The sequence below is a fragment of the Lepidothrix coronata genome, unplaced genomic scaffold, assembly GCF_001604755.1.
Source record: "Lepidothrix coronata isolate B3197 unplaced genomic scaffold, Lepidothrix_coronata-1.0 Scaffold6, whole genome shotgun sequence".
Taxonomy (NCBI): Eukaryota; Metazoa; Chordata; class Aves; order Passeriformes; family Pipridae; genus Lepidothrix; species Lepidothrix coronata.
Window position 1 is genome coordinate 8,700,452 of NW_016690186.1, and position 72,089 is coordinate 8,772,540.

The window sequence follows — 72,089 nt, forward strand, 5'->3', positions numbered from 1 at the left end:
GTGTTCTTAGGTATTACTGTTTCTTTGAGGGTTCTTACGACATGAATGTCAAGTCTTCAAGCTCTTCCAATCATGGCTAGTGTCATATCATTATTTATCTACATATCTACAAGAGGCACAAATCCTAGCATCAATTATGCTAATTTCCCCCTTATCTCATAAGACACAGACAAGAAGAGGAACCTAGAAGACATCTGCAGCTGTCCTGGCTGTTCTACCAGATGATGGATGCATGACCCAACAGGCACTGCTATTCAGAGATTCTCCTTTGCATACTCACACCTGAAGAAATTTCTCCCACTCTCTCAAATTCCGAATATTGGCTTCATGTAAGACAGCAGGCAATTGTCCCATTCCCCTCTAAAGAGAGGCCTACTTCAGGCTACAGCTTTTATCCCAAATTTCCTTTCTTTTTCAGTGCTTATAGATGTGGAAAAAACCACCTCAAAACCACAGTCCACTCCTCTGACAGCACAGCTGACTGCAATCACAATGTGCTGCCATGCCACGAAGAGGATAGAGACAGCCAATGTTAATTATAAATGTAACAATATTTAAAGTTATTTTTTTAGCAGACTTTCTTGACTGGCTCCCTTTTTCCTTCAATTCCTCTGGGCTAAAGACATGCTATTATAAGAGTTTGCTAAAAAAGCAGGTAGACTGTAATTAGAAGTGACTGCAGTTCAGTCTTTAACTGAACTTCTAAAATTTTCAAATTTCTCTCATCTTTTTGGTACCCAAACATTCCTGAGACTACTGATATTTCTTTAGGATTTTCTCTTATTTTTTGGAAGGGAAATCAGTCTGCTTCTATTCTTGTTTCTAGACATTTTTTAAAGTGATCTCTGACTTGTGAAGATGAAACACTTTTTCTGTCATTAGAAGAGCTAGGCAAGAGATCTAAAGTTTTTAAATCTACAATTTTAAAAGCAACTGAAGTCTTAAAAAAATTGGCTAACTAAAAGGGAAAGGGTAGCTCTTGCACTGTTTGAAGCACAAAAGCAGTTCCTTACTGTCCTCTAGTGGAGTAGTAATATCCTCACAGACAATATTTGCTCCTTTCTGCTTGTAACTAAACCTGCTGCCCCTTGGTAAGCAACCCTTCCTGTTGACTGCTTCTACACTTCATGACTTCATTGGCATCTCTCACAGTCCTCCTTGTGTGTGAAGGGGCTCTGTTCTGCAAATTCCCCCCTCTTCTATATCCCAGTTCGACTTGCACAGTGAATAATTTAACTAACTTTCTACTTTGCCCTCCACCCTTTCTCAAAATATAAAAAGGCTGAATGAAATGGGACCTAGCAGAACCTCACCGTAATTTCCTCCTGCTGTGATGATTTATGTACCTTTAAACAGGTAATATCTAGGAAAGAACTCTCCATTTTATGCCATGACTTGGTTATCCTGTGAGCTGTCAGATGCATCGTGCTTTGACACCTTCAGAGTCCAAAAGACCACCAGAATGGCACCTTTAAAAAGTGTCATCTTTTCACATCATACTTATCCATAGGTCTGAAAATCTCGTTTGTTATACTCTTACCAATTAGCCCAGTACTCTATAAAACTCTTCAGGCTGCAGTACCACTGATCTCCTTCAAGACTCCTTCAAGTCTTTTTTAAAGCCTGGTGGCAGAATTGTCACTTTGTTCTTCTTAACCACCAAAGCTGCTCTGAATGCCAGGTTCCATGCTGCAGTGAGGGACTTAATAGTTTCTTCTCTCACTTTCCAATCCATGGGAGTAGGCTCCAATCCTGGTTGCCACTGACTTTCTCTGCCATTTCAGTTTACAACAGCTCTGCTCACCCACCCTACAAAGGAAGGTTCTTACGCACTTCCATAATGAACACAGCTGTAAAAATCCCACTTTTCTCATCATCTTACCTTTAAATGTTCTAATTATTGTTTGATCTTTTACTTTACAAACTTACTGTGAAGTTTGTTCTTTCTCATAGTTCCTTAAAATAGGATTTATAATTAATTCTTTCAGAAATGTTCTCAAACAGCCTATTTCATAGCAAATTTTACATTTGATGAGTTATGATGTGCCTCCAACTTTTCTTATTGTAGACACAACTTCTACTTTGTAAAGATTCACCCTAGTTGAAAGCAGTCTCCTACCCTTCTTTTCGTGTTAAAAACTTCTTTTTTATGGATAAATATTTATTCAGAGCATTTAACAGTTGTCTTAAAACAATTTTCAAGATATCTGCAAGAATTCCACTTTTTGGCAGCACCCATTAATTTTCTTCAAAGTTTTTTCAGGCAACTAGACTTACCTTGGCAAGGGTTCTTTGACTGCCTGCTCCAAGAAACGAACTTCTACAGTGTGTAAACATTTATTGTCAGCATGTATTATAATATATGGGAATGACCAAAGATTTTAATTGTTATTTGGCTTTATGCCTTTGGTATGCCTTAGGATATACCCCTGTGAAAGGCTAAAGTAAATATATCAACTAAACAAGTAGGATGGGGACAGTGCCTACTGTTATACCTTCTTCTGTCTTTCTGCAAGGTCTGTGATTTCAACCTAAGAGGATTTTGTGATACTTAGTGTTACAGTTAAATTGATCACTTTTTTTTTTTAATTTTTTTTTTTTTTAGGCCTATGCCCTATATTGTACTGATGGAAGCCTATTGAACCTAAGGCGACTGAAGGCCCACACCAAGACCTTAAACCATCTTGTCCGGGAGCTGCTTTATGCTGATGACGCCGCCCTCGTCGCCCACACAGAAGTAGCTCTGCAGTGTTTAACATCCTACCTTGCAGACACTGCTGAGCTCTTTGGGCTGGAAGTCAGCTTAAAGAAGACAGAAGTTCTCTATCAACCTGCACCTCAGGAAGTCTTCCTTCATCCCCATATCACCATTGGCGAATCAGAGCTCAAATCAGTTCAGCAGTTTAACTACCTAGGTAGCCTCATCTCCTGACGGAGAGATAGACAACAGGTTAGCAAAGGCAGATAGTGCCTTCGGAAAGCTTCATAAAAGAGTTTGGCGAAATAAACACCTGAAGAAAAGTACAAAGATCAGTGTTTACAGAGCCATAGTGCTGTCTACTCTCTTATATGGATCTGAATCATGGGTCATCTACCGCCACCACCTGCGACTCTTAGAACGCTTCCATCAACGCTGTCTCCGTACAGTCCTAAACATCCACTGGTCAGATTATGTGACTAATTTGTCTGTTCTAGAACAAGCAGCAGTCACAAGTACTGAGGCCATGTTGCTGAGAACACAGCTGTGTTGGGCAGGGCACGTCTCAAGGATGAAGGACCACCGCCTCCCCTAAGATCTTGCTCTATGGTGAACTTGCCATCGGCTGCCACAGAGAGGAGCCCTGAAGAGAAGATACAAGGACTCCCTGAAACAACATCTCAGCCTTGGCCATATTGATTAACATAACTGGTCTATTCTGGCCTCAAATCGGGAGGTCTGGAGACACACCATCTATAATGCTGCTGCTTCCTTTGAGAACGCCCGCAGGATCACTCTTGAGGAGAAAAGACAATGCAGAAAGAACCGTGTCTTGCCGATGCCACCTAAGGAGTCTTTCTGCTGTGCCTTTTGCAACCGGATGTGCCTATCTCGTATCAGCCTTTTTAGCCACCAGCGTGCTTGTAACAAATGTGGGTAGAGCCCTTCCCAAATCTTCGTTTGCAAAGCCTAGCCATGATGATGCCCTGACCTCTCCACTGGCAGAACTTGCCAACATATCTATATAACTACACCTGTAATCAAATGGTCCTATCCACCAAGTTTTTAAATACATATTTTTATACACACACACACACATACACTCTCACATAAACACACACACACATGTATCAAATACAAGAATAGAAATTACAGATACATTTATATATATAAAAATTTTTAAATATATAAATCCTTGGAGTATCTGTATTTTCTATTATTTTATTTTGACTTAAGGCATTTAAAGAGTTCCTTGCTTTATGATATCTTTTTAAAAAGAAGAGTTCTCACTGGTTGAACCTAACTCTGATTGTAGCTTCTTTATTCCTCAGTATCTTATAGGCAGGCAGGCCAAAGATCACTAGGTAGGTATTACCCTGCCTCTGTTGATACTGTATGCTCTTACTTCCTAAACGCAAGTATCGAACTATATTGCCTGCTACAAAAAATTAATTTAAAATACCTCTGGACAATCCTTTGTAATCTAGGTGATGAGCATTGCTGTCCACTAGGAGAACTCTAGGCAGAGCTGTCACCCAAATTTAGAAATAACAATGCTTATTTCTATCAACATGTGAGACACAGATATGCAAACAGATCCAAATTAAGAAAAAAAAAAAAAGAAATATTGGGTATTCTAATTTAAATACTTAGGAAAACACAGTGCTATACATTTAACACCAAAATTTAAGAATAACACTTAGATTTCATGGTTTTCCTACCTCCGAACTATTAACAGTAGATACATTTCATATTTAATACAACTTTATTACAAGCAAATATAACCATCACTGCCATAAGAGAAAGGCCATATAAGAAAATCCAGTGCAAAATAAAAGCACCCTAGAAAATCCACATTTCTGTTCCCATTAATAGACATTTACCCTTGCAAGAATAACTGATTTCAGTGACTTAAAAGCAGTTACTCACTGACACAAAGTTTAGACAGGATTTGCTGGAATTTTAGCATTTGCCTTCAAAGGAAAAAAAAAAAGTGGGAGACTCATTGTCTGACAGGTGCAAAAATTAATACAAAATGTATTAACACAATATGAAACAAACATACATTAAATAGTTTTTGTTTCCTGCTAAATCAGACTTTCAAATGAATTCTATAAAATTTACATATTCAATTAAACAGTTTATCTATCACTGTGGAAAACACAGTCCTTTATTTCAAGTTTATATTAACTATAAATATCTACGGGCAGGAAAGATACGCTTCAAGTTGGCAGGCCTCACTTCCCCATCCTTTATGTCTTTTGCTCTTTGCCTTTTGGAGAAAACATCACAGCATAAGGCTGCCGTCTTTTTGGACGCTGACAGGGAGCAAGATCCTCTTTAATGTATCCTTAAAAGAATAAGAATAAATCTGAAGTAAGAAATATAATATAAAAACAGGCATAACTTTAGCTTAAATTCGTGTTTACCCTCAAAGAATAACTTGTGATTTTTATTTCCTTTTGTGGCAACTGGTTCTCACTTCACAAAAAGTTATGAGATCCCAGGGTGCAATATCATTCATTAAAACACTTCTCTGCTTTCTAGTAGGTGAGTGCATAGTAATGCACTGCAGACAGTCAACACTGAAGAGAATGGTAACTATGAACTGTTCAACTGTTAAAAAACAAAACTGCACTTTTCATTTTCTTTTCTACAGAAGATTTTATGTAAGTAACAAAGTATGCAAGCACTGCTAATTCAGTTGACTAATAAAAACCACTTTCAAAAATGTAAATCCTAGTCATGCAGAGAAATGGCACTTTAGGCACATGTGCTCTGTGAGTCTAAACAGTACATCCCTCTGTTTTAAGGGCACCCTTATTTATTGAAGACTTATCCACCTGGAAAAAGCCAAACATGAACCTACAGATCAAACACACCTTGAAAGCTTTCTGATAAGAAAAGTGTATAGCAAATTTCTATAACACACTCAACTTAGCTAACACTGACAGTGAGCAGACATTTTATGCAAGTCGATTACAGCACCTGGCTTTTGTCAAACCCTTACTGTTTATCAGGAACAACATCCACCGCAGTGAGAGTAGTAGATCCCTTCTTCATAGTTGGAAAATGCTGTCTATGTAACTCAGTTATTTAAAAAAAAAAAACAACATAAACCACAATTGGTTCAAGATACCAATAAGAAGTAGAAAATACATCTGTTGTACCCCACTACTTTGGAGCAACGGCTGCAATTGCTCATTGTGGGAACTCTCTCTGGTGTTTTGGAGTTCTTGATGCACTGTTACATAATTATTTGTTTTTTCAAGGGAGGGTTGATCTTAAGTCTGCCTCTGATATGCTTTTGAGGACCACTAACAACTGAACAGCTCTTATTCTAGCATAACAAGGAGACAGCCAAGAATTTTTAAAGAGTCTGTAAGCAGATTCTGAATGGGTAGTAACAAGTTATGCAAAAATCAAAGCTCCCTGTTCTGAAAGATTAAGGATAATACTGCCACAGTACCACACAAGAACACATACACATCTCTGGCTACATTTTCCTATGCCTGACCTGACACTGTTGTTAGAAGATTAATGCTTCACAGCTAATAACAAATGCACAAGTAAAGATATCAGTAACTCAGAGAGTTCATATAAGGCTCCTCACCACTTCTGAAGAAATGTATATAGAGTGTACTACAAAATAACTGTGTTTTAATATAATTAGAAAAACCTAATTTTTATACCAAGCTCTAGGATTTTGAAAAATTATTTAGGAAAAAACAAACTCCTGTGTAAAGAGAAGTAAAAAAAAACCCCAAAACCCAAACAGCACAGTTTTTTATTGTCACTAACAAGCAGGGTATATGTATTAAAAACTATTTAATCACACCCTACCTGCAACATACCCATTATCATGTGGTGTTACGAAGCTCTAAAAATACTGACAAATGACATCAACAGTGCTGCCTGTCTCCCCTCAGTAAGTAAAATCTCTCAGCCTTTGCCTCTGAAAACCCAGTTCTTGCTTTGATTCAAAGACATGTAGGGTTTTAATTAAGTTCTAGGAAAATCCCAATTATTTCTGCCTTCTCTATCTAGGGTCTAAGAAAGTTTTTATATATTCCTTTCTTAGTAGTACAGGAGCTGCTAAAAATAGACAGTATTTATTTAAAATAATGGCTGCTGATAAGTAAACAGACCTCAACAGGACTGGGTGAGAAAGGCTACAGATAATTTCAGGGAACCATTTCTGGTAAAAAAAAAATCAGCTTTGAAAAGTGCTTTGTAAGATTTTTTTTGCACAAACCTCTTTCCATGCAGGTTTGGGTGGAAGGAAATCCAACCTCCCAGAAATTTTCAGGAGTATTTGGAGGAATGTAGCGAAATCTGTGTCTGGAACAGGAAGCTAGTTTCTTCTCTCTCTCTTCTTCTGGAATGTCTGCATAATACTAAATATTAGGGGGAAAAAAGAATCCATGTTAACAAATTCATCCATATACAGCAACTGCTTTACACAATGACATTGTCAATCACTGTGTTTATTAACACAGTTATCTAAAAATAATGGTGAGGATAGCCAAGAGTAGAGATTTATTATCCAAGTGACAAACATCTGGCAATTATCCTAAAAGCTTACTGAACTTACAGATTATTTATGGTGGCAAATTTGTTAGCTTCCTATCTTTTAACATACCATAGGTACGAGGTTTATGCATGTGTATAATTGCTTATGTCAACCATTTTACTGACTGATTTTACAAATATAAGTAGCACAGGTGTTGAAATAGATGGGAATTTTTAAAATTTATTAAGTTTCAGCTTGCATTTACAAATAAAATTAAAAAAAAATGAAGAAACACACTACAAAAGCCCCACTGCAGAATTATTTCATGTCTACATTTATATCAGCAACAGCAAACTTAAGTAAAAATTCTTCCTTCTTAATAATCCTCTAATTAGGAGTAAATAATGAGCTAGTTTAACTAGTCACTGAGACTCCACAAACTGTCTGCCAACCACACATTCTCTACAGTAAATTGGTTACTCTTTTATTCCTGTCAGCTGTACTGGAGGTTGCAAAGACTTCAAACCTTTTTGCTGCATGGTCCCATGAGTAGCATCTAAGAAAGTTAGGTGGGTTTTTTTCCATATAGTTTTGTACTGTTTCAATTTGTAATTCTAGTTGTGTCTCCTAAAAGTACGAATCTGGCACTTTGATATCAGAGAGTGCCAAAATATTTTCAAAGTGAATTCACCATGTGATTCAAGTAGTAAGCCAACAGTCACAGCAACACAAGAAACCTGACCCTTGTAGAACTGGTAATACAATTCTACTGAAATGACAGTGTTACAATTCAAAAAGGCAAACTAAAGTTTAAAGCTCATTCAGTCAACTGCAAAGTGATCTAGTCTGGTGAAATCAGAAAAGGAAAAGGAGCCAATACAGATTGCTTCCTTTCCCCAACTACTAGTAGGATTTTGCATAAAAATCCTCCTTCAAAAAATCATGAGATATAAATATTGATGATTGTATAGAAAAGAGTAATCACAGCTCTGAATATGTCAGTGTCAAAACTGCATGAAACAGGAAAAGCAGACTTGTTTCATTTTGTGATTCTGCAGTCCATGGGAAATGCAACTCTACCTAAACCAGGTACATTTCTTCCCTCCCCAAATCAATTCACACTTTTACAAAGTGTGAGACTAGAACATACTCTGCTCTCTCCCTTATTAGTACATGCATCTGTAACATGTGGATCTCCCAGTCAAGAACACAGATTTAGGTTGTTAGCAGGTTGTAACCAAAATTCAGGTTATGGTCTGTCTACTATGAAGTCCGGGAATGTGGGACAGCATAAACAGCCCATTCCATAGATAATATTCAGGAATTGTTATGAGCCCCTAGTAGAAAGTTCTTCAAAACTTTTTGAGTCTAAGTCCAGGATCAGTCACTGAATTTGTAGACACTTCATTTGACAATGTTTGCCACTGTCTTATAAAACGTTCCCTTAAAGCAGAAAAAGCCTATGCCAAGACCAGAACTTAAGTGGGTATCATCAGTATCTTGGGGATTGAGTCAGATAGATTAAGGCTACTTTTCCAGCTAGACTTCAGAGATCCATCTGGAAAGATGTTTGTGTCACTCAGTTAAATATCTAGAAACTAATGAAAGAGGAGGAACAAGTAATTGTCATCTGGAACACATCAATTTTCCCTGCAAAAGGTAAGAACATGGTGTAAAGTCAGCAAAATTAATATAAGAATTCTACAATATCTGTATAAGCCAAATAATACTAAGTCTTATTTAGGGATAATTAGCAGTGCTCCATATTTTTGTCCTGTAAATAGCCTGAAAATTTAGCAATTGACCTACTAAAAGTTTGTAATGTGCTGCATTTTTTTTAATTAAAACATTTAGATTGGTAAGGAATATTTATAGATCCAACAATGAAAAATACAGTACAGTTCAGTGGCAACAGAAAATAAAAAGACCAATAAAAAATTAAGACAAGTATGTTTTAAATAGAAATTAGAAAGTAACTTTTTTTCTTTGGCTTGTTTAGAAATCTATTCGGGTTGACAGAGAATGAGAGAGTTATGTATGTCAGCTAAACAGCAATAAGAACTCTCAGTTGTTTTCTAGATTGATTTCCCTGTCCACAGCGTTTTCAGTCTGCACAAAACATTCGAGCTGGGGTTTTCCATGGTGAAGATAGGTAATATCTCATCCTACAGTGTCTTCTCTGTAAAATAACTGTTTACAGAACTCTACAATTTCAAGTCTCAGAAAGGGAACTCCCATTAGTTTAGCATAAAGTTACTTACAGAATCATTTCTGTAGTCTAAATGCATATAAAAACATCTGACTGATTCTCCTACTCATCCAAAGTGTAGCTAGACTTTATAGCCACACTAACAAATGTTACTTTTACAAGCTACCAGTAACTCCTGCCTACAATCTTTCTCTGATAGCATTGCAAAGTCATAACAAAACAAGATGTCTTATCAAAAGTTCTACACTGTAAAGTGAATGAGATGCTTCCACAATTTTAAGATAAGCACTTATAAAGGACTGTAATATCAGTCTGCTGCGGCATGTGCAGAAATTAAATCTGTCAGGTTTTCTCAGAGTGACAGGTAACTCACCCTACTCACATCACTTGCAGCACACAGCCAGAAACAACTGGCTGATATCTACCCACTCCCAAAATATTTCCTTAAGACTTTGGCGACTTTTCAAACCCACATGGCTAATCAGTAAGCCAAAACTTTTTAAAAGCATCATTTATGCTTTATCCAATACTCCCTTCTTCCATAGGCATTTAATTCAAAGCTAGTTTTATTACTGTGCAATGACAGAGCCAAGCATTCCCTACATTTCAAGACATTCATCTTGAATGGTGTAGACTAAAAAAAAAAACCTCAGAAAACCAAAATCAACAACAAAACCACACTTTCCTGACACTTAATGTAAAAACCTACTATTACGAAAGTGGAGCTGTGAATGTTTTCAGACACCACAGTTACCACTCTAACTTGACAGAAAGTAATAAGAACTGCATTTGCAGAGAGAAGATCTGCAGGTTACAGAAACAGGAAATTAAAACACTAACCACATGGCTCTTGGACCAAGAAATAGACTGAAGGTTTGGGGGGTTTTTTTTGGTTTTGTTATTTTCCAATATGTTGTTTTCTTTCAAACTCTTTGAATTAAACATATTTTTGAAAATGGTGCTTATAGTTATAAAACTTAAATATTTGTATTTAATGAGTTTCATCAAAACTATTTTTCAGGAATGTGTTTTAATTAAAAATATAGTCATAAATTTCTTCAACTAAGTAAATGGGACTTGATTGCAAACTGAATAGCAGAAGAGCCTATGAAAAATGTTGATTCTATATGGGTGTGGAAATTAGGTCAAAATATTCCAGAAAATCCATCATTATTCAGTCACCAATCCACATTTCTAGTGAGTCATAATTTATTAGATAATCACCAATGATTAAGTTTAGCCTGAAAGCCAAATTAAATATGTCCTTATTACACATGTAATTACTTCAATATTTTATCTCTACACCAAGTATCTGAAAGCAGTTTACTAAATTGAAAGGGAGGAAAAAATGTGATCATGAAACCTGAAATGTAATACCTTTTATCCTACTAATGTAAACATTTTTGCATGCATTTGCACATATAAACACATTGCCACCTATGCTGGTGCAATTATTTGAAAAACTTATCACAGAAAACAAGGGAAAAAACAAGCAAACCAAACAGAGATAGTACCTGTAAAATTCAGTAGAGTTTTTGAGCTGAAATTTAAAACTTTTAATAGTTCTTTGACATACTGATCTTACTGGAACCATGATGTTAGAAGCTTCTATAATACATATACACAAAAAAACCCCAAGACTTTATATGCAGTTACTACAGCTGAAAACAAACAAACCAACCGCAAACTTGGTAAAACAGCTTTGGTAAATACTTACTCCTCTGCTACTGTAGGTAATGACAATGATGCAACCAGATTCATGATTTCAACAGCACTTTAGCACTTAAATACTGTCAGAGTTAGGGGAATGGAAGACTGACCAAACTTTTAAAGCATTACTTACTATTTCACATTCCTTACAAGTATGGCCAAGTAATTTTCTTCTTTCTTCTTTTTTTCGAATAACCTCAATATGAGGAAAATCTAACACAGTATTCTTTCTGAAAAATAGAAACATTTTCACATATGATAGTACTTTTATTTCTTCTACATAACTGGAAATTTCTGTTTTTTAGAACATAATGATGGAGAATCAAGGGAAAAAAAATATCAGATAATGCCTGCAAAACCCAAATCAGATTGTATTTCATAGCTGAATAGGACTATTTTTATAAATAGAAGTTTTTAAATGTAATATGATCTTTTACATAACTAGAGATGTATGTCTCATTATTATGGCTTTTCATTGTGTGAAAGTAATTATTAGATAGAAATTGTTCAAATATAAATCTTCTGTAGAGTATTTATTTTTGTCTGAGTTGTGCTTGCACTGATTTCCACGAGAGGAACATATGTGGGGGTTCAAGACCAGAACAGATTCTTTTCAACTTATCTGCTCACAAAACACTAAACAAGTTTTCCTCTACAAAGAAAACATACACCAAAGTGAAAAAAAAAACCAAACAAGCTAACTGAAGGGCTTGGTATCATTATGAAATAAAGATACAGACTTCCAATGATGATTATAGAGACAGCAAATAGAGGAGGCACTAAGAGGCACAGTTGTTGAACATTATTCATTTATTGCGTAGAGCAAGGGGCGAAAATAGCAGAGAAGGAAAGATTTTTATTTGTACAAGCAACCGATAGGTTCTTGGCTCTTAAACTCATACATGACCACATGCCTGTAAGAAATCACATGGATTACAAAACACTGCGTTCCATAAATTATAAAAAGCAGAACAGGCAATACCTTCTCTTCAGCAAATATGACAGGCATCTCAACATGGTTACTTTTTTTCCCCTACCCCAGCTTTTATCTAAGGCTTTTATCTAATTTAGTAGATCTTTTGCCTGTGCATCTTCAACTGCTAATACATAACAAACATGTTGATTTTATGGAGGAACAAGCTCCCTATAGGGAGAATATAAAGAGCCTTAGAATGTCTATACAGAACAAATTAAATTACCTTTCATCACTTTTGAAATATGGCTCCACAAAAGCTTTCTGTTTGGCTTTATCTTGTTTATCCTCATGCTCTGTACATATACATGCAAAACAAAAAGTTACATATCATATAAGGTTAACAGACTGCCTGAGAAAACTTCTGTAAAATTATTAACCAACTAAAACCAATAAAAACCTGTCATGTACATTCAGTCTGAGATAACATTTTCAAGTATGTACTAAAAACAATATAGAATTGATTGAACCGACAATCAAAAACCATTCCTGGAGTAGCAGGAAAACAGTAGCAAGACAAGTAAAAAAGACAAGCAGAATATTACAGGGAAGGTTGCTTAAAATACAAAATACTGTAAAATCTTTGATAGAACCTAGGATAGGGAGAAGAAAGGAAGTAATTAATCTGTAGCCAAAAACTAGTATAACTCTTGGGGATGATCTTGTGCAGGGCTAAGTTGGATTGATGATCCTTGTGAGTCCCAACTCAGCATATTCTGTGATTCTGTTTGCTCTAAGAGTCACTTTGCTGTTCTGCTGTTCTGCCAACTTCCATTACACATCCCACATTTGGGTGGTGACTGTATAAATGAACTAGTGAAATAATTATCATATTGGTTTATGTTATGTCCTTACAATTAATCAATTTTCACATGAATTTATGAAAAAAGAACCGATGGTTTACTTGGCATATTTGTTCCTAGAGAACAGAGACTGATTTCAAATCAACTTTTGCAGTTTAACCTGTCTAATAAAGACAAAATCAAATCATATCGCACTCTTTAGTTTCTTGCTTGCTACTGTTATTCCCTTATCCCGCTCTTCATCATGAAGAGTTTCTTTTTCATCACATGCAGAAGGACTATCTTCTGGTAGGCAGGATTCATATTCTTCATGGGTTGTCCGATCAAACATCTCTGTTATTTCTCCTCCTATTATAAAAAGTACAATGAACATCCAAATCAGCCTCTCCACGATTTCAGTCAAGAAAGTGCATTTTGATTGAATGTGTATCAAAAGAAGTAACATTTAGTCTTTCCATAGAAAGTCTAGTATGATGACATAGTAAACTTTCAAAGCTGCTTGTTACAAGAGTGATTGTTGCAGGTGAGATCAGAGCTGTTACATGGCTAAGTATTTAACTCTTTGAGCACTACAAATGAACTGGCTCTCTTGGCATAAATTCTATCGTTTTCTTAATCTTAAAAAAAACCCACTCAAAATCCACAACCAGACTGATCTGTGCAACCTATAAAAATACATCAGCAGTTTTTTACTGTAAAACATTTTTTATGATATAGTCATACAGGGAAAAAATGCCATTCACTCTTCCCTTCTCAAAAAAACCCTCAAAAACAACAACCCAACAAAAAACACCCCAAAACCCAACCAAAAAAAAAAAAAATCAACTCCCCACACACCACAAAAAGCAGCAAACCAAAGGGGAAGAAAAAAGTCTTACTTGGACTGCTTTCCTGATTTTGCTCTTGATTTTTCATTTTTAATAGCACACTATCACTAACATATGTGTAATCCATATCAACAACTTCCCCTCCGACTTTGCTCTGAGAATCACCCTAAAAAAAGCAAAAATGACAATTGCCCTCAGATGCAACTGGTGTAGTCAGTGTCACTTCTGTGTATTCTGAAACACTTTCATAGCAATTACTGGCTTCTTTTTGCACACTCTTTTTTTCCCCCACAATAATGATAAAGATAGAAAATCTACATAAAGAATAACATGTTTTGAAATTCAAGTGTGAAGCATTTATTTGATGGGCAAGAAATGCCTTAAAAAAATTTTACGTTAAACTCTCCAAAGATAAAAAGTAACAATGAAACATACAGAAATGAAAGACTGGACAAATTAATAGATTTTAAGATAGTCTTTAAGTGAGAGAGACAAAACAAGCAGACTTCATGAAAATTCTCAGAGATCTTAATAACCAAGCTGCACCCAACTCAGAGAAAGATAATAGTCACTATTGGCACATTTTCTATCACTTAACATAAAGAGATATCACAGATGTATCACACTGAACATTTTCACAGGAAAAATAATGAGATTTGAATATTTTTTGTCTTAAAAGAAACTCAAAACCACCTCCAAAAGCATCAGTTTCATATGGAGTATATGTCTGCTGAGTTTATCAACTAGACAGTGGAAATGTTTTAGGATAACTGTAGTGTACTACACAAAAACAAACATTTCAGGTGTGCAAACAAATATTAAATGAGATGAATTTAGAATTTTGTTAGAAAATGGGTTTGGTCTACCCAGAACAATGTTTGTGATAGTAGTTTTTCAGGCTTTTTCAACATCACAGAACATGCAGGCTTGTTATAAAAGTTTACCTTTGTATCAATCACAGTAATGTCCATTTTGTACTGTGAAAGGTCAGCTCCTGGGTCTACGCTCCACTGTAGGTTTTCTAAAGAGGGTTTATCTTTCAGGTCTGGATGCAGAGAATATGAGGAAAAAAAAGACAGTCAGAATCAAACTCTGCCAGCAGCACCCTATAGTGTGTAATTTACATCAGCTTCCCTTTTCTCAATTTATCTATGGGTTTAGGGATTATTTGTCTCCAACAGGCTCATTTGGTGTAAATCGTATTTTGTCTGAAGAGTTAGAAATAGATCTTTTTTTTGTCGTATTCAGGAAGCACACTACACCTTTGGGTTTGTATGAGGCATATAATACATAAAATGCACTTGCAGGTAAATCCTCTGTCAGGTAGTATTGATAATGCATAGAAAACATTCATAGGCTCATGGAATTGTTTAGGTTGGAAAAGACCTTGAAGATCATTGAGTCCAACCATTAAGCCAGCACTGCCAAGTCCACCAGTAAACCAAGTTCTTAAGTACCAAATCCACAAGTTTTTTGAACACTTCCAGAGATGGTGAATTCACCAATTCCCTGGGCAACCCACTGCAATGCCTGACAACCCTTTCAGTGAAGAAATTACTCCTAATATCCAATTCAAACCACCCCTCGTACAAATTGAGGCCATTTCCTCTTGTCCTATCTGGTTACATGGCAGAAGCGGGTGACCTCCACCTGTCTATAACCTCCTTACAAGTAGTTGTAGAGAGCGATAAGGTCTGTCCAAAGCCTCCTTTTCTCCAGGTCAAACAATCCCTGTTCCCTCAGCTGCTCCTCATAAGACTTGTGCTCCATCTCCTTCACCAGCTCCATTGCCTTCTCTGGACATGCTCCAGCACCTCAATGTCTTTCTTTTAGTGAGTGGTCCAAAACTGAACACAGGATTCGAGGTGCAGCTTCATCAGTGCAGAGTGACAGAGTGATAGCCACCAGTGCAGAGTGACAGCCCTGGTCCTGCTGGCCACAGTATTTCTGACAAAGACCTTTTTGGCCACCTGGGCACACTGCAACCTCATTGTTCAGATGGCTGTTGACCAGCACCCCAGGTCCTTTTCCACTAGGCAGCTTTCCAGCCACCCTTCCCCCAGCCTGTAGCAATGTTACTTGGGGCTGTTGTAAGTGGAAAATCTGGCACTTGGCCTTCACAGAATCACAGAATATGCTGAGTTGGAAGGGACCCACAAGGATCATCGAGTCTAGCTCCTGGCCCTGTGCAGGACCATCCCCAAGAGTCACAACATGTGTCTGAGAGTATCATCCAAATGCTTCTTGAACTCTGTTAGGTTTGATACTGTGACCACTTCCTGGGGAGCCCAACCACCCTCTAGGCTAATATCCAACCTAAACCTTCCGTGACACAACTTCAGGCCATTCCCTCAGGTCTTGTCACTGGTCACCACAGAGATCAGTGCCTGCCCCTCCTCCTCCCCTCATGAAGAAGTTGTAGACTACGATGAGGTCTCCCCTCAGTCTCCTCTTCTCCAGGCTGAACAGACCAAGTGGCTTATACCATTGGCCTCAGCCCATCCATCCAGATCCCTCTGCAGATCCTTCCTACTCTCCAGCAGATCAACACTTCCACACAACTCAAGCTGTCTGTAAACTGACTCAGGCTGCACTTGATCCCCTCATCCAGGCCATTGATAAAGACATTAAACAGGACTGGCCCCAACACTGAGTCCTGGGGAACATCACTGGTGACTGGCCACCAGCTGGATGTAACTCCATTTGCCACCACCCTCTGGGCCTGGCCATCCAGACAGTTTTTTATGCAGTTAAGAGTACACCTGTCCAAGCCATAAGCACTCAGTTTCTCTAGGAGAATGCTGTGGGAAACAACATCAAAGGCTTTGCTGAAATCCAGGTAAACATCCACAGTCTTTCCCTCATCCACTAAGCAGGTGTGGATCCTTCAGTGGAACCCTATCCAGCCTCATAGACTTGTGTGTCTAAGTAATGCAGCAGGTTGCTGACCATTTCTCCTTGGATTATGGGGGCTTCATTCTGCTCCCTTTCCCTGTCTTCCAATGCAGGGGACTGGGTACCCTGAGAACAACTCATCTTACAATTAAAGACAGAGGCAAAGATGGCATTAAGTAACTCAGACCCTTCTTCAACCTTTGCCACTATGATTCCCCCTGCATCCAATAAAGAATGGAGATTCTCCTTAGCCCTCCTTTTGTTGCTGATGGATTTCTAGAAACATTTTTTATTGTCTTTTACAGCAGTATCCAGATTAAGCTCTAGCTGGCTTTGGTCATTCTAATTTTCTTTCTGTGTAACCTCACAACATCCTTGTAGTCCTCCTGTGTCCTCCTGAGTTGCCTGCCCCTTCTTCCAAAGGCTCATAAACTCTTTTTTAATCCCTGAGTTCCAGGCAGTGTTCAGTCAGGTTGGTCTTCCTTCCCACCAGCTCATCTTTCAGCACATCGGGACAGCCTGCTCCTGGGCCTTAAAGATTTCCTTCTTGAAGAATGTCCAGACTTCCTGGGCTCCTCTGCCCTTCAGGACTCCCTCCCAAGGGAAAACTGTCAACCAGTATCCTAAAGAGGCCAAAGTCTCCCCTCCAAAAGCCGAAGGTGGCAGTTCTGCTACTCCCCCCTCCTTACTTCTCTGAGAATTGAAAACTCTATCATTTTGTGACTGTTGTGCTCAAGATGGCCCCAACCATCACTTCACCCACCAGTCCTTCTGTCCACAAACAACATGTCCAGGGGGTGCCTTCCCTAGCTGGCTTGCTATTTACAATGAGTCAGGTCTAAGAAAAGAGCATAGAAGTGTAAGAAAAGAGTACAGAATTGTCTGGGCATTGTTCCAAAGATGTCTCTTGATTTGTCTGTAAAGAGAATATTTAGATTTCAAGCTATGCAGCCACACCAACTAGTGACAGATATGTTTTAAATTCATAATACAAGTATTTCTAAATAAAGTATGCAGTGTAGTAGCTCACCTAGGGAGTACAGAAGCCTTGATTTTACAATCCTAGTTCAAAAAATTAGTTTTCAGACTGAGAACACTTAATAGGAAAGAAGATACAAGGAAGAGTATATATACAGGAAGAGTATATGGCAGCCTATGTTTATTATCACTAAAGGTACAAATTTCTTTAACAGATCATTAGGAATAATGAAAAATATTAACTAAATAGCTTATCCTTACACTTAAGTACAGTTTTCAAGCATTTGAAAAAAGTTTAAACTCAAACTTGCTGAGACTTTTATTATTACACTGCTAAACAATAGCAATGCTAAACAAACAAGAAAGAACAAGATTCCTAGCCTGTTAAGTATACACCTGAATACCAACGATATATTTATTAAACAGTGGCAAAAGAATGCCAGGAAGATACAGACTGTAAATGTGGGGGGTGATCTTAAGAAGTCCTGAATAGAATGAGTCTGAGTTAGAAGCACAACAAAGTGATTAAAGTGGAAGAAAGTAACATATGAAACATTCTATTCAACCATAGCACAGGCTGAGGCGGTAGGGCAGCAATAAAAGGAACATTTTCATCAAGTTACCTTGCTCATTTTGCAGTGCTTTACTTTTTGATACTCTGCAAGGGTTTGGTTGAAGCACAGATGCTGGTTCAGACTCTCCATGTCCTGTCCTTGTTTTCCTTCTATTTGGTACATGGCCACCGGCAACCTAACAACATATTGCAATTTTACTATTTCCCAAAACTTAAATATAGTGTTTCAAAGGAGCAGAAAAGAAGTCAGAAAAGTGTACCTGTACATCACAAAAAAGTTCCTCCGTCTCTGCAGAACTTGGCAGTGGTGCAAATTTGAAGGGAGGAACTTCTTCTTTCATTTGGATCTGTTTTTTCTTATCTGGGAATGTTTTTCCCAGCATTGCCTCTTGTACATACGATTCCTCTTGTAAATCTCTACCAAACAAACAGCTCTCATTGGCATTTTGAATGGACGATAAACCTTCAGGAATGGGCTTCCCCAGGTGCGAAAAAATGTCATTCAGAGTCACCTGTTTAAGTCTATTTTTACATGTCTCCTCACTTCCTTGTTTTTTCTCTTGACAACGAACTCCAGAGAAGCGATCGGACAGATCCAAGGGCTTATCAACTGTATGTTCCCCATTAATATGCTGAACATCTGATTGAAAGGGCACAGAGTTCTCTTTGTTGAAAGATGTTTTTTCACAGCTAACTGCATGATCATCTTCAGTTTTCTTTCTCTTAGCACACCTGCCTTCTAGCTGCTTCTGGTGCACGAGAAGGAAATCGCTCTTGATCACCTCATTTTTAGCTGTGCAAGTGTTTCCAACACAGGTTACAGCATCACTAGTATTCTTTTTCACAACCATTTGCCTACTGATAGACGCCTGGCTGATAACTGAGTTGATTTCTGTTCCAAGATTCAGTGGTGCAACAAAAGCAACATCTTCGGATTTTGATTTACTTTTATGAGATCTGGAACTGGATGGATTGTTGAAGAGGCTGGTTTTGAGATTAGCCTTCAATCCTGAATCTAAAATACAAGGAGCATGACCTATACTTGAGTTGTTCTTCATACTGCTAGAAGCTCCAAAAACAGGAGAAGCTACCTGAGAATCCCAGTCAACATGTGGTGGAGTGTTCTGAGATGGATCTGAAATACTGAATACAATGTGAGATGAGAGATTTTTCTGGTGTACACAGGCTGGGAGGAGAGAAAGGGATATACAGAAATTCTAAGTTTCCTGTTACTGATCTGCTATAAAGCTGTGCAGGTTGCTAGTATTAAATGAAAACAGAAAGAAAAACCAAAGGGAACTTATTCTAGGAGTAAGTACTGTTGCAATTAAAGAGCTGTAAAAGGCAAACAAAACCCAGATCTTGCCCTTCATTTTGGTACGGTGTGAAAATCTGTTCCACATTCAACTGAAAACAGCGGACAGACCTAAGCCTGCCTAAGAATCTCTTCTATCCAAGGACTCCCTACCTTTCAGTGCTGTGAAAAGGAAGAAAGAGAGAAAGACTGCTATTGCAACCAATCTAGGATCTTGTATAGATCTTAAAACCAAGACAACATATTCTCAAAGCTTCCCCAAGTGAAGGAAAAAAGTGCAAGCTTCTTTCAGGTACTCTGTTTCTTACCTGTCATCAATAAAACATACATTTGAGATGACAAATAGGGCCAAAAAATTTCAGTTTAGACCACAACACCCTTTGGAGAGTGGGAAGGGCAACATTAAATCAGTATGACACCTAATCAGCAGAAAAGTTTAATGATCATTTTCCTATTCCAGCTTTAGGCCCATTATCCCCAGGGTTATGAGCCTCACACGATGCCTTGCAATAATGACAAGCTGGGAAGGCAGGGACTGTGTACACAAAAAGCCCAAATCAGAAGTTCGTGAATGAAGTAAAAGTCCACAGTTTTGCATTCTATCAGTTTCTTTGCTTCCAATGTTATTTACTTGAAAGCAACACCTATGATATGAAAACACTTATTTCCATGTGTTTAAAGCAAAATGCTGTTAAGGTTTTAAATTCTACTAAAACCAGAACTTCATATAAGCCTGCTTAAAACAGTATTATTATAACTGTGTGGAAACACACCCTAAATTGCTGTCATCATTTCTTGATTCAGAAGCTGGATGCTTTCTTGAGTCTTCAGTCTGCATGCTCTCTGGGGCCTGGCTCATAACTGTATTAGTGTGGGGAAGATTCAGTACACTCTGGGACTCCTATAGATGGTGAAGGAAAACAAAGAAAGGAAGCGTGAGAAGATATTGGAATTAAAAATTAGAAATATCAAAATTAAAAATTAGAAATGTGCTAGATTTGCACACAAATACTCAGAGGACCCATTCAAATTGAAACATTCAAAACTTCATGAAAAATAATAAAAGCTAGGAGATGAACTTTTGGCCAGCAATTTTAAAGAAATCTTATGGAAACTGAAAATAATTCATCATTCAAATGCTCACACAGAGAAATAGTCTGCATACTATAATTTTCAAGGTAGTTTCCAAGCAAAAACATCAAGTAATCTGACCTGGAATCACCAAACAGTCTCATCACCTAATACTGTATTTCAGTGTCTTAGATTTGATTACTGCACAAAGGGAGTTTGGCAGCAGACCCAAGGGTTTAGATCACTGTATTAATAAAACTTGAAAGTTCTATACAAAGTGGGAACCATGTCCCAACCCTTCTCCCAACCCCCAGATAGGTCAGCTGAGTTGTATCTCCTCTTGCTAGAGCAATTCAGTAATGAGTAAACAAAAGCAAACCAAAGTGAGTTTACTGGAACTCAGAATACCTTTGCAGAATCTTAATGCAAAAGAGGAAAAACACTGGTTTTGAAAACAACTGGTCCAAAAAGCTGGTTATGTAAGAAATTTGGGAATACTACTTACAGATTCCTCTTGAACACCAAGTCCAATAGTTTCTGCGACAACTGCAGCCAAGTTAAAAGATGGCTTTGGAATGGGATAGCCTCCTACTCTTGGTTTATCTTTGTGAGAAGATCACAGTAAGTTACATATATATTACAGTCTCTTACTCCACTCACACAGATGGTACAAACGCAGAACTAAAAAGTTCACAAATTAAAACTGGCATTTATGGAAATAGTTTGACCTGTATCAGATGAAAATCATATCTGAAAGTGCTAAGTGGAAGAGGGGGGCAGAAGAAGAATTTCTGATGAGAGCAAACTGCTGTATCAGCACAGAGAAATATGCTTCCAATCTGAATATAGCTTCCAAAAATGAACATACAAAGACAAGTCAGTGTAAAAGTTGCTTTTCAATCTCCCAGTCCAGGGCAGGAATAGTCTGAGAAAAGCACGTAGAACAGTGGTAACGTATATTTATAGTAAAATGCTTCTCTTGCATACTTCCTTGGTGACAGTCACCATTATTTTTCCTATGTTTTTATTAGAAATAGATGAGTTTCCCTTTAAGGGGTTTAACATTACACAGTTCATTAAGCTGGTGCAAGTTAATAAGATTGGAAAGTACAAGAACTACAACCACCACAACCATGACCTGCACGAATGATTCCATGCTAATTCTCACAGTCATTAGTTAAAAAGGTTTGCACCTTTTTACATTTCTTTGTTAAAGAGATGAACCCTCAGTTTTACAATATTTTTGCCTTATTTTGAATGGAATTAGAATTAAATCTATTAATACACTTACTTGGTACAGGAGACAGTTGTGGATCACAGGTGTCTGCCACTAGTATCTCTTCTCTGTGGTTACTGCTCACTTGTGTGGAAAAGAGTGGAATTTTTCCAAACTCTAGGAGATGTAGAAACATTTTCACTCGGTGAAATTAGGTATCCTGTTGTGATAATTTTGTGTAGATACAGACAATGATCCTGACCTTAAAAGCTCCTGAATATGAGTTTTGATATGTCAGTAGATCCAGTAATCTAAGCACACCTGATAATTTGTCATAATGATACCTCAGAATAAAGCCACAAATATTTCATATTAATCCTTTTTCTCACAAATATGACCCCAGCCGGTCAGACCTAAAACAATACTAACAAATAATTACACCACTGTCTATACTGACCACATAAATATATGTATTCAAGCTCTATTTTACCTGTTAATATGGCAACAAAACAATTAGAGAGTAAACCGTCCAAGGGACTAATGTTCTGCATCAGCTAATGTAATAAAGTGAAAAGGTGAAAACCTGAGATCTGAATTATGGCCAACTCTGCCATGGAGTCTTTTCCATCCAGACGACCGACAGCTTTCCATAGGCATTAACTGCGATAGGTATTTACACCATTTCTTACATATTATGCTTTGGATTCATTTAGTAGCTCCATTTTTTTATTCAGAAAATGGAGAGGTATAGCTATGCTTAGAAAGGAGAAATTATTCACAGTACTAAAAATTTCAAATGCAAACTAAAGGCCACGAATAACCAGCTCACCCTTTTTACCCCACTGTTGTCCTATTTTTATTCTTCGAAAGAGGCTTTTAGTCAAGACTCCTATTTAAATATACTCATACATTATTTAAAATACCTTTTTTTATGCCAGAAGATAGATTAACAAAATAAGAGCACCTGGATTATCGTATTTCCTGTGTATCATTAAAACACAAGCACAAAAAGACCCTTATTTCACAAAAATATTTCTCATAGTTAAAATGCATTAGAACTTACAGAACAAAGTCAGGAAATAAACTGTGGACAATACTCCTAGACTTAGGACAGAAAACAAATGCAAATGGTGTATCAGTACTAGAAGAAGAAAGATCATGTAGATATCCACCAGTTTCAGTAAAATTACTTTAATTTGCATATTCTGCAGAAGAATTGCAGAATGTGGCAAAACATTTGTTTCCCTCTCCGCTAGGTGGTGGCATTGCTGCATGCACAAGGCAAACCAGAACAGATTTTTTTAGCTAATTTGTACTTATGGAAGGAATACAGGTTGAAAAACTGTGACATTTACACATGGATGAAGGAAACTAGAAGGCTGATGTAAGTTCTGAGCATACTGCTGACACAACAGTTACTGCCAAAGACATTTTCCCCCGAGTCATGTGTTATTGCACAGAAAGGAAAAAGGCACAAGATTATTTTTTTTTTTTTAGTTTTTGCCCTTTGCAATCAAATTTATACATTATCTTTCTCTATAGTCCTTAAGATATTTTTTAAGTTAATTAAAAAAAACCAAAACCAATACTCTTACCACTGTTGCTGAGTTCCAAATCTGAGTGTGCATGTTCTGTGTATCGGATATGCCTATTCTCTTTTTTTCTCCTCATACGATTAACCACAGAAAATGAAGAGGTCAGAACTGGAGAATCTGGAATAATTCCTTCTTCTAATTCCACTGCTTGTTGCTTTTGCTCCCTGAAGATCAAATCAGGTGGTCAAATAAAAGTCAGCAAGACGAAGAGTTTTCATTTCAGCAAGCAGGACAATCATATGGTCCAAGAAAGCAACAATTAGGAAATGCAGCCATCTCAATAGCATGACAGTGTAAAAAAGTAACACTACAAGCCAGTTTTTAGATACATCTAAAACCAAATTCACCATTGCTCCATCAAGCCAAGGAACAGCATAAAACCCTAGCTCTTCACACTTGAAGTCAACATATAACTACTGCACTGTGGAAGACCTTTTCCCTGGAAGAACCTAGGCATTGGAGAGTTTATAGCTTGCTCTCTGAAGCATGTGCCACTTTAACAAAAGAATGCTGAAACAGATGGATTAGTGTCTCTTCTCCCAGTACATCCCAAGAATACTAACTGTCTTAAATACAAAACATCTGATGTTACCTCCAATTCACAAGGTCTTCAGAGATTAATGTAAAAAGCATGTAAAGCAGGTAATGTAAAACAGAAAATGAGTTGCAGCATTTATCTTCTCTCACACTGTCAGCTCTAACAGCCTGTTGCAGAGTCAGTATATAAAAATTAGCATTAAAAATAACTGTATTTTCTTTCATAAAACTGTATCTAGACATAGCAAGGAAATAACAACAAAAAAAGTGTTAATTTTGGATCTTTTAACTTAAATACACTTTGTTTAGTACTTAATAAGAGGCTACCTGCTCTGTGGTGGTGGCAATGAGAAATGGAAGAGGCAGTAAAAGAAAACTACACAGAAATCTAACTCGGCCTGCTTGGTCATCTTTCTGCAGTTGCACTTTTCCTTGCTTCTCAAGAGAAAACACAGGCCAAAAGATCATTTCCTCACTATAAAAAGAGAAGGATATAAGGTTTTGATCTAAGGGAAGAAGAGGAAATGCAGATATATTTCTGCTTGGATTGAAGTGAACCACAAGATCTTATATAAAATAAGGTAATGGAAAACTGTAAAAAGCTGTCTGGCTTAAGACAAACAGCATTTTTGCACTTAGGCTTTTTACTATGATTAACTCTGAACACTTAATAACAAACACTGACGCACTTGACGCTCCGAAGCCTTGACGAATCCTATTGTGTGATTTTGTAATTCCTCTTTTCTAGCAGATTTACAAAAAAAAAAAGCACTGGAAAACTGCTAGCAATATCTTAAGAAACAATTCAAAACAAACAGCAAAACAATTCATTCATCTATTTACTTTGCAAATTTAAGTTGGTTGTTTAAGTTCTCTTCAAATTTACTGGCCTGGTTAATTTGTATGACAAATTAACCTACTATAAATGTATTTTTCAGTATGTTAGTTCCGTGCAAACTAAGAGGTAGTTCCTACATACCATCACAAAACAATGCCACCAACTGAAAAAGCTGCTACATACATAACTACAATAAATTCTGAACCATGGAATTATCTGACACCTCAGAAAAGGTTTTCACAGAAATTTCCTTGCTGTTTCCATCCACACATAATGAAATCCTAATCTGATAAAGAGTCAGATAATACAATTCTTCTACAATTTCATTGATTTCACTTTTATGGAGAATTCTTACATTTTTTCTCCTAATATTACACCTTGGTAACAAAATACAGAAGACTGCAAAAATCTGATTTCATGTCATGGACCAGAAACAACTTGCTATTTTACACCTACACATTGATAGTATATTGATCTAAGTTATTACTTCTAAATACAGTAACATGACTATAGTTAAACCAAAACATTCAAATGCAGTGACTATATTAAAAACAGAAGGACCTTGTTAATTAGTGTTTATCCACTCAACTCTGCCCTCATTTACATGACCACCTAACATGCAGAGCAAGTAACTTAGTGATACATTGGTCATTCTCAACTTTCCCACATTGGCTGGAGATTTTTACAGGAAGCTAAACCACAAGATTGGAGATCAAACTAAATGAATTAGGATGGATCTGCCTGGTGCTAATTTTTTTCAAGTCATCTCCTCACTGCATAGAACTGCTGCTGAGCAGCAATTACACATTGCGAAGGATATAGAAATTTGTTCCTACTTGGTACTAAAAGGTAATACTCCTATGGTCGTGAAGTACATTACTCCAAGAAGATTAAATGCATACAGAAAAAGAAATTACAATTAAGGTGCAAAGGATGGGAGACAAACCAAGAAATACAAAGTAATAGGACCACAGTAACTCTGAATAGAAATCTAGTTGTTTTACTTCTCTATCGAAGCTATCTTCTGACAAAGACAAGAAAAAATTAGGTGCATAAAAAGGCTGACATATCACGTCCACACATCCTGCCCCACTTCCCCCGTGAATGTACACAACTTATTCACAGATATGCAAAAGTGAGGTAAGTTTCAGATGATGTCAAACCATAACAAGAATGGAACACTACCTCTGACTTGCACAGTGCAGCATATCTGCATATTAACCACAACATTACATGGTACATTCTTGCTATTTCAAATTAAAATTTGATGGTCACTTCGTAGCTTCCCATTTTCATGGTTTTCTTTCAAAATTTACTATGGTCTTTTTTCTTTTAAAATTGTAACATTATTGTAAGTTTATTTTAAAAATTTATTGTAAGATCCAGGGATTTTCTAAGAAACTACTTTTCTAAAGTTTTAACCTAGAAGGAAAGAATTGATAAAGAGTCGACTGAGGAATAAAAGCATGAGACATAAGGCTTTGCTATATACCATGACCAGAGGTCAAAAAAATTCCTATGATAGATTTACCTCTCTCAGTTTAAAAAAAGACGTGCTCATTTAAAAGAAAACAAAAAATCTGCACAATAGAAAGAGGCTAGGCTTATGTTGCTATAGTGGCAGTATGCTATCTTTTCACAATCTATCAAAATAAGGAAACAAGTTTTAAACACTTAAAAGCTGATGTTTATATTCCCAGACATTTCTACTGGGGAATAGGGGAAAGGGGGAAATACCTAAAACAACTCAAAACTTACTCCAGCTCCTTCTGTAATTGCTGGAACTGTTCAGTTATCTTTTTATTTTCATCCTGTAAGTTGTTTTTTTCATTCACTGCAGTTTATACAAAAAAAAGGAGAAAAAGAAAAACAACAAACATATGTTAATATCATAATTTTGCCAGGTCCTTTAATTGTAATTGTAACTAATTACAAAATGTAAAATTGTAAAATGTGAAACCCTCTCCATGGTTTACAAAAATGAAGTTTCAAGCTAATCATTAAAAAGGTTGCAAATGATGTGTTAGAAAAGGGAAAGGTGTCGCAATTACTGAATCATAATATTTGTTCTACACATTCATTAACTACTTTTGTCCATGTAGATACAAGCGAGACTGTGCTGTAAATATGAATGAATAGCTCGCTTGAATTCATGGACAAAATTGCTTCCTTACACTGAGGGTAACCCATGAAGTATAAAACAATTAGAATTTGGTTTTAGCCACTGAAGCAACCAGATAGCTGAAGAGAATGAAAAAAATCCTCTACCAAGAATTTCTTTAAAATCAGTTAAATATTTTGGAAATTAAGAGGGACTAATCAGAACTTTTTGATTTTACTTTTCTTAATTTCCAATTCATTCTGCCTGTGCTTCACACAAGCTTATGGCATCACCCTTCAGACTTTTTTCCATGCTGTCTCAAACTAACATAGTGATTAGCTCCCAACTTTTCTGTTTGCTTTAATTTTTGTATTCTTGTTCTTATTTTGTTGTTGTTGTATATTTTACCACTGGATTACTTTTGACTGACCTTTTCCACTGGTTGTCATATAGATCTCAACCCAAATCCACAGAACCCTGCTGTTCTGTCAGACAGTGTTCCAGAAGGTTCGTACTTAATAGGTCTCACCTTGATTTTTAAGGTTCAGAGCTTTATTTAAAGATTAACAGGGTTCAGCCAATCATTAAACACAGAATTCAAAATATTTTTACACAAATGTCCAATAATAAAAATCCTTCAAAAATTGATGTATTTTGTATTAGCACGGAACATAATATTTCCATAACTTAATTAATCATTGAAAAGTAACTTTTTGTATTTGGAATTTCTCATGTTTTAAATCTCATTGAAAGTCTGCTTGCTCTTGATCAAGCAAGACAACTAAATAATACAAAATAATTAATGGTAAAGATACAACTAACATTTTAGTATCCTGTCCTGTATTATTTAGCACTTCATACAACCAATCTTTCCAAACTCTCTTTATGAATGCATTTGTGTCCTGCTTGAATGTCACCTAGAAGAGTTTATTTTGCCCCACATGTACTACTTCCTGATTTCAAAGTGTGCTGCCTGCAAGCTGCCTGGTGTAGATTCTTTTGTGGTTTCCGTGGGTCATGTGAAAGTTATGGGTTTACTGCAGTTAAAGTTCAAGTTCAGCTAACTACAGGACACAAGCTGGACCCAGGGCACTTAGTCTGAACCTGCTACTTTGCGATCACCAGTTCCTTTGAAGTCATGGTTTCTTTAGGAAAGCTGGCAATCAGTCATTCTAGCTGCAGGAATAAACAGAAGCAGCCACATTTTATCTAAAGTAGCTACTTTACACAGTAAGATTTTCCACGTCAGTTCACTTTCAGTATCAGCACTTCAATCTAAGAAGGTGGGTCAAATGACTAGTAATTGGTATGTTACATATTTCAGACTGTAAAGTTAAAGTATCCCCCAACTGAACTTTTTGGGCTTACTAAGCACACCACATATAAATTATATCAAGTTACAGGAATGCATGAAGAGCTAGTCTACAAAATAGTATGTTTTGCCTTCAGACTTGTGGATAAAACTCACTAAGCTCAGTAATAAGTTTGAGATTCTGCTGCCGGATGTTTTCAAACTCTTGCTGCTTCTTTCTCATGTGTTCTTCGGTTACAGCACAGCGATCACATAATCCTGCTCTTAATCTACAATAAAATTGAGAAAAAAATGTCCCTCTGTTAAGAAAATATTGCCATACATGAAGCAGATATCCACATTAACAGACCTTTTGAACAATGAATACCAGAAAACTGTGCAGAATGCCACTAAGTACTGTGGGTTTATACGTTGACATAGCAATATTTTAATATTTCCAAATGACCTAATACTACATGAACTAACATTTGCATAAATGACTGTAAATACTTGATACTTCTAAAGCAACATGCATTACTTTATTAAATAAAGTAGAGCATGCTACACTTTGCCACTGAAAGCCTTTGTGAGATGTCCTACTAAGGATAATGTCAGACATAAATTACCAGTCATTGTACGTAAAGTTCATTCAAGAAAATACAAGTAAGCAAACAATTTCAGTAAGTATTTAGTAAGTGTTTCAGAAAGAAAGTATTCAGTATTATTACTTTACCTAAGAAGGATATATTACTGTCATTAAGCAAAACAATCAAATAAAAAGGACAAAGTTCACTCCATAACAAATGCCATGCAAATGTGAAATCTTTTATGTAGACACCAATAACTAAAGTGGATCCAAAAGTTTGTCACGTGAGGCATTGACTTCACTGTCTCTAATGGTTTAGATCAGCTGTTTAAAGCAGATCTGCGACCAGAAAGTACTTGTTACAATCACTCCATCTTACCTGGCACATTCATTCATGCAATGAAACATATGTTCATTTTATAGGTGATAACTGAAGTATATTTATTTCTGGTACACAATAAAAAGCTAACAGTATTACCAAAGCGAAAAGCAGACTCTCTTTTCCCTGCTAAATAAGAAACCAGTCAGTCAACAGTTCTGCACTGCTGCTGCTACCACATGAAGTATTTAAAAAACCCAAACAAATGAAGTTTCCAATTTTAATTTCCAATTTCCAAACAGTTGAACATTGGAAGTAAAAGCCATACTGGTTTATTGGTACTCTAATATTGTGGAATTATGGAAAGAATAAATACTGGAATGCCTCTTCATATTATCTAATTGTATAATAGACAACATATTATAATCTCGTTGTATTAAATCATTTTAAGTACTCTTTTAGTTTTCTGCAACGTAAACTCTTCATCTGCTAAAGGACTAGAAAAGTCCATCCACACTATGAGTGTCTCTTTACTTACATGGTATGAAAGTTTATTACCTGCACGGTTACAAGTTTATTCCTAAAGCCTTTCACAGAGAAACGGAGTTGAAATCAAAATTTGAGTATCACAGCTCTAAAATTTGAAGTAACAGGGAATGTTGGAGTAATGATGTCCTGTTCCCAAAAAGCTTCTGAGAGCCTATTAACAGCAAATTTAACATACATGTTCCAAAACAGGTATAACTTTTAAAGACGAAAAAATGCACTGTAATTTCATGTCTGTTGGTTTTGTTTTGCTATACCAGATTAAACAGGAACAAATAAGGGAAAGGCAGAACGGGTCAAAAGGCAATGAGAACAACTAAGTCCAAAAGAAAGTGAAGGACAGAACCTGTAATTAAATTTAGGTAAAACAGACAATTGGCAAAAAAGATTTCCTCAAATTTGAAAGATTTCCTAATGAGTTATTTAATGAGCTTCACAATATATTATAGCCTTTGGGTTTTGTACTTGTATTATGTCTTGGCTGATATGTAAATTTACCTCTACAAAAATGGATGTAAGAGAATGCACCCTAAAATGTCTGTTTGCCTCCCAAGCTGCTCTATTTTATTTATCTTAACTGAACTAAGCAAACTAAGCACTTCAAAAATAACAATATAACAAAACCACCAAAACATAATAAATTCAACTGGCAAAGTATCCAGAGCTACTCTGTCAGAGCAAAACACAGCAAACTCAAAAGCTAGAAAACACTACTTCACCTGTCTTCTAAAACCTTGATGGTGTCATGAAGTGCTTTTTGCTGTTCTCTGAGCTGTTGGTTCTTGGTATAGAACTCTTCAAGCCTCTCTGCATCCCTGAAAGCAAACAGAGAAAAATTAGTTCTACCTTTAAATTACAGCTATTAATTTTTCAATAGAGAATTCTCTCTGGGATGTTTCTTTCATATTCTTGGGAAAATCTTATTCTTTTCAGCACAAATATTAAGTTGAAGACAAATGAAGTAAGTGTTTGTGATGAACGATAATTTAGAAATTACTGAATTAGGAAATATGCAGCTAGTTTCTAATTTGTATTACAGTTGATCTTCTGTTGATAAATCTAATTTTTGCTCAGGTAAAAGTTAAGAGTTGACAGTCAAAGCACAAAAGCTAATAACATTCAAGCAACAATCTCAGAGAATATAAGCACAAACACTTCTCTTACACTTTACTGTGTTGTGGAGCTGTTGGGAATCTAATGGGGGCTTTCACAATCAGGTCATTTTGGTCTTTTCTTAGCAGGCAGTGAATCTTGCAGTGTGGCAAACCACATTAGGTTTAGAAATGTCTGAAAGGTCTTTAGGTCCATTAGAGGTTTACTTTCTCAAGAAACAATTTGCAGAGTCTATAAAGCATGTATTCCTGTAATATGAATACAGCGAAAAGAACTGTCTTTCCAAACCCCTCAGAAATAGAAGATCTTGAGAAAAATACCTTCCCTAAAAGTCAGAGTTAATTAATTAGCAAAGAGTATCTCCTCCTTAAAAGAGGTAAGGAAAAGCAGTAACATTAACTTCCCAGTTTTAGCTCTCTTTCACTTTTATTATAGGATCACCCCACCTCCTCGAGATGTAAAGTACAAGCTAGAAGAACAATTTTTTTCTACAAGGCAATTAACATTCAGTAAAAGTTAAGCAACTGAATCTATGTAACACGACAATGACTAACTTCTGAGAATTCATTTCCAGCTCTTCTTTTTACCACGGAATCCTTTGTATATATCCATGAAAGCGGTTGTTTGTTTTCAGTGTGCCTGAGATGGATTATTTGAGGAAGCCATGAAATTGGCTCATGAAAAGCTGTTAAGCTCACACACAACAGGAAATGAAAACATATTTACTAACTTGTTGATACAGCTCTTTTACACAAACACACTTTTATATTGGCACTATCCCTTTAACATATGTTTAGTCAAACACATTTCCATATTGCTGGCATTCCAGTAATACAAGAAATTAGAAATCATGGGGCACAAAGTGAATGGGACTGCTGGAAGCTTCTACAGTGTACAATCACAGACATGTTTTATTAATCCTGAATTTTAAATACAGATGCTTTATCTTTCTGTACTACCATTGAGACCAATTTAGGCCTTTTCAACTGCATATTCAATCTACAAAGCAGTTACATGCAAACAGCACGAGGGACCGTTTAAGACTTGTACTTCCACTTGGGGAGGACAATGCGTATAAGTTCTGTTACATCAGTTCATTAACCAAGTACAGCCAGGCCATGGCAAAATTTGAATTGAGAAAAGCAATCTGTATGTTTCTGGTGTTTAGGCATTAAAAAACCCAAAAATCTCATTTTTTTCAATTTATGCAACTTACAGGAGGCCTAAAGCAGCAAATTTTAAAATCATTTCTCTAGCTAACTTTAAGTCATTCTAGGGCCTTAAGTTATTTTTAATAAATAAATAAGACAATAACATACACTAATACTACATGCTTTCCACCTAAACCCTATAAAATGTTCCACGAAGGTACTAATATGACAGAAGGAACTAGGTTGTTGGTTGTTTTGTTTTTTTTTTTCCCTTAAAATTCCAGTGCAGCTGATAAACGTCACAGACATTTTTGGCTATGAAGGCACCCTGCATAATGGCTCGTCTCTGACCTAGAGTTTACAAGTCATTAGCCTCAATGCTGGAGTGGGATACAAAATAAGGCACTCATTGTCAGCTGATTACCAAGTCTGAAATACTAAACCTCAGGTATTCTGATGCACTAAGGAGAACAAGACCTCCTATGTAACAGTACTGTATCTACACTGTGGGAGTTGTAGAGAGATTCCAACAAATAATGATTAAACCATTTGGTATGTGTTCAGTCACACCACTGATAATATTCATCATCTAGAAAATTGACTGATCATTTAAGATTTTAGAACATGAAAGCAACTTATGATACACCAGACTAACAATACCAGCAAGAGATAATTTCATTCTTTTAGATTAAAAAATTAATAACTACTTAATTTATAAATTATACTTAAGAAATAACAAGATGTTAAATTGATTTTTTCCAGGAGCGTAAGTGTAGTCTCTAAGAATAATACATAGCACCACATATTGGCTAATTGAAAGCTGTATAATAACCTAATATAATATTATGTACTAACATAAATATATTCCTTGTGATTCTTCAGTATATGTCTTTGACTGCAGACGGTAATGCAAATCTGGAGCATTTTTGCTATTTCTCAGAAGAGTTTAATTTCTTTAATATATCTAATATAATTATATTGTTTTCCACAATGGAAAAAGATCAAGTAATTTATTCCTATTCCTCCTACACAACCACTTTATAAAGTGCAACTCATAATACAGATCATATGTAATAGTACCATAATATTAATGCAATCAAATCTGAAGTGAAAATTTAAATAAACAATCACATATGCATAACTGTTATCATTTAATTAAATATGGCTGTAGTCAGCAGAAGGAAAAGAAATGCTAATTTAATGCTGTAAATACATATTATAATTCTACTGTACAGGTAAATCTTGTAATTCGGGTTTTTTCCCAAATTGCTTCTAATGAACAGAACTAAAAATAAGTAGCATATAATGACTGCAAAAGAAGTTGGATATGTCTTAAAATATAAGAATTGAGTGAAAATTAGCAAGACTATTAGCAGAATCTTTACTGAATGACTGAAAGCTGAGTTAATGCACAATACCTGATATTAAAGGCAAACGTAGCCAAAAAGAAAAAATCTAACTAAAGCTGGCTTCTTGTCTTGTCCCTTACTTCGCTTTACAGATTTGACCTCAATTTTGAAATGTCTCCTTAATTATCTTTTGTATTAGCAATGCCAACATCTTGACTGGCATCCTAGAAATACTCTAGATAAGAATACTGTAGGAGTCACTTTTTCAAAGAAGGCAAACGCAGTGTTCAGGTTACATACCCTATAAACAGTTACGTACATCTTCAGATGACTTCAGCTGAATTACTAGAGTGAGCAGAGTTTTGTACACAACTGAAGGAAGATTCCATGAAATCTCAATTGATCTTACAAAAATTACAGCTCATTAATGGCAGTCTGACTCTCCTTTAATAAATTAGATCATTGGGATGAGTACTTACAGGCATCTTTCCTTTTTTAACTTAGATATTTTCAGCTGTAAGCCTGAAAAGTAGAAAGAAGAAAATACATGTTACAGAATTCTGATTTTAAAAAATTAGTGAAACAATAAATTAACTTTCCTTTTGCCAATGACATCTGCAAAGAGACAAAAAAAATGTCACTAATCAGGAAAGAAGATCACAGAAATCACAGAATATTCTGAGTTGGAAGGGACCCAAAAGTATCATCGAGTCCAACTCGTAAGTGAATGGCCCCTATGGGGATCAAACCCACAACCTTGGCATTATTAGGACTGTGCTCTAACCAACTAAGTTAATGGTTCATTCTGGACTTTTCAAGTATGTTCTACAGGATCTTGGAAACAAATATAGTTATTATAATCTCCAGGAAAGAGGGACTTAAACAAACACTCAGATTCCCACTTAAACAGGTATAAAACACTTTTGTAAAAAAACCACACATGAATAGGCAGCACCATCAATATATTTTCACTGACTATGTCCACCTAAGTAGCATAAATTATGTTCTGTGTGCACATAAATGCATAATACTACACTGGAAATGAAGCATCCAACCACTGAACTGTGAAATGCATTACAGTGTATATGCAGAAAGGAAACACTAAAAATATGTGATCCAAGGCTTTAAAGCACAAAAGGACAACACATTCCATTGGAGATGAAGTACCAGACCCTCTCAGCCAAAGCTTCTTTGGAAGATCTTAAGGTGAATTGAGGAATGATATTTCATCTGTGGCCTTTCTCCCAGTAAGACTCCCACACCTCTAAACACGTATTCTGTGCAGAAGTAAAAAGGTCTGCAAATACAACTAATGTTCTCAGCAGGAGTGGCCTGCTGACAGCCCAGGGGACAGAACACTGTCCAACCAATCTCCTTGCAAGGCTTTGGGTGCATTTGTATGTGCACAGGGGCAGGAAGACAAAGGTGCTCCAAGTACAGCACAGCTTAACAAGCTGGATGCAGTGCTATGGAAGTGTATGTGATTACCCACACACAAGCTGGCCATTCCTATTCAAATAAATGGTCGGAAATAATCAGACCACAATGACAGAACATTTTCTTAAATACAAATCCAACAGAAATTTTTGTGTGACATCAGAAAATAACATAATTTTTTCCTAGCGCCATTATTTTCTTCTAACTATGAAAGGCTGCTACCAACTTCAAGTTGAACTTTAGGTGTCTTGTAAGCTCTCTTTCAAAAGCTTTATGCATTTTGGATAATAGGATAAACTTATGAAACCAGAACACTTTTAAAAAAACTTTCAACAAGTTTGAATTTAAGCCAAAACACAGAGTTGATACTACTATAGAAAATGTAGGTTAAGGCAGCTAACAGACTTTTTTTTTTCTCCCCTACCACACTCAACTGGGAACAAAGGGGAAAACTATTTGCTTCAGAAGGTTCACTCTTCAGGCCACTTACAACATCAGGCCAGCCACAGCCTCAGTGACCCCATGCTTGCTTCAAGATGCCAGTGAGACAATGAGATAAAAATGCAGAAAGACCATTTAAAAAAATAGTTAGGAAATACAGCAAGATTTCTTTTATCTCTAAGTGTTCAGCACCTGTGAGATGTTATGTTCTATCATGCAGATCAGCACAGAAAGAGGGTTTATTTTTTTAAGTAGTTGCTATTCATCAAGTCAATTAGGCATCTGCAATTAGAACCCCTATAAAGCGTGCTTTAATGCTGCTCCACACCCGTCGGAAGGAATGAAGCTGCACAACAATGCATCTCCTGTATGAACAGGTAGTCTGTTCAGCAAGTATTTAGGATTGTAACTTTGGCAACCTGAGCCACCAATTGAAGAGGCAGGGCTCAAAAGGCCCACTACTGTGCTACAGGTAACACTATCTCCCCTCTCACCTGAATTCAGGAGGAACTAAACTAGTTACTTAAAGGTTGCATTTTTTCTTAGTTCAATGACTGCAATGAGAAGGCAGGAAACCAGTCTGTTACATTTATCCAAGAGCATTGAATTACTACATCTGGTATAATCGCTTCCTTTTGCTTTTCCAGGCCATTGCGAGTTTTTAAACATACTCATTTAAGGAGCTTTGCTTTTTTGGGTTTCCTTATTTAACACTCTAGTGAGTATATAAACCTATGTGGAATTGCACTGTGTAACTTCCCAATTCAATTTTATCTTTCACACAATATTTCTATGGAATAGACAAGCTGCAGACTATGTAAATCTACATTGCCTAAAGCTCCTATGAGCATTAGTAAAAGGCACACTATCCCCATTAAGGTGATGGAGATCTTCTTTAAACTGTCATTAGGCAGATTAATAAAACACACAACACTATTTTATGAACCTTGCTACTTGATTAGACTACATACCTGTAACATTTCCATTAATGGCTATGGCAATTTCTGTTGTGATGAATTTTCAAATGCATTAAATGCATTTTCCTAGAACTGACAGTGTCTGGGAAAACTGCAGAATTTTTATCACTAATGTTTTCTTGAAACAGGTTGGACAAGCTTCTGTCAGCAATGACACAGACATAATCCTACCTTAAGGGTATAGAGATGGACTAGATGACCTTCTAAAATCCCTTCCAGCTCCATTTTCTGTAATTATTTACTTTTGAGGACCTTCCAGCTATTTCCTTTCCTACAGCAATCTATCAACAGGATTGCTTTCCTCATAGTTTTCTCTGCATCTCTGACTACAGTTTTTTCTCTATTGATATCTTCTGCTTTTCAGAGGTAAGGAATAATTGAAAAAAAGCATTAGTAAATTCCTTTCAATTTTGTGAGCACTGTGCAAGTATCCCACACATTCTACAGATAGGAAATAAAAGCAAATACAATCACCGTTATTCTGAGCTGCTGAGCACTTCTGAACTCTGTGAAAAGTCAACTGACACTGACCATGCCCAGCATCTTTGGAAACTAGGTTGTAGGTGTCCTACCAATTGTCTCATAATGAATTTGAGCTAAATGATAGCTGTTTTGTCTGAAGAGGGCCAAAATTTGGAATTTTTTGCAAGTCATCAGTTTAAAAGGGTAAGAAGTTGGATTTTTCTTTAGATAACAACGGAAAAACACACCCTTTACAATAAAGTAATATCAAAATTCAATAAAATCCATTTCAAACTGTGTGAGTTTAAAGTATTTTCTAGTCTATATTCTATAGATATAACTTACACAGTATGTCCAACCATTTCAAGTTCCTGTGTCATAAATTCTACTTGTCATGGGTTGTTAACAAATAATAAGAATTCCACCATTTCAGTGTTCAGTATGCTGTGCATTGTACACACCAAAAGATTTTTCTCCAACTACTAACTTTCCCTTAATCCACCTTCCAACACCTTTATAATAATTTTTTGCTGACATTTAGATTGGAAACTCATGAGTCAATTTTAATTCTTATTTATAGACTTCAGGAACAAGCAAAGTCCAGGCAAGCCTGTGTTTGATGTTTCTAAAATATCTTCCAGTACCATTTTCTATAAGAGGATCCCCACCTTCTGAAAAAATTAACTATCCTTCAGGCATGTCTTTGATGTTATCATGGAAGACCTAATTTTACCTAACACGGTGCGGTGTGGGACATACTGACAAAGGGCTAGGCATGAAAAAGACTGCCTGGTGGCAAAATTACCTGGCCACACCCAGCATGCATTCTAAAGAGTAACTTGCTTGCATAAAGAAAACCAAAACTTTAAAATCACGTGCTGCACATCCCAAGAAACTAGAGAAAGGGTCACTTAACACAGCTTTCTACATGGGAGCTTTTTGTTTGTACAGTTTCTGTTGTTCAGACATGCCACGGATTGCCAGATCCCATTCTGACAGCACTTCCGCATTTACCTGCGGTTGATATCACACCCACTCCGAAAAGAACCATCAACAATTAAAAAAAAAAAGTCATTAAGAAAGAGTAAATTTTTGGTGTGTTTTGTAACACAATATAAAATTATATTTCATATGGTTAACATATACTTTTCTTTAGTGTAACAAAATGCTACTTTCTGGTACATCTTTCCTTTCAGGTACCAAAATGATAAATGTTTTTTTTGATGGGTTGTTGAGGTTTTTTGTTTGTTTGTAATAATTAATAACATGAAGTGTCACAGCCCAGTGCTGCAAACTATTGAATCTATACATGTGACTTTAGATTAGCAGAACAAAACGTTAACTTCTTATGAAAATTTTCTAGCAAAAAAATGTATGAATACCACCTGTAAAACAATATTACAATTGCAACACATAGTGCAATAATTCATCTTTCCTGAACTACTGAAGAATGAACAGACACTAACAGTCAATCTGTAGTAAAATTGTTATCACACTTCACAAAATATAAAGAATAAACATTTATAAAAATATTATAAATTTTGCTGAGAAAATTTAGAACACTACAAAGCGAAGGAATACTTTTCATTTCAGTAACATTAATCTACAGTGGTATTTCACACAAGTTAGGGAAAATAAACAATGCAAATCGTTTTAATGTATCTAAAGTAACTAAAGCCAAAGAAAGAAGAAAAAAATTCATTGAATAACATGGTTTGGAAACTTTGAATCATAATCCATTAAAGGTAAAGTACCATTTAAATATTTTCTAAGCAAGTACAAATTCCATGTAATATTGTGTTACTTTTTCCTCACTGACCTAGCAAATCATTTATACCTGTTGATAGCTTAATCCTGTTATACCAGGCTTAGGTGGTCAATCTGTAAGGATCATTTGTAATCATCCAATCAACTTTCTGCACAACTTAAGACACTAAAAATCTATTTAGTTCCGCGCAAAGTATTTAGGTTCAAAGTCTTCCTGTGGCAATTGACAAATCCAAACTTTAACCTGACAAGCCCAAACTTAAACGATTTACCTTGTACTTCTTTATCGTGACATTCTTTCAGTTTGGACCACAATTCCTTGAAGAAATCTCCTGAAGGTTCTGCAGAACTAGGGCTCCCACAGCTTCCTCCAGATGCATTCATCTTGCTTTTTTCTGCTCCCAGCTTCCTTGAATTATTTGCAGAACTGGCTCACTCTCAAACTTTGTATTTTAAATTACATAGTTATGGAGCTGTTTCTGAAGACAGGTGTATACCTGTAACAACAGAATGACAACACTTAGGTTTGCATGTATCAGAGTATAACTTGTAGCCATGGATGAACTACAAAATTTACTGTCTATCCTTGTTGAGGATATATATATTATATATACTTACATACTTTTATACTGACAGTCACCCTGAAGGCCCGGATGATCCTAAGTATTTTGCTGCAAAGAATTACAAACTAACAGAATTTCCCTCCCCTTAAAAAGGTATCAAGTTAAAATTAGATTAAGATACTTCGGAGTCTTTATGCTTTTCCTATGTAAAGATACAGTTAAACAGAATTCCTGTTTTCCAAAAGTAACCCAAATCCGTGAGCCAAAATCTGCCTGCCAGCAAAAGCATTTGTCAAAGTTTTATCACAGATTTATTTGTGTATATACATCCTTTACATAAACATGGATTCGAATGACATCCTTTTGCAAAGAAAAGCTCACATCCCCTTGAAATCTTCCTAATTCTACAGTGAAATGATTCCCACTCCCTGAGGAAAATTGGAGAGTAATCTCAAAATTAATAAATCTCCAAAACATTAATATTTGAGGAGAACTCTGAGATAGCTCTGCCTTAAAAGCTTGACTGCCTACACAGCTCAGGACAGTCTTACCCACAATTCTATCTGTTTTGAAGGGTTTCTTAGCAAAGATGATGCCCTCAGGTAAACTTCAGGGGAAGCACAGTACTCAAATCTGGATCTGAGCCAAGGTAAGATTCAATTTTATCGGCACTGGGTGTCCAATACTGAAATACTCCTATAATTTTTATCCTTCAGTTCCCTGTGTGTAAAACTGGCCATTCTAAGTTTTCACCATTTTTATGCAGTCAATTTTAAACAAACACTTTTGAACAGGCACTGTGTCATTACCAGCTGGACATGGCTATCTCTATGACTCTGTAATACAAAATACAAGAAATAAAAAAAAAAAATCTTAGGTTTTTTGTACTCTTCCTAAATTAGCAGCCTGAGCAACCAAACCACTATGTCTACATAGACAAATAAATGGAGCAATTTGCTCCCAAATTTTTGAGGCACAAGTTACAGTTGTAGTTCAAAAGATACAAGGTCTACAATTAGCCAAGAAGCTGCTTTTCCTTCCTTGAGAGTCTTCAAGCAACTTAGAATATCTGGGTGCAGCTACTGGTTCAGCTGGTCCCCTAGATTCACCATGAAAAAATGTTCAGTCCAGTGGTCAGTAACCAAATGTAGGGCCTGGAGGCTTTGGTTCCACTCTCCTTTCTCACATCTCTGTGCACAGTTTTAAGTCACTTTTCTTTCAGTCTGGCTGTCTTTAAAATGGAATAAAAATAATGGAACAAAACATTATCCTCAATAACACAGAAACACTCGAACTGTACATTTTCTATAGTAGAAGGATACTTAGATGTCAAAGTAATGCTTTAACATGCTCAGTCCGTAGAAAATTCAGAGCCTATTTCAGTATTTGGTTTCAACCTAGTAAATGTTATCTTCAAAGAAGTCCTTAATAGAAAATAAAATTAACTTTTCAAATTAGCAATGACTACAATTCCTCGGTGGAAGTAACAGTAATCTGCTTGCGCCTTTGCAGCTGAAATGCTCCACTTTGTGTGCAGCCACATTAAGCCATCTCACAATGCTTCTTCGTGGGACCAATTGCCTGGTGACATTAGGAATGTCTTTTAAATTCTTGTTTTTCCACCTTCAACAACAGATATTTCAATCTTTTTCCTCTGTCAAGTGCTAGGGCTGTGAAAACCACAAACCTGCTTTCACTTACTGTTTTAGATTTGAGTGTGTCAGATTAATCATTTCCTAGGATAAGTCGTCTGACTCTAGACAGTAAATGCTGTCCCTAGTGTTTGTTCTGGTTTTGTTTTTTTCCCCCCAATATGACTTTGAGGAAAAAAAATGCACAAAACTTGCTCGGAGTTTCTGCAAATGATTAGTACGTCGACTAAATACAAACAGAGGAAAAAAAAAAGGCAACTAATTTTCCCAAGCTTAACTTGTTTCAAGATCCCAAAACGATACATTGCTTCCTACAGGCGTTCAACCTGCCTTAAACTACAGGAACCCTAACAACAGTTTAGATCGAGCCTTTGACAGGCCTGGGCAGATGCACAGGTGTAAAAGTGATGGCTTATTCTCCAGTCCTAAGAAAGGGCTTTCCAGTCCTTCGGGAAAATAAAACCAAACACCTGAGCTGGATGTACAGACACTTGCAAGCAGGGACAGGACTGGAAGCTGCCTGAGGGGGGCTGGAAGCACCACGCCAACCCCTCTCCCGGATATCCTGCCGACTGACGCTCTCATAGAACCACTTAAATACGTCCATTTCCCTCTTCTTCCACACAGCATCTCCCTCCGGCGCCGTAAGGCTCTGCAGGGCTTCACGAGTGATTGCCTCCAGCAATGCCGCAGCACCGACAGCGCGCCGAGGCTGCTTATCCGTGTTTACACCTCTCCGCCGGGAACACGCCGCCTCTCCGGGATTCTGGGGAGCACACGGAGCCCCGATCCCCACCAGAAACCCTGGGCACCAGGCTGCTCCTACAAACTCAACTCTCCTCTACCTCCCGGCGGTGAACTTTATTCTCCTTTCCCTCCTGCACGAACACCGCACAGAAAACTCACTCGAGAGACACGCCGGGATGCTCTGGGAAATCCTGCCATGGGAGCTTCCCGCCAGGCTTGGGTCACGCCCAGCAGCCGGGGCGGCCGGGGAGGGGTCGGGCATGTCCAACACGCCCCTTCCTGGGCCAGGCGGGGCAATGCCGGCAGCGCACCCGGCGGGGGCCCAGGCCTGGCGGGGCTGTGACGCGCCTGTCCCTCGGGCGGAGCGGGAGCGGCGCGCGCGCCGTTACCTGGTTGGCTCCGGCGGCTCCGCCCGCGAACGGCGGGAAAATAGGAAAAGCTGGAGCGAGCACCTTCCCTGCCCGGGGGGGAGGGGCGCGGGCAGCTCTCGCGATGCGTCCGCGCTACTCTCGCGAGAGAGCAGGGCGTGAGGGTCTGCCTCCCCTCCCCCCAGCCCGCGGGGGTGCGGCAAGCGCGGTGCTCGTGTGCCAGCAGTGACGCAGGATCACGGGATCAGTTGGGTTGGAAGAGATCTCGGAGATCAGCGAGTCCAACCTGTGACCCAGCACCACCACCATGTCAATTAGACCATGGCACTAAGTGCCACGTTCAGTCTTTCCTTACACAGTTCCAGGGACAGTGACTTTACCACCTCCCTGGGCAGTCCATTCCAATGTGTAATCACACTTTCTGTGAAGAAATTCCTCCTGATGTCCTAACCTAAACTTCTGCTGCCACAACCTGAGGCCATTTCTTCTTATTCTGTCACTTGCTACTTGGGAGAAGAGCCCGACCCCCACCTGGCTACACCCTCCTTTCAGGCAGTTGTAGAGAGGGATAAAGTCACCCCTGAGCCTCCTTTTCTCCACGCTAAACAACCTCAGCTCCCTCAGCCACTCCTCTCAAGACTTGTGCTCCAGACCCTTCACCAGCTCTGTTGCCCTTCTGTGGACGTGCTCCAGCACCTCAATGTTCTTACTGGCCCAGAACTGAACATAGTACTTGAGGTGTGGCCTCAGCAGTGCCTGGTGATCCAGATGGCCAGACTATTTCTGGTACAAGCCAGGATGCCATTGGCCTTTCTGGCCACCTGGGCACACTGCTGGCTCATGTTCATCCATCAATGTCATCAGGCATTGTCCTAGCCCTCTCTTCCTCTGCCCCAGTGCTTGAGGTTTCCACAGAGAGCTGCCAGAAGAAAGCCAAGGGGACAAGCCAGGATTTTTAATCTGCTGATTACTGGGATTTACACACAGATGCATTTGCAGTGCTTCCCCCCGCCTTCTTGATCGGAATGGTTTCCACGGTTTGTCATTTTAGCGCACAGCAGAACAGCCTGGGGCACATTTTGATGTTTTATGTGAGTATGAAAACAGGTAGGCTCATATAATTATTACAGCATAAGGCAGATGAACTTTGGTGTCACTTTTGAGACTTCTTGCAACACAGTTTTTTTCCCCAAATTGTGGATCAATGTTCCTTCATTCCTTGGGACCAACCCTGCTGTCTGCAATGAGATAAACCCCTTGATTTTAAGTTTGTAGTTATTAGTGGTGAAATAGAAACAAAATACATCTTTTCACTATTACTGCTCTGCCTTCACATGATTCCACTGGACCATTTGGATGTGTGTAGGGACACCTACAGAGACAGCTTAGTGGCATGACTAGAAGACACAGTGGTGATCAGTTTGTGCAAGGGCCAGTGCTGCAAACCCATACTTTCTAGATCGTTAATAGCAGTATCTAAAAAGTTATGTTTTCAGGTATTTAATAATTCTTAGTAGCTGTTCCATCTTACTCTCGTTACATATTCAGATCACTCAGATCTCCAGAAGGTGTCATAAATATGGAACTACAGCGTAAATAAGACTGGATCTGAAATACTGTTTCAACAATTTTGAAGTATTTTGAAATACTGTCAGACAGAAGTCCAAGATGACCTGTGATTAAGCAGACTTCAAATCTGTTGTTAACCTTTGTTGAAAATACTCTTGGTTTCTCATCAAATACTTACCATGAAGTCAGAGGTATTTTGAAAAAAATCTTGTAGTTAACTTTTCTGCTTCTTCCTCACAGTTGTTTAACCACTTAGTTTTCAACTAAGATAAAATAAATGCAATATTCAGAAGCTCAGCAGGAGATTGCTTATATTGTAAGTCTGATCCATTATCATATCAGTACACATATGGTGAACTAAAATAATAGGTTGTGATAGACACTCCAGTCCTCCTAAATAATGCTTGTTGACAGCTTTTCATTCTACTTTTCAAGCTTCTATAATCTAAAAGTTTGCGATGTAGGCAAGTAATCATTTCCTCAGAGTTAAGAGAAACGGATGTCTTAAATATACACATAGATCTGATAAGTAGCAATAAAATAGCCCTCTTACTGATTGATGAGATATTTTACCATAAACTGTACCTTTCTATTTATAGGAGGCACTCTGGAAAATAATTATGTCATCCTTTTTATGTCCCAATAAACTGTGTGAGCAGTTTGTTCTCATATTCTCTCATGTTGAACTTTACAAAAACATAAATCCACTGACTTCTACAGTGTTATTCTTATCTACTCAACAGTAAGTGATAATGGATTAAGACTAATGGTTGAACTTTACTCTTATCTCCCTTCCAGATTTATTTGATTTTATGTATTCCATAATCACAAGGCGACTGAATAGATCCCTGGCTCATTGAACATATTAGAAAATTACTGAAGAGTCTGATATTCCACATTCATTTATAGTGGATGTTTTAAGCTGACTTGTCTGACTGGAACTGCATCTCGTTCACCACATAAGAGTAAACACACACCTAGACAATAAAACTGTGGGAAAAATGCTTCACCGTTGTTGAGCTTGAACAGATACAACACTTCCTGTGGTGTCATGGCTCTTGTCCAGATTTCAAAATAACCCTTAATATGGCACATTAAATTAGGTGACAGAATACTTATCCACGAGCAGCTCTGATAAAAAGGGAATCTGATTTTATCCTGGCCCATTTTAGACCTGTCTGGTCTGAAATGTTTAATCTTATAATAGTATGTGGAGCTGTTCATTTTCAGGTTCGCTTTAGTGGTAATACCTTTCTTCTTGATGACTGGACAATTTACCAGCAAATCAACTAATGACTGAATTTCTATTGTAAGAGTAGTGCAACGTTGCATCACAGATAAGATAAAAAATCGCCCTTTATTCTCACACATGCAGCCCTGTTTTCAAGTGTCGTGCAGAGGCTGCATCAGTGTTTCAAACCATTCAGGTGGCAGCAGGTGACCTAGCTCACTGCATATGCATACAGAATAGGGCTAAAATAGGTTAGCAGAAGGCTTACTCTTTTTTTTGCTTATATTACTTTAAATTTAGATGGAAAGATTAAAACCAGCTTTGAATTAAAATGGGAAGTCCAGTTTAAATATTTCATATACTGTAAGCACACTCTTTGCCTATATGTGTATATACACATACATATATATATATATAAAATAGTGAGGTCCTTATTTATTTGCATGAGATTGAATGGATTGCACATACACATACATGGCCACTGTGTTCTTGACTTGCAGATCTGTAACTGAGGGATAAATATAATGTTTAACTCTCTAGTTGTATTAATTCAACGAACTTCATGTTGCAGTTGCCAATGAGGCCATCAAAGGAGACCAACTTTAGATGCAGCATATAAGAGCGTGTGGCACGGTTCAGCTGCTGCCTAAATGGGATTTAAACTGGGAGTGTAGGAGGTGACAGTCCTCTGAATGGCGTGATTTCTTACAGCTGGGAGGGCACACAGAGAACACCACTGCTGTCTGGCACAGGTAGTTGCTTTCTCTGGAAAAATAGGGAGGAGCCACTCCACCACCCCCACTAGTTGAATTTGATTCTTCTCAAGCTGCTTGCGTAGCCACTTTTGAAATCAAGCCAAGATCAAATTCCCTGATGCCAGTAACACTGTTCACTTTAAGAAACCCTCTTCTTTGAAGTGCTTTCACTGCTCCTCATCTGTAGTCAGAAAAAGCCAGGGCTTATTCGACTGAAACTCTCAGGTCTCTTAGAGAGCCTTGATGGAGGGAAATTAAAAAAGCAACCTGAGGGATGCTGTTGCAGGACTCCAGACCAGTGTTGCTGGTCTTCAGGCTCTAAGCAGCAGCACCTATTTGTGTTAGCTGCATGCGGAAATGTTTTGCTCCTACTGATGTTTCTCAGGGTAGCACGAGTAGTTTGAGTAGTTATGCGTGTTTATCTCAGCTGAAGTAAAAGTTTACAGATCTGTGCACAAAATCATGCCACCTACCTTTTACTGTAGTGAATGACATAAATTCAGGGCCAGAAAACAAGCAAACTGAAACAACATATAGGAAATAATATTTTACTTACCATTCGAGAGAAAAAAAAAAAGTCCCCAAACAATGGCCCCTGCTCTTCCAGCCCCCTAAAAAAAAGCAGCTGAGGAAAACCCGAATAAAACAGAACACATAAACAGGAGAGAGAGAGAGGGTGGCAAGCAGTATTTTGAAAAAGTGGTTTATTTAGTTTGAATTTTAAAAATGTGCTGTGTAAAAATCCTAAAGCTTTAGAAATCAAAGCTCTCTTGTAGCATTTTATAGTCTCTACAGAGACTTCCTGTGCAAACCATACAGTTCAACCACCTATAATTTTTTCTTTGGAAAACGATTTATTCCTTATAATTTTTCCTTACATATTTGATAGCAGAATCAACAGAGTTGATAAGAAAATTAAACTTTTTTTCTTGATAAATGTTATTACCTTCTGTGAGAATACAAAACTTTCCCTATGCTTTTTTTCTGTTTACCCACACTTGGAAGAAAAATTTTTACACACAGATACAATGCTGCTAATTAGAAGGTAATTTCAATTCATTGATTTTTTTTTTTAAGTACTCAGGAGGCCTTTTTCTTGGCACTCTACAAATGAATAATATTCATTTTAACATCAACCTGGAATCAGCTGGCAAGTAAACACCTTTATAATTAAAGCTTCCTGTTGTGTGCCTACCATAAAGTCTTACATAATCCTGTATAGATATATTTGTATCTAATGGTTTATATCCACTGATTCTGAATATTTTTTTTTCACATCATCAAAGAGAATGGTGATTGCTTCCTGTAAAGATAGACAAAATTAAGATTTCCTGGGAGACGGAAGTAGTTATGTGAAGGTTTTCAAAAATGTAGCTACACAGATGGCGAGAAGATTCACATTTACTTAAGTTAAAGAGTTATTTTGTCCTAACAGGCATGACAAAACCTGTCTTCATTCCTTTCTATTCAGCTCAGCAAGTACCTCTGTGCTCCAGTAGTTAATCAGTTACCAGATTCCACAGCTTTTGTTTTCACACTGTTTAATTTTTCTTATTTGACACAGAACCTGTGAATGGATTCAGTCACAGATACAGGTAGAACTTTCAGGTCAGCCTACTCTTTATGATTAGGACTGCTTTTTATTACCATTGCCACCACCATTACTCATTCCAAACAGGTAAATTTCTAATAAATATGTAGAAAGCAAGCAGTAACAATGTACATTTCCTGTCTTACTATGAAGCTAATTCTGAATATGTAAATCTAGACTTAATTAATTTACTTTATAAAATTGAACAATTGAAAAAGTTAGTCTGGCAAGAATTAATAACTGCACATCTTACTGTAATGGCACTATGCCTTGTCACAGCAGTGCTGTTATGAGACAGGGATTATAAAAACACTGTGTAATAGAGAAGGTCAATAGGCAATACTTAAATGACTTGCTCAAAATACTAAGTCATTGGCAGTGGAGTTTCTATCTCTCACTCCCATGCTAGGTTCATTGAACTGTCTCTCCAGTAAATACTCTTGCAGAGGAGATGATGTTGAGCTGCACACAGAAGGGTCAAAAAGCTGCAATCACGAAAATCCTGTCAACAAACACCATTGAGACGGGCAGTACTCAGACACATTAAGGAGATAGCCATTATACCACTTCAAGCATCAGAGAAATTTTTTGCTTAAGGTTATCTTAAATTAATTTTAAAGAAAGATTTTCAAAACTCACCCTTCTGTTTGAATTGTGAAAAGTTCTGTTCTTGATCGGGGTGATAAATATTTACTATTGACTTCCCCTCCAGCTATAAACCTCAAGTGTAAGTAAGATGAGGAAGCCACTGTGGACCACACTAGAGAATGCCGAGAGGAGATCTGCTGCACCTAAGATATATACAATGTGCAATGGATAACCTAATATGCCTTTCATTTAACTGGCTGGGCAGGTTTCTGCATTCTGGAGAGCATGGAATCATACCAGAATTTGTTGGCATAACAGACCCATCAGACCGGTTCCCGGGGCGCCCAGGAACCTGCCCAACCAGTCTGCATCAAAGGCTGGCCCAACATGCTGCAGCTCAGCTCGGGGAGGCTTCATACGCGGTGAGTTATTCACGCCTCTGTCAACTCCCAACATACTACTCAGAGAGAATGATGTAGCCTCTAGCAAAATAATTTACCGAGGGGTGGGGGAGTGATACATCCTTTTTAAGTGTAGCAAGATCTTATTGTTATAAATTTTCTTTCATTTCATATGCAGATGCACTGGGCTAGAGGTCTTGCCCAGCATAAGTGCAAGGAGAAACAGGAAAGAAAATACCTTTTTTTTATAACACGAACCATACAGACTTATTACAACCAAATAACACCAAATTTTTAGTGTGACCAGCTAAAAACCCCTGAAATTATGCACCAAGACTTATTTATATATATATATGTACCTATTGTATGCCTAGGATTCAGCATAACTTTGTTACCACATGAGAAACGGAACGCTGGGAGCTTGCATGTGGTATATCCACCTTGTGACTTTGGTGGAGACCTAGGTCAGTGCAAGCCCACCCAGAATTACTGCATAGCATACTGCAAGGTGAAACAGGTCAGAGAACGTGTCGTGTATGCGACGTGCTTCCAGAACTGCGGGGAGCTACAGCAGCTGCCCTGTTACAATATCACATGGGCTGCCACAGCAGCTGCGCTACTTCTTGTTCATGGCTGCAGGGCAAGAATACTTGCACAGCAGTCCTGCATATTGCATATTTATTCAGGCTGTAGGCAGAGATCAGGATATGCCCCGACAGAAGCCTGCATCTGTGTAAACTTACTTCTTTTTTTTTTTCCCCAGATACAAATATAGTCCATAACTTTCAGATCTCCTGCCGTGATTGTCAGAGATGTTGAGTAAAATCAGTAAGAGCTGTAAGTCTAACACTTCTGGAAATGTGATCATGAGTACATACAGTCAGCCTGCTAAACCTTTGCCTATTTTTTATTTAGGTACCTGAATTTAAACACTCAGACTTGAAAAAATTTGCTGCATTGAATGTTGTCAAAGGCTCTGAGTAACTGCAGAAAGCTGTGTTTGTTCATAAAATGATCCCACAGTGGTATCATTTATCATTTTTTAGATTGTGTATTCTTACCCATTTTAATAATACTTACAAGACAACTAGTGATCAGAACTGCAAGCTACCATCAAATTCAACCAGCGTTCTGCAGCACGGGCAGTATTTTCATCATTAACCAGAATATTAAAAAGTAGACATGCTGATATTTGAATATACTCAGATTATTTTACTACAGGAAAGTAACCCTTCCTAAAAGACCACATCTTATGACAGACTTGAAAGGAAGGCTCTTTTCTGAAGAAGGCAACTAACTGGGCTGAAATGACAGATGTAAGCTGTTTGTGCTTGTAGTCACACAACCTTAGGCTATGATTTCATACAGCTAAGCAGGGCTGGGCTTGGTCAGTACTTGGATAAATGATTTACAGAAAGTGCTGCAGGAAGTGGTTTTGGTGATTCAGTAGGTTTTACAGAATTATTGAGCACTAGTACCAACTGTGATGGAGACATTGAGTTCTGGATATGCCATAGTATTGATGCTATATATTGAAGTTTTTAAACACTCCAAACCCTTTCCACAAGCACTACATCTTGAGCTGTAAATCCCTGTCCAATGTGAATGAACTGTGTTTGCCTACAGTTTGTTTTCATGAGTGTCACATATTTGGATAAACTGTGTAACTGATTAACACAGGTAAATTACCACCCAAAATAGCTGTAAGACTGTATAATGTGGAAAAGGTTCTGCTTGCATAACAGACTTAAGGAGGGCTGATGTGCTTCAAAGTTGGTCTGCTGCCAGCAGTGTCAGCTGGTCTCATAAAAGATACTGGCTGAAATTTTACTTCCTTCATTCTGAGTGCATTATTAAAACTGGAGTCTTATAGTGAACCTGATGGTAGGCCTTTAAAAAACACTGTGCTTGCCATTTAACTTTTTACTGGAGTCTGAAAAGTATAGGAATAAAAGGGATCTTTACTATGTCTTCCTTTGACTTGGGAGCTTAAAGGAGACTCTTGCTCCCCCCAAACCAAAACTACCATGTACACACCTTAGAGATACAGCAGGGGCTTCTCACCAGTTGAGACTTCTCATACAGATTTGCTGGGAGGGTTGATTCATTAAGTTAGGTTTTATATTCACTTCCACAAATAACAGGAATTTAATTTTTCATAAGTAAAAAGGTAAAGGTATAGGACAGAGAAGTTATTGTATGTATCATTACATTCTTGGATAAACATGACTTGACTCTTGTTCTCAGCCTTGTAGCATATGGCAGTTCTATTAGTATATTTACTGCAGATATAAATATTATAGTATCAGGCTGGCTTGGAGTTCTCTGTGAGAGAGATTGCTTTTCTTCCTGAAGAAGGCAGTATTATTATCTGAAGTACCAAATCCTCTCTTATTTCAAATATAATTTACAATAAACGGATGTCACAGATGAATTCTCTTTCAAATCAAACCTATTATTAAATGCTTTTACAACTGAGAATAAATTATATGTAAATTATATATGATATATAGATCATCTCCAGCTTCCATGAAGAAAAGTCGCATAATGCTTATGTGTGAACTCTACCAATTTATGCAGTGATCATATAAAATCTTCTCCAGAAGAGTCTGAGAGGTGCAATTCTGAAAAGTAAGACAATATAAATGGTGCAGGCTTCAACTTGTTCTTATACTGAAGGTATGCACAAACATTCATGTCTACAAGTATTCATTACAGAGAGTTTACAACATACCTCCCCGTAGCTATCAAAAGCTGTTCAGTTCTTTCACAAGCAAATTCAGATAACACACATGCCCCCACCCCCTATCAGAGTTAGGTAATATTTCTCTCCCCTTGACTAGTTGTGTAGCAGTGTAAGGACAGAAGACTGTTGGTTCATAAAGGCACATTGAAAAATAGGCCAAGTCCTACTTTGGATAACAAAGAGAGGTAGCAGCAGTTAATTTCTGACCTAAAGGCTAACTAGAGAAAAATTACTTCAAGGGAACCAAAGGATGCAATCTAAAGCGTTTTCTGAAGCTTCTCTGAGCAAGAACAGGTTTAGAACTTGTTGCAACCAATTTGTTGATGACAACAGTGTCTCACCTACTTTGGCTGAGACAGCAGGACTGGACATTGGCAGGATATAAAAAACAAATTACCATAGGACTATCATTATTCTCACTACAAGAGTAAGGCTGATAAAAGCTTGGCTATTTTCCTCTGAGAGGAAAAAGCCTTAAAATGTTATTATTTTTTGTGTCAGTCTAACTCTTTCTCTGCAGTTCTCAAGACTGTCTTTAACAGTTGGTCCAACTTAGTAATTCAAGAAGGGTAATTAGTTTTGTGAAGTTTTGAGCGTAGAACGGTCTCACTATGGGCTGTAATACTACAGGAATGTTGTGAGGAAATGTAAGAGAAGAACTAATTCCTAGGAAATTCCAGCATTCTCTTCCGTTCTTGGAAAGGAGGAGGGGAAAAAAGGAAATACAATCAGAAAGTAACTGAAGCACCTGAGACCATTACACTGGAATGATTATTCTGGAATGAGATTGCACAAATGGCTGGAACCTCCATTTTTGCCAAATTCAATGTGTAGGGGTACAAATTTCCAGCACTTTCTCATATAAAGAGTGATTTATTGTTACTTTTTTCAGAAAAGGCTGCCACAGATTAAAGTATCCCTTGTCACTGGATTTTCTTCTTGTCTATTTGTTTGTATTTGACCAGGTTTGAATTATTATTATAACGCAGATACAGATATTTAGGAATATTTTGCTTTTGTTTAAAATGAAGATTGATCTCTACAGAAGAGTTAGCATTTGCTATAAAGAGAGTTACAAAGCAGGAACCAGAAGTGACATTGCTGTAATTGTTTGGAGGTCTGAATAATAAATATTTTTCTGTTATTTGTCTTCTTTTCAGATGATATTGTATTAAGCAACAGGCTTCCTACATGGAAGCACAGGATATCATGGGAACCACGGTTATCTTTTCACATGCTGAAATTAGATATTTTATTTCTCTATTTTGTTATCTGCACCTTTAGTTATTTTAAATGTGAGAACTACTTTCTCACCCCTTAGCTTGTACTTATGGCCTCTTCTGCAGTCCTTGGTCAAAGACCTTGGAAAATCGAAGTAGACTGTCTACTACTCATTTATCTGCTGTTTTACTAATACACTTCATAGTTTTATTAAGAAGCTACAGTTTTCTATTGCAAGGCACTTGCTGAAATGTTCTTAGCATCAGGTTTCTCTTTGTGTTTCATATTGCAAAATGTAGTAATAGTTTAAATCAAGCTGTTACTGAAGAAAGAATGACTAAAATTTTCACTAGGTCGATTTTTTAAAAAAAGAATATGTATTTGTTGCTTTCTGGTTCTTTGAGAATTAGTACTTCTACAGCTAAATGACAGTAATTTGTCAAGGGCTACTGATGTGTATCTAGAATATATACAATAAGACCAGTCTTTCTTCATCAAAAATATCTACAAAATAGCTTTTTAATCAATTTTACTAGCTACAACATATTGAAATTACAAGGTGCTATGAGAAGGGGTCTAAATCTGAAGTTAATTGCTGTTGTTTCAAAAGCCACCTCTTTCAAAACAATCAAGAAACCTATAGAAAACCTAAGGAAACTGATGTTTTATAGCTCCTATACTTGATTCCTCAACAATGTTCTGTGTGTCTTGGGGATATCCATAACTAAAAAGAAATTGGTATTGTCTCATATTTCTTCTATTTGCTTTTTGTGTAGAATTATTGCATAGTTTGGGTTGGAAGGGACCTTAAAGCTCATCTTGTTCCAACCGCTCTGCCATAGGCAGGGACACCTTCCATTAGACCAGGTTAATCAGAGCCCCATCCAACCTGGCCTTCAGCATCTCTAGGGATGGGAAGTCCGCAGCCTTTCTGGGTAACCTGTTCCAGTGCCTCACCCTCAGTAAAGAATTTCTCCCTAATATCTAATCTAAACCTACCCTCCTTCAGCTTAATGCCATTCCCTCTTGTCCTATCACTCCATGCCCTTGTGAAAAGTCTCTCTCCAGCCTTCTTGTAAGCCACCTTTAGGTACTGGAAGGATGAAGCGAAAAGAACTCCTGACTTTTGAGAGTGCTTTTCTTTGGTCTTATTTGTCATTGATTCTCATATTAAATTTAATTTTATGACCTCTGACACCTACCACTGTCCCCACTTAAGTGTCTGAGCAGTTATTTATGTCTTGGCTTAATCATACTGAACTAAATTATTTTCTGTTAAAATTAATGTAACTAACAGGGAGATTAATTTGTCCTACTTCTTTCATCTGACCTCCTCCTCTCCCTCTCTCATAAGATTAGCTCAGTTGGTCAGAGCATGGTGCTAATAACACCAAAGTTGTAGGTTTGATCCCCATATGGACCATTCACTTATGAGTTGGACTCAGTGATCCTTGTGGGTCCATTCCAACTCAGAATATTCTGTGATTTCTTCAAATTCTCTTATGTATGATCATTGTTCATATTCAGCAGCTACCAAAGTACTATCTTCATTGCTTAACCTCTTGTCAGCTCTCTTAGGACTTTAAAAGGAATAGTTCACACCAGTCTGGCAGCATTATTAAAATTGTATAAGAAGAGTGGTTTGTTTCTATGCCTCATCCACTATTTCTTCTTTATCTCATTTAAAATATAGATTATCTACCTTCTTGTCAGTCTCAGGAGGAGGTATCTTCTGGCAGAGGGAGGGGAAGAGCAGTGGGAGGTGGAGAAGGTGTGGGAGTGCCATCCTCCAGCACAAGCTTCTGCAGAGCTTCTGTCCACCTTCCTCTGAGACACACAGCTGGAGCCCGGACATTCACGAATGTTAAAGAGGCCATCACTCACCTCCTTGATTTATCCAGAAGCCAACTTTGCCATTGTCTTCAAACAGTGCCAATGAAAGTGTTTGTGGATTTTCTTAGTGGAGGGCGTCAAAATAAATAATCTGCCTTAAAAATTCTATACTTAAGCAAAAGGAACTTTTAAACCAAAATTGTTAAATTAATGTAATGGCAAAGCCCGACAAACCCTGTATGAGGATAGTTGAAGTACTGGCAAACCTTGGCAGGGTAGACAAAACTGATGAGCCCACAGGATTTTTTTCTTTAAACAAAACATATGTTTCACTTTGAAACACCACAGAGCATGTCTGAGGGGAGACATGCTCAGGCCTTTTTAATACATGAACGGGATCAAACTTTTGAGAAACTAGCACATGCACAGTGACCAAGACCTTATTTAATACAATATGAATGTTCTTAGAGGCCTTAATTTAATGAAGAAACTGTATATTGAACTGACAGCTAGACGGCAAGTACATTACTGGACTAATTCTAGAAACAACACAACACATGTTCCTTATTCCAAACTGTTTATGACTGAAGAGAGGGATCAACAGAAAAAAACCCAAACAAACAAACACAGAAAAGGTAATTGTGATTTAACGGTATCTTTTGTGTTAGATTTATCTTCCTCCCTCAGGAAAGCTGTATAGCTAAAACATGAACTCTTCACCTGCACAGGAAAGATGTAAACTTTGAAGTGATTCTTTGTTACAGTGATGCTGGTCAAATTTCGTTTTGCACTGTGTTTACTGTGCTGTGCATGACAACACAGCTTTTTCAATGCTCTAGTGATCAAAAGAAGAAGTACAATACAGACACAATGTAAGTATTATTGTTTCCATAAGTACTTATGAACTTCTGAAAATTCCAAGGGAAGTGGTAATTTGCCTTAAGGAAAGCGTAGTTTTTGTGGTACTTCCATGAGCTCCTGACAGAAGGCAGGCTTGTCAGGACTGATGGCTCAGACCACCTTTATTCCAAGCCTCCACCTGAGGCAAGGCCAGCATCCAGCAGATAGGTCATGGCTGAGTCATGCTGTCTGAGAAAACAGATACTACAGGATTTCAGTGTAGTGGAGTTTTTTGGATGATTCATTTAAGCTAGACCAAATTAATCTGCAGCCACTTATACTGACTATATCAGCTAAGCTAAGTCAGGAAGTCTGGTTTGGACTGTGGATTTCAGTGATTAGACAACTTTTTGGATTTGCTCAGTGCAATCAGTTTAAAATCTCATCTTTCATCAGTGTGTCTGACATGGGAAGATTAGAGAAAAGTAAGCTAAGGCATGAATTTACAGCACTCTAGCTACTTTGCCCTGTTCCCTTCCAAACAAACCCTTGTATTAAGTTTAAGTATATCCTACTGTCAAAGTGGACCAACTAGTGAACCCTGATGGCATTCCCTAGATTTGTTGGCAGTGGTTACCTTGTACAGCTGGGACTTAAGTTAATCTGCTGAAGCTTGCTCTATCCCACATGTGAGATTCATTTGTATTCTTCCATGACTAGCACAAAGTGGGCAGAAATGTCAGTAAGCCTGACCTGGAGCATCTCGTCTAAACTGGCGCTTGTACCAGTAAAGTGTGTAGATTAATTGGGTGCTATGTAATTCAGGTATCCACCCTTTTTGCAAGTTCTCACAGTATGTTCTCCTTTAGGAAATAAATCACATTTTAAGAGATGTGTTTTTGAAAGTAAAATAATTGGAATTTGATCTAGAGTTAAAAAAACCTCTACTTGTTCGGTGTAAAGGACTTGAGTATCTCTATTTGTAAATCAGCAATGTGATTTTCTTCTCACCTAAGCATCTAGAAATGCAAAATCAGAACACAGTGGTGAAACCATTCTTTTTTTGGCCCAACACTGAGAAAAATGCACCCTCTAGAATTAACACAACCACATTTATGAGATGTCGTCCCCCCCCACCCCTGTGTGCACCCTAATAATCTGTTTCTAGCTAAAACTAACTGGGTAACAACAATCACTCTCAGCTGGCCCAAATACAGACTCTCCACCTACCTCCTTATAACAGGGCTGACTCATACACAGTTGAGACCAGACAGTATGCTGTGTAAAATGGCAGCAAATAGGAACCTAAAAGGCAGCAAAGAATACTGACTAACAAACCCTGTTTGAATTAGGTGAATGAAAATGTGTGAGCTAAATGCAAATCTGAGAGAACACTTTCCCCCACCCAGGCAATTTAAAGTACATATGGAAGAGTGAACAAACAGTGTATATGTACCTTCAATCGTATTTTTTTCTGACACTCATGTCTATAGTTCACTCCTGGCTCCTATTCAAGCAAATACAGGAATAATTAGTTCTAAGAACAAATATCAAGGACTCATATTTGAGTTATGCTTTAAAAGGCTCCGAAACAAAAACATAAAGTGTTAAATGACATCTAAGGTGTTGAACTAGGCTCTGCTACCATTTAATCAGGTTTCCTTTTATAAATTGAGGGATTGTTATTTCATTAAGGAAGTGCACAAAATTATTTTTCATCCTGAAATGGATGATCTCAGTGTAGGTGCATGAAAAATTTGTTCTTTTGTGCTTTCTCCTTTTATTGATTTGCTGCTCTTTAGGTTTTGTGTTCTAGGACTCTTCAGAGGCTTCTCTCCATTTATTCTGTGGGGTCACACAGAACCAAGGCATGAAATGGGTTCCCCTGTTTCATAAACTGGGCTAGCAAGGATCCTGCTGCCTAGATGTCTGTGCTGGAAGGGACATGGAGTGCTTTTTGTCCATGCAGACAATTGCTGCATCCCCTGTGCAGCCAGCTATCCAGTTCTTCCACAGTAAAAGGCCAGCAAAATAGATAAATGGTGACTATTTTGGGGTGAGAGCAGAGGGGAAGGAGGGAATATATCTCCTTGCAGGAGTAATCTGCTGCTTCCACTTTCTTCACTGCAACAGCAAGGATTAAACCCTCAGTTCCCCCATTTTGTCAGCACATGAGTTATTTTATCCTCCTTTTTAGGCTGCCAAGATCCAATATTCCTTACACGCTGAGAAGGACTGGGACAGCTGTTTTCTAAGAATTCTGCACCCTTATATACTTACTGCTGAGATGATATCTTCGCTGTTTTTCCAATCATGTCTGCCTTTGATATTTTAAACACAAAGTAGTACAAGGATTAATGCATACTGGAATGTGCATACTGGAACAAGGCCTATTTGTTACAGGAAACTATTGTCACGCGTTACTGACAATATGACATAGGCTCAATTGTCTGCATTGCAGCATAAAACTTACCTTTGAGGAAATACAAACCATTTATCAATGGCTAATCTCCAGGTTGTTTTCTTAACATCAGTGAGAAACAATAATTCAGTGACAGAGAAGTTGTTTTCTGGTTGTAGGTACTCTACCTGGGTCACCAACAACACCAGGGGTATTTTCTTTAGTAAATATTTTTTTTCTTTTTTACATTATTGCAGTGCTAAGCCAGAGGAATACCACCACCAAAAAACATTCTGGTCTCAGCCAATTTCCTGGTACATAGGTTGATTTCAACTAGTACTGGAACTGGTTTAAAAACTGGAAACAGCTGCTTCGGTTTCCCCTTCTTTATTTAAAGTTTCTAGACCATGTTTTGCCCATTGCTGTGAAAAAACATGAAAGCTCAAGTGTACCCTGGCCACGCACCACCTTGTGCACTTAAAAACTAGGCAGGATCTGGCCCTACCTCTGTCACTGTGATCAAAATACCTTTTTTAACATAAAAAGGAATTTATTGGTAGAACAAAAGTCAAGTCATTGAATTGTCTTGCAAAGTTTCTTTTAAGGGACACCAGAATTACTGAGAATCCAAATAATATTTATCTTTAGTAAAACTGTTTCTGTCTGCCATAGGCATGATGTAAAGTTTAGACTCAGCCTCTGGGGGTGAGTAATATCAGGAGTGATCAAGGGCAGGAAAGCTGGACAGGGTGCTAAGTTTTGTTTTGCTTCAGGCTTACAACAGCCCTATTGCACTGGAACAGCATCTTCTCTTTTTCAGCTGGCCTAATGAAATACCCCACCTCTTCTGGATGTGTGGGTTGTAGGGACAGAGGGAATATATACAGCACTGAAAATCCCATTTGGAATTGCAGAGCACACTCCAAAGCACTTGGCTGGTGGGCTGCAGCCTGTACAGCAGCACCCTGTGCTGTGGTTGTTGACAAGTCTTGCTAAAGCCAAGGCTGGAGAAGGCAGCAGCTGACACCAGTGGTGATATTCAGGTTGTGATTAAGGGAAGAAGGGCATGGGAACAGAAAGGATGACAGCTGACATAGCAACAGAAGTATGAATCAGAGTACAGGCAGGGGGAAGGAATTTGGACTAGAACAAAATTTGGATTTGAGTTTGAAAGTTTTCTTCTTGTGAAAGTAAATGCCTGCTGCTACTTACTCTGAATATACTCATTCTCAGGAGTTTATACTGTTACCCAACTGCTTATGAAGCAGTTCACAAGCACTTGTCAGAGGCAACCTGCATATTCATTTTCCAAAGAGAATTTAATCTTGTTTACGTGGAGGAAGTGATTAGCACCTTTGCTAAGCATATTGTAATCTAGAAACCAGACAATTCCAACATCTGAAAAACAGAATCATGAGTGTTTCAAATCATCAGCATAATTTTCAGCAGTATCAATCAAACAACATGCTTAAGAAATCAAGAAAACATCTTTATCCAAGCCACTTTCTCCCATTTCTATTCTGGTTCAAATTTTCCTCTGATTCAACTTCAGAATAACCACCTTATGGCAATTGTTAGGAAGGCTGGAAGAGTTAAATCAGGGTGAATACGGCCCTTTTGTTTGTGCTATCTGTACTTTTTGTACTCTAAAGCCCACGGTGACACTTGATATTGTACTTAGTCAAAGCTTTTCAAAGGGCGCTCACTGTATCAGATTAATGATGCTCTGAGTTACACAGGCAGCAAATCAACCAAATCAATACACATACAATAGTTCAGGTGGACTTTTTTTTCTTTCTTTTTTTTTTCCTAAAGAATGAAGGACTTGCTGTGGCAACACCACCGGAAAGATAGAAATATGTGGGCAGATGGCAGTAGGGTCTCGTTTGGACAAGTGAACAGCCTGAACTAGTGTCATCTCACCTGGCATGTGACCTGAGAGAATTTGCCTCTGAGTTCTTTCCTCCCTTTTGCATGGCCCTTTGTTCATTGTCTTTCAGCAGTGACTGATGTTTGAAATACATATGCTACTGCTGCTTACAGAGCTCTAGGACCAGAGGAAAAAACAACCTGAACTCTGGGGACATTTCAAAAGCAAAAGGACATATCTATCTTGGGACAGCCATTTAGTCTGGTGTCTTTGTAAAGTTTTGCCCCTGAAAACACAGCAGTTGCCTAATTTTGAGCAGCCATGACCTTACTTTTACTTTGAGGGGATGGACACTCAGGTCAGCTGGGACCTCTGCCCTTCCATCAGGACAGCCAGCCATCTCAATAGTAAGTGTAAATTGATGTGTGAAATACTTTAAAAAAATCCCAATGCTAGGAGAAAAAAAAGAGATAAACCTGCCCATTTTTATGCAAATGTTTGGGTCAGAACATTAAAAAGGTCTCAGCCTGAGGAGTTTGCCTCTGCAAGACCAGACTACAAGACTTCCAGAGAAATTCCAATGAGATTGTTGGTACAAATGATAAATTGGCTTTTCTGTTTCTTTTCTTTCCTTTTTTTTTTTTAATTAGGTTACCTGGTTTTATCATGAAGGAAGATCAAAAGACACACAAGCACCATAAAAAAAGCTGGGCGAAGATACGAGTGCAGAGAACCTGGCAAAAGACTGCCAGATGAGTGACCCTGGGGAGGCTGAGCTGGCTTCTGGCTGAGTCTGAGATTCCAGAATCAAACTGAGCAAGTTACGCGCCCTGGCCACTTAGGAAAGGCAGATGCATCACAACTGGAGTTTTATTTCTGTACTTCTTGTTCATGTGTAACTGGAAGACGCATAATAGCAGGAATGCTGTTCCCTCAGATCCCTACTGGAGGAGATGATTACTTACGGCAGAGCGTATGTGAGGAAAGATGCTGGCTTCCTCTTCAGTAGTACTTTCCCAATTTGTTACACAGCATGACAAATAGAACAACACTTCCATGATGTTTATATGTTTTATAACACATGTTAGCAGTAGAATCAAGACCAAGTGCCAAGATAGTTAATTAATTCCACTTTCCTGAATTAACCATAAGGTTTGAGTTACGTATGGCAATTATCTCCTTTAAACTGTTAAGCACACAGAAAGTGGTTATTGCCCGCTGTCTTTCTACCTCCACCATGTCAGGGACAGTGAATCTTGCTGTGTGTGTGCTTGTGTGGTGACACGGTAGTGCCACACACCTTCCTGCTGCTGTTAGAGCCATGACAAGCTGCTCTGGCGGCCCTGCAGTGCTGGGCTGTGCTCCTGCGTGAAGCTGCCAGCAACTCACTGCCTGAGGAGTTCCCATTCCAGGAGGTGAGGCAGAAAAGGGTAAGGCTCTAGTGTATCATCATCATGGCTGCAATATGGAGGAGGAGAAAAGATACAGAGAAGTGGTGACAGGTCCATGGTTGCCCTGAGAAGCTGGAGTCACTGTAAGGAACTGAATTCCCCAGGTAATCTATGTCTCCATCCCAGGACTTACCCACAGAGCTACCTGTTAAATCATAAAAAACCTTAGAGGTTTCTTTTAGAGTTTAGTTTCCTCATGTTGCTAAAACAATGCCAGTCCCTGGCCATGCTTGCTCCATGTAAGTTCAAGGGCTCTGGCACCTTGAGCAAACAAGGAAAACCACAATCAAAGGGCAAAACATGCTGCTCCTTGCTTGGACTTCTAGTTTTGTTCTTTCTGCTGAAGGTGCCTGGTTTCATTTTAATTGTCTTAATCTGATTAGTCTTCACTGGACCTGTTTTTTGGTAATGATCCTAAACTTAACAGTCTGAGGCTGCTGTATGATTCTGTAGAGTGATATAGGACCTCCAAACCTGCTTGCAGGACCCATTACAGGCCCTCTGTACAGAAGATGGCGAATTAAGTGTTTCTGGTGCATTTGGTGTTTTATGGCAACAAATTACCAATGTCCTGTGGTGGGTCCCATGGCCCTGATAGAGCTCCCTAAGCCACATGTGAGGCTTCACTGCATAGAACCAATGTACTTGAGTCTGCTTTGAGATGCATGGTTTGCTTCAGTGGTTCTTCTGTGGACTTCTGGCATACTCTGAGATACAGCTCCCTGTCAGTTTACAGGATAAAGATGATGTAGCTGGTCCATATTTAAAAGCTAGACCACCATCTGTCCTAGCAATCCGTAGTGAGAAGGCAAAACCAGAGGACAGTGTATGAGCAAATGATGAATTTCAGCTCCTTCCCAGAGAGCTGGGCAGGGAGGAGGAGGTGTTCTCCAGATCACAGCTTTTCCTGCTGGTCTGGGGAGTCACAGCAAATGGAGGTGGTAGGAATCCAGCTCAAAGCTTATAAAGCTGGGGTCCCTGGAGAGAGACATTGCTATAAAAATGCCTGCTCTTAGCCTACTAGGAAAAGAAAACAGTTAATGGTGAAAAATTAGAGTGTTTTTACGATTGCATTTAAAACCCAAGGGAAGCCTGTAATGGGCTAAATGGACTACTTAGAGAAAAGCCCACATCTTTTCCTCTTTTTTGTGTGTGTTTTAATTTACTGTGTGTAGCTGCCATTATCCATAACCCAGAACTTACTACTCTGTTACAACAGGAGAAAAGAACACTTTATTGTCTGCTGTTGGCAGATCACCCAAAGTCCCCTCCCAACTTAACAAGCCTTAAGCTTCAATAAGACACAAGACACTTCAGAAAAAAAACATCGCCACAAGGCTAATGATGACAACAGCTGCCAGCAAACTTTCCATTGCAAGCAAGTAAAGACTTGAAACAAATTTTAGCTCAAGTTTTGTTTTAGTAGCATCAGTGACATGTCTGTACCGGCAACAGCTCAAATTGCATTCCTTAACACTAGGACTGTAGACCTATCTCCTGGAGTCATTACATTGCAACAGCCTGGTAGTCATGAGTAGGGTTGTGAAGTCTTTAATGAATCTGACCTTTTTCTTCTTTTAAGAAGAGGTATTTATGCCCTAAATGGCCAGTGAGACAAGTCACTGGAGTCTCATACAGATGAGAATTTCTTCATGCAAAAGAAAGTTAAAGTACCGTTCATGTTTGGAAGAGGGCACAAGAAGGAGGTTGTGGATCTCAACAAAGCTGAAGAGAAAATAAATTTGTAATTTTGTTTACTTTTCTGATACTAATTTTCATCTTATCAAGTCATTTAAAGCCTGGTCCACATCAGTGACCTTACCTACATGAATAAGAGCTTTGTACAACATGAGTAGGTGAGGTCTGACCTCCATTCATTTTTACAGTCTATAGTGCAGTGCAAATTTTACTTGTACACCTCTTTCTCTCAACAGGGTGGATTATGAAGTTGCTCTACATGAAGTTGCTCTATACAGAAAGCTTTGAAGATAATTAGACAAGAACGACAGAAACATCTTGGTAACAGTCTGAACAATGTAAATACAAGATGGTAGAGCACAGGTAGCGAGTACAGATTGGTAGGAAGAAGAGTTCATGCTGTCTGTCAGTTATTGATGCCCTCTCCCTTCTCAGAACAAGTGTTGCCATTTTGTTCAGCATCCTTAAGACCTGTAAAGAAATAATGAACAAAGGCAGGCTGGAAGGCCCTTCTGACATCCTAACTGTCTTTTCCATCTTGTGAAAAGAGTGATCTTAAAATGGGGACTATCTTGCAGAGATGGAGTCAACCATTGGCTAAAAGTGGAACTTACTCAACAGATCTGCTCCCTGTGCTGCAATCAGGAACATTTACATGTCAGTTTTCTGACAAAAGTGCATTTTTTTTTTTTTTTTGCTCTGTGTAACCTAAGACAGAGGCAGAAATTGCAGTTGCTCTAAGAAGAATCAGGAAATTTTGGGTCACATAAGCTGTGTCTCCCTTACTTGGTGGAGCACAAGCCAGAAAGCTGCCTGAAACTAAATGCACTCATCTGTGTGTCTGCAGTTCTGGTCCTAAAGTACAGTTCATGAGCCTGAAGTGTCTTGCTGAAGACACCAGCCTTTTTAGAAGGCTCCTACGCTGACTTGTCTGCATTGTACTGACCATGTAATTTTGCTGCATGGTGATAAGAGCACATAATAATAACATGAGTTAACATGGCCTATGGGTTGGCATATGTTTGAATGTGGACTAAATAGTATGGCTCTAAATCTCTGCTTGTTTGAAATTCCTGCATTTTGGGCATTAGTATTGAAATTATTTGGACATGAAACAAATTTGAGCTAAGCATGTGCTGGGACACAAGCTTGAAATACACTCTAAAAGTAACCATGGTGGTGTCCACACCCATGCAGACTATAGTGCAAATCCCATTACTGAAGCTGCATAGGCACACACTGATGTGACCTTCTGCTTTTGTTTAGTTATGGTGCAAATACACCAAGTAAAGCATGCACTTACCCAACAAAAATACAAACCTTCTAAGGTGCTTCTACAAAAATGTTTTATATTTGTGGTCCTACTGTCAGCAGAATAGTAGAGGCAAAAGGATTGTGATATTAAGGAGTTACACTGACTAAAGAAAAAAAAGCTAATCATAAAAAGTAAAGAAGAATATTGGATTTGAGAATTTATGCTCAGTATTTTGTATAGAAAACCTGATATTAAAGCTGCAAAGAATCCTCATCTGTATTTCAGAGATGTAATCCTGGTTACAAATACAAAATGCTTGCCTGTCTTGATTATTTGGGATATATTTCTTAATTTCTTTTAGAACAGAACAACACCAAATTGCTATATTCTTACTTCAAGTTAAAACTCACATGTTTAGCCTAAATGAAACTAACTTGACTTGATTTATATTTTAGTTATTTTCTATGGGACATATTGTGTTATTAATTTAGGCAGGACACTCCTCATTGTTTTCACTGGAGAGTCCTGCTTAAAACATGAACCCACATTACACTGTCCTAATGATGAACTTGGAATAAGTATTCGGATCTGAAGGGAGAGACAATCTGATTTTATAAATCTATTAATTTTTATGCAGCTTGACTTAAAAAAAAAACAACATGGAGATAAAGTTCAGTTTGAATTCTGACACTCAGAATTCATTTTTCCAAATGAAGCTCTCTTTCCTGAGAAGTGAGCTTCATTTTGGAAAAAAAGAAAAAGAAAAAAAGCACGGAAAAAAACCCCCTTGAATTGCATCCTCCCACGAGGACATTTAATTTAATAAAGCAGCCTCCTCGGGATTGCTCCACTGTTGCTTAGGCGCCTCAGGGGGAGGATTCTTCCTCATGAGGGGGAGGACCTTGGCCAAGCATGAGGGAGACACTAAGGCTGGGTGTTAGGGAGTGGATTTGTCCCTGAGGGCAACATTCCCCTTTCCAAACAGCTGTATGGATTTCTAATGCAAATTCTGTCTTAATTATGTGTGTGAGAGCATTCATTTTTAGGTAGGTCAACCGTTTCACACTCCTCTCTGAATTCCCCTGGCTAGTTTGCTTGGTCTGGCAGTTTGCAGAAGTGCCCACCCTATGTCCTGGTGTATACCTGCCACCCCCCTCCATCCTCACCCCCAGGATGTAGGATAATAACAGGGTAAATGACTTGTTGGCAAGTTTTACAAAGGTAATCCGAGTTTTGGCTTTAGTGTGCCAGTGTTGGTAATCCCAGGAAGAACAAGTTAGCCCTTTTGCCTTTCAAGGTGGAGCCAGTGGAGTCCCTTGCCCTGTCTGTAGCCAGGGTCTGGAGTGGTTTAGTTGTCTGCTACCCCAGCACCAGCCACCCACCAGCTCCCAGGGCCAGAGCTGCTCCTCTTTGTCACACTGTGTTGGCAATTTCGTGTTCCAGCATCTGTCTCCAAAATGGAAGCAAAAGACAAAATCCTCTCTATGCCCCTAAAGAAGTGAAAAGGTACTTTGTCAGCCTCAACATGAGCAAGACTGAAATGAAGCCTCCCCTTGCACTCCCCGCTGCCCACTGCCTTTACAATAGTGCTAAAGTCTTTCAAAATGTGAAACAGATGCCTGCTTTTGGGAAGCTCAGTGTGTACCTGTTGCACACTGCCTTCAACCCAGGAATGGATGCTGTCCAGGAAATGGCAAAGCAGGATGTAGAGTTTTACATACACAAATAATACACTCTTCTATCCAGAAGCAATATTCTAGGGATATAAAATAAGTTGTTATTTGTTACTAAAGCGTTTCAGGCCAAACAAACTAAGAATGGGGCCAGGAATGAGCAGATTTGCAACAAATTTGCATGGAAGAAAACTCTTATTAGTTGGTCAGCATTCTTGTGCAGCATCTTGAAGGATGATTAGATACTTTCCTAGCTTTGGGAAATACTGTGAAGGACTAGTCCTTTAATGTTGATTTTTTTGATTTTTTTTTTTAGGTGGTGGGGTGGAGAACATATGGATGTGTGATTTTTTTTGTTTAATCTTTGTTCTTTTGTCTCCCATGGCAGTCTCTCTGGTTTGTCTTACCTATTTGATTGAGTTTTCAAGAGGAAGCCAAGAAGCTGTGAAGGAAAGGACATTGAAACTCTCTTACATCCAGCAGCAGGAATGCATCTGGCAGCACATTCATGCGTTTAAGCCAAATTTTCTCTGATTAAATGTTTTTGGCAAAAAATCAGAATTGGTAAATACATTGCATATTGAGCTCCTTTCCAAAAGTAAAATGAGAAAGGAGGGGAAATACTATCCAGTTCAGAAAAACTCGATGGTACTATGTTTTGATATCTAGTTATGTACATTTAGCTTAAAATGTGAAAAGTGGTGGTTGCCAGTGGTCACATAATCAGACTTTTCAAGAAAAAGTCGGCAATAACGCCAGATGGCGCTTAAAGCCCAGAATAACCCTAAAAATGCCTTAACCGCAGGGCTTCCAGTGCCACCTAGTGCCGCCACCCGCCCTCCTGCTTCGGGCAAGTAACATCTCAGGCAAGGAGAGCCGCCAGAATAGCTAACTTCTGGAGGAGCAAGTTATGCTCTGTATGTTCATCGTGCAACATATGCAATGGTTTGAGATGGAGAGTGTGTCTGGAGGCAATACTACCATCTTTTAATATTCTGACTCTATTCCTGCTCTCCTCCTAAAGCATCCCACCCTCATGGACAGTGTACTGGTTTAGGTGCACTTTTTGCTCTTCTCATGGTATTTTTGACAGCACTGAAATTTGCTGTCAAAAATTATCAGCGCTATCAGAAACCAAAACGTGTAAGTAAAAAGAGGCAGACTGTGAGAAAGTAATTATGTCGTCTTCAGTATCCCTTTCACAGTGATACTTCGTTCACTTACACGCCTCCAACAGAGGTTTTGCAAACATTAATGAATTGTTATTATTATTATTATTATTATAGCTATTGCCGTTATACTTTGTTTGCTTCCCTTTATCCCATAACAGTGAAGCAAACAGAAGGGAATTATTGTAGTCAGTAATTTTCAAGGATTCATTTTAAGCAACAAATCCTTGGTTCCTTCTACTTTGCTGCTGAGCTTGCAAATACTTAGTGGCAATCTCTGTTGTTCATCACAGGGGAAAAATTTTAAAGCAAATGAACATCAAAGAAGTAGTGAGAGGAGAAGGATTGTCAGTTTCCACATTAGACTATCCTAGGTAAAAAAAAAAAAAAGTTGTTTTATCTCTGAATGAATGGGATGGGACTTACTCATCTCTCCACATCTGCCTGCTTTACACAGTCCTTCAGCCTGCCTGAGCATGCATGTTTTCTGAGTGGGATATGTCCTGTCCTGTTATGTCAGCTCCTTTTCTCCTGAAAAAAAAAAAAAAAGCCAGCAACAATGTTCTTTTCTTGCAGATTTATGATTTTCTGAGCAATGATTTTCTACATTTGGCTGCTTCATTGCACACTGAACACTTGCCATTGCTAACAGAATGAAAATCTTCCTAGTAGTTAAAACACGTTAATTGCAATTAATGAATACAACAAATGCTTACAGGCATTGCCTATTAAGTCACTATTTTGCATAGCAACCTGTTGCCTTATAATGTTGTTCCCTCATCTGTGCCAGTTCTCTATTCCTCCCATGGATCACAATCGTTTACCCACAAACAATAGGCAAATATGGGTGTTGTTATGTTTTTGGGCATCTTTCCCCCCTTCATCTAAGTGTTTGTGGTGTGCTTTGTCTGTAAAGGTCACCTGAGCCACCTAGAGGGCTGAGGGTAAGGAGCCTTCCCTGGGAGAAGGTCAGTGAAGGAGTGAGAAAGAGCCCCCCAGGGCCTCACTGGTTCTCCCTGGGAGACACAAAAGGGACACACGGAGAACTGACAGCAGTCTGAGTTTTGAGTGTATAACAAAATGAGGAAGAAAACTTCTAATTATCTCATCTAGAGAAAGCATGGGGGAAATAACAGTCTTTCTTGCCATATATTTTTTTAAAACAGAAATGCTCTATTTGCTGTATAATTAATATGCATTTTTTGGCTGTCAGTGTCATAAGAAAGTGCCATATGCAAGTGTCAGGCCCAAGTTTAGGAGAGGACAGTGATAAACACTGTACTTTTGCTAGCTTTAGTGGAACGAGTTCTCAGAATTAAATGCATGCTAAACAGTTGGAGGGTTAAGCACTTCTGTACTGTGAGATCTCCGCTTGAGTATTTTGCTGAGTCGAAGCCTGGGACACATGTGGACCCCTACTTGCATGTAAGGCAAGGACACCCAGTAGAGTAGAAGCATGACTAAGAATGCATTCCCTCGAAGACACTTGGAACGGATACTTGTGCCTGCAGTAAAGATTGTCTGATGCTTCCCAGTGAGAAAATGGGGCAGAGTAAGTGGGAACAGATGTGGGGATGGAGAGACAAGCCAGGGAGAACAAGAACAGCAGTTTTCCAGAAAGAAAATACATTTTTTTTTCTGTGATTGAACTGTGCTTTCCCAACTTTCATCTTTCATTTGCTGTCTAACAAATAGCTTTGAATATACTCATTAAAGTTCTGTCTCATCTCCCTCCCGTGGCTGGGCATAGACAATAGTCTTCTACTGTGTCACCAAATGCTCAAGCAGATTAGGACAATCGTAGGCTGTGCTATGGATCTAAGTTTTTGGGACCTGATGACTACTCATGAAGTTTTCCAGTACTCTCTCCCTCTTTTTTTTTTTCCCTTTAGTGGAGTTGCATGTAAAAACTACATTATTTAGCTTGCAAGTCAAGCACTGCAAAGTAACAAAATATCAGAAATAAGTTGTCTGCATTACATTAATTTGTCTCTTCTGTGTTCATGCCATATACATGATTTTTTCCCGCAGAGTCCTTAACTGCACAGGATGGGCTGTATGCTCAGATTAAATCAAGCTTCTGTCAGTCTCATCTCTGGGAAAATGCAGAGGATGGACCCAAAGCTACATTCTGGGCCACTGAAAAGTTGCAGTTTGCTATAGTAGTTCTGTTAAAATCCAGCTACAACAGAAATTAATATTTCTGGAAGCAAAAGCAATCAAATGCTTACTGTTTTTCATCCTCCTCTTTTTGAAACATATAAAACAGTGTAGGTTTGCTTATGCTTTTTGAACAAGGCAGGTGGTGAATTCCCAAGTGAATTGTGTGTCGCCTGAACCCTCTGCTGTTTGGTTTGGCTTGTAATTAAAATCTTGGGTAAATTACATGGAATATTTGTGCTGACTTATTTCTCTTTGGCTTGAGTAGTCCAAATGAATCAAGCAGGAGAAAAGAGATAGGAGCTTCCTGTCAGATGAGAGCCATCAAAGCCTGTGGAGGTTTGACACTGGTACTTGCTGGTTCTTTGCAGATAGCACATGAAAAGCAGAGTCCTTGAGGTGCTCCTTTCCAGCAACTCGTTTCAAACCCTCAACAAAAAAGTATGTGAAAGGTTTAAATTTTATTCATTATTTTTCTGGGCCACTGGAGTCAAGTAGGTTTAAGTAGGTGCTATTTAAAATGTCCCATTTGGTCTTTCCTAATGAAGATACCAGAAGATGTAGTTGTCTCAGAAAGGATCAAATGCCATAACAGAGATGTTTTTTAGAGATTCCTTAATGGAGATCCAAGTGCCACCTGAGATTCATCGGAGAGAGGACTTGCATACCTAAATGTATGCATGAGGAGCATACTCAGGAACAGAGTCCAACACTGGGACTCTGGGTCTCAAACTTGTGGTAGACTTGCCTTAACTCATTAGATTCCTTTTTCTCAAAGAAAGCTGGATGGAAAAGTGTTGTCAACATAGCCGAGCTGATGATTAAAGCTTTTTGTTTCTGATGGGTTACTTCTGCATCGCTGTGTAAGCTAATGCTGACTTAAGGATTCATATTAAGGACTTTCAAATATATCCTTAGCTTCCAGCCTGATGCCATGAGTGAACAGTCCCAGAAGAAATTATCTCCCTAGGAAAAAATGAAGAGAGGGATGTGAAGAATAATTGGTTTTACTGGCTGAGGTAAACCATAGCTGCAATATGCATGACCTCTAGTGCTTTTTCTGGGGAACGTAGCCAAAATCTGTTAGACTCAGTTAATAGTGGAAATTCTTTTGACAAAGAGATATTCTTACAAGTTTGCTAATCCTTCCCTATTGTAGAAGTTTGTCTCACCAGAAGAAATACATGTTTAAATTCATCAGATGACTTTAATTTTAAAAGCATACACTAAGTTATTGTTTGAGTAGGCAAATAAGACCCTGGTGTCACTTTGTCTTGTCATGGAAGGTCTTTGAGGCCTCATCCATGCTCAACAGTAAATTCACATTCACCCTCTGGGTGATCTGGCATAGAAGAGAGCAGAAGGGGCAGTGCCACTGCTGCCCTGCAACAGCAGAGGAGCTGCTCAAGATTTCGCTCTGCAGCCTTTACTCCTGCTGTAGAGATGTTCTATTAAAGCCCTTTTAGAAGTAAATACAGCCATTTGTCCTTTTAAATGCTCTTCTCAATAAAGGATGTAACTACATTCTAGGCAAAAGATGAGCAAAGAAAAATTTTTTTCCAAGACAAAAATGCTGAAGTGATAACTGTCTGCTTGAATATAGACATAATGAAAGGCCAAAGCAGAAGATATGTCCTCCTTTTCCCTTTTTGGCATTGCCCTAGAAACCTTGTTCTTCACTTTAAGTACAAGGGAGCTCCTGAAGAGGGTAGAATTAAGATTTATTTACTCAAGCCCTGTTTTTTTGCTGATATAGATTATAGCAGGATATTTAGTTAATAGGAGGCTAGAAAACATGGTACAGTGATGTTTGGCTCAGAGATAGGCCTCAGTGTCCATATAGGGGAAAAAAAAAGATTTTCATATTGTGCATAAACCATCAACCCATTACTCCTGTGCTCCTCTCAGAACATTGGTTTCATGCTGGTAATAAAGCACATCAGAATATCTCATAAAAAAACGTTTTCTTAGTCTTGGTATCATAATTGCTTGTACTGAGTAGCAATTTCACAGATATTTTAGTCTCCTGTCTTGACCTGGCTGTGCTGGATTCTTTCCCCCCACTATTACTACAGTTTTTTCTTACTTATAGAAAGAATATACACCTTGTCTATATGAAATTGGCATATGAGGGAAAACTTGGTATTTAGAGAGGGAAAACTTGATCTGATACAAAAGCAAGTGCACCCAAGATACTTGCACTTTTAACCTGCTTCATACAGAAATGCATATTACCATCATACTGCCTGTGTGCCTATATTTCAGTCCTCTGAATTCAACTTTTGAATCTCACAGAATCATCACAGTTGAAAGAGACATTCAAGATCATCTAGTCCAACCATCAAGTTAGCACTCCTATAATCACCCCTAAACCATATCCCCAGAGGCCACCTTGAGATGCCTCTTAAACACTTTCAGAAATGGTGACTTCACCACCTCCCTGGGCAACTTATTCCAATGCCCAACCACTCTTTCAGTGAGATTTTTTTCCTGATATCTAAACTGAACCTCCTTTAGTGCCATCTTTGAATTTGCTGACTAATTTCAGTTCATTTGATGAAGGAAAGTTAACAATAATTTCTTCTGTGTTTAGTGAAAATTAGTAGCCAAGCAGAGTTGAGGGGTTTGACTCATTTTTCTGCTGAGGGAAAGACTTCATTATGAGCAAAACATTATTACTGGACATCAGAAAATCCTCATGGGAGAGAAAAGGAGCTGATAGATGCCTCAACCTCAGGAAAAGTTTCAATCAGAGTTTGCATCTTATTAGACACAAGATAATCCAACCACAAGAGACAAAGCCACAGGAAACTGGACTTCATTTTCTGTAGCTATTTGTTCTTTAAATCAGAATATTTGGGGTTTTCATCTCTCTTCACTTCCAGAGGATTATTACTGTGCTATGGTCCTGGTCTTTGAACTTACAGCATCTTTATTTTTTAACTGCAGCTCCTTTTCCATTAGTTCGTAATACTTCATGGATGTAAAAGTTAATTGTGTAAAATGTGGGTAGTAAGTCTGAGTATTAAAAATGTATTTTTGACTTCTGTCTGCTAATTAACTGTAGAGTTTCAATTTTTGTAAACACAGTAAGTAAAAGTACTTTTCCAAGGGCTGATTTAATTTTCCAAACAATAATGTGTGTACAACTTATTTATAGTAGATGCTACGGTTATGATTGCATCAAGATTTCATGATAGCTCTCAACTTACAATTCCTTGAGGAAAAAACTGTACTTTTGAGTTAAATTGTCTATATTTATTTAAAACCCTGAGCATTAATTTACTTTTGGGGCATTATTATTGTTTATTAAATTATTTATTTGGGTTTTGTATTATTTATTTAGTGAGGTCCGTTTTTACTGTTGGCTTATGTATGGGAGGAAAAGTGTCATTTCAAAAGCAGAACAAGCAAGATTAAATATTATTTATGTATGTTTTTTCATTTCAGTGTCTTTTATTTTCTAAAAGAGGGAAAAAGGAAGAGGGTAAGACTTCTTTCCAAGATATTAACTATGGGAATTACTTAATTTACTCACTCTCTTTTCTTCTTTGAATTCCTTGTAGCCAGTAGATTGGTGCATGACATGCTTCTTTGTATGGTAAATCCAATTCAGTGGAGTTCAAATCACTAAACAGTTCAGTACTGCCATTTAACCCTTAAATAACAAGCTCTTAGTTGTCCCCAAAGGAAGCAATGTAGTTAAATTAAGCTGTTCCCAGCCTGAAGAGTTATTGTGAAATAATGAATATTCCATAATCAGGAAATGGCAGAGTAGAGAAGGCAAATCTTTGAATCCTCATGAAATTTTGGAATTAGCATCTGTATCAAGACCTAATTAATATTTCCTTTCTGAGTTCATTTTCCATCTAATTGGCCAAGCTCTGATTGAGAACTGGAAATGTCATCCAAAAATATTTCCTCTTACAAGGCTACTCTAAACAGAGTGATTGTAGTCTGTCATTATATTCCCTGTTCTGTGTTTTCCTCCTTCAAGGATTTTCAACCATAGTCA

The 72,089-nt window shown here is 38.0% G+C and overlaps 1 protein-coding gene across 5 annotated transcripts; it reads right to left on the reverse strand.

The window, feature by feature from the left end:
* Positions 1-4,297: 4,297 nt before the first annotated feature.
* On the reverse strand, positions 4,298-47,523 carry RBBP8 (RB binding protein 8, endonuclease). 5 transcript variants are annotated; one of them, XM_017833469.1, is made up of 20 exons: positions 47,408-47,501; positions 45,651-45,698; positions 38,565-38,789; positions 33,688-33,730; positions 30,315-30,410; positions 28,322-28,434; positions 26,511-26,586; positions 23,378-23,541; positions 21,858-21,959; positions 21,072-21,169; positions 20,269-20,396; positions 18,441-19,323; positions 18,230-18,356; positions 14,678-14,778; positions 13,785-13,899; positions 13,102-13,254; positions 12,330-12,399; positions 11,264-11,360; positions 6,954-7,095; positions 4,298-5,048 (listed from the first exon to the last, which is right to left on the reverse strand). In XM_017833469.1, exons 3-20 carry the CDS (start codon positions 38,674-38,676, stop codon positions 4,951-4,953), a joined length of 2,718 nt encoding a protein of 905 aa, XP_017688958.1. In that variant the 5' UTR covers positions 38,677-38,789; positions 45,651-45,698; positions 47,408-47,501; the 3' UTR covers positions 4,298-4,950. The 5 variants fall into 5 exon arrangements, with proteins under 5 accessions (XP_017688958.1, XP_017688968.1, XP_017688948.1 ...); XM_017833479.1 differs by lacking the exon at positions 45,651-45,698 and having other exon boundaries at positions 47,408-47,523; XM_017833459.1 differs by lacking the exons at positions 45,651-45,698; positions 47,408-47,501 and adding an exon at positions 41,644-41,755.
* Between the last annotated feature and the right edge of the window lie 24,566 nt (positions 47,524-72,089).

Bases quoted from the DNA above. Each gene is read 5' to 3' on its own strand.
- RBBP8 (XM_017833479.1), bottom strand. From the start codon at position 38,676: ATGAATGCATCTGGAGGAAGCTGTGGGAGCCCTAGTTCTGCAGAACCT. The intron at 33,731-38,564 runs GTAAATCGTTTA...TCTACTTTTCAG, and splicing joins TCACGATAAAGAAGTACAAG to GCTTACAGCTGAAAATATCT. The intron at 5,049-6,953 runs GTTTGTGCAAAA...TATTCTTTTAAG, and splicing joins CCAAACCTGCATGGAAAGAG to GATACATTAAAGAGGATCTT.